Source organism: Garra rufa, chromosome 1 (assembly GCF_049309525.1).
Source record: "Garra rufa chromosome 1, GarRuf1.0, whole genome shotgun sequence".
Classification (NCBI taxonomy): domain Eukaryota; kingdom Metazoa; phylum Chordata; class Actinopteri; order Cypriniformes; family Cyprinidae; genus Garra; species Garra rufa.
The window spans coordinates 23105555-23177643 of record NC_133361.1 but is presented as its reverse complement, the minus strand read 5'-3'; the positions used below and the strand labels follow the sequence as shown (position 1 = coordinate 23177643).

General features: G+C 39.6%; 3 protein-coding genes across 5 annotated transcripts in view; all 3 read right to left on the bottom strand.

Moving 5' to 3' along the window:
- btbd17b (BTB (POZ) domain containing 17b) overlaps nucleotides 1-1102 on the bottom strand; it is a 1693-nt gene extending 591 nt beyond the window's left edge. Inside the window, exon 1 of the mRNA XM_073827723.1 lies at nucleotides 937-1102. Coding sequence (XP_073683824.1) covers nucleotides 937-1009 — 73 coding nt within the window. The 5' untranslated portion in view covers nucleotides 1010-1102. The remainder of the gene's footprint in view (nucleotides 1-936) is intronic.
- Nucleotides 1103-4212: 3110 nt separating this feature from the next.
- ccdc137 (coiled-coil domain containing 137) lies at nucleotides 4213-10531 on the bottom strand. Its single transcript, XM_073849150.1, has 6 exons — nucleotides 10408-10531; nucleotides 8917-9044; nucleotides 6023-6233; nucleotides 5844-5923; nucleotides 5675-5754; nucleotides 4213-5592 (listed from the first exon to the last, which is right to left on the bottom strand). The coding sequence occupies exons 1-6, from the start codon at nucleotides 10455-10457 to the stop codon at nucleotides 5404-5406; spliced, it is 738 nt and encodes a 245-aa protein (XP_073705251.1). The 5' UTR covers nucleotides 10458-10531; the 3' UTR covers nucleotides 4213-5403.
- Nucleotides 10532-20957: 10426 nt separating this feature from the next.
- pdgfab (platelet-derived growth factor alpha polypeptide b) lies at nucleotides 20958-53587 on the bottom strand. Of its 3 annotated transcripts, none has more exons than XM_073849128.1 (7): nucleotides 52930-53587; nucleotides 51710-51806; nucleotides 42199-42324; nucleotides 33575-33765; nucleotides 26724-26853; nucleotides 26011-26138; nucleotides 20958-22141 (listed from the first exon to the last, which is right to left on the bottom strand). In XM_073849128.1, the coding sequence occupies exons 1-6, from the start codon at nucleotides 52990-52992 to the stop codon at nucleotides 26056-26058; spliced, it is 690 nt and encodes a 229-aa protein (XP_073705229.1). In that variant the 5' UTR covers nucleotides 52993-53587; the 3' UTR covers nucleotides 20958-22141; nucleotides 26011-26055. The 3 variants fall into 3 exon arrangements, with proteins under 3 accessions (XP_073705229.1, XP_073705220.1, XP_073705240.1); XM_073849119.1 differs by having other exon boundaries at nucleotides 51710-51809; nucleotides 52930-53583; XM_073849139.1 differs by lacking the exon at nucleotides 26011-26138 and having other exon boundaries at nucleotides 51710-51809; nucleotides 52930-53577.
- Between the last annotated feature and the right edge of the window lie 18502 nt (nucleotides 53588-72089).

Here is a 72089-nt window from a genome sequence, read left to right as displayed (position 1 = left end):
GTTTTATCTCAGCCAAATATTGTCCTATCCTAACAAACCATACATCAATGCAAATGACCCTTATGACCCTTATTTGTGGTCCAGGGTCACATTTGTGAGCAGAACGGATGAAGAAAGAGGGCTTTTGTAATATCTCACAACTTCAGAAATACAAGAACAATGTGTATTGTGAGGAGTTTAGATGTTCTCGCATGCATTTGCACTGCATATTTTATCAGTTGTTGAATAATGTATGAACATAATCTTTCAAGTAATTGTAGCCATTCTTGCTTGTATTTCTTTTATGTAGTTTGAACCAGTGTTATGAATACAAAACACATCCAAAAACTTGTTTCCATTCAGTTCTTTTTGGCACTCAACTGCAAATGTTCCTTTTCCCAAGTAATCAGATGCATATAAAATTAAGTATTACAGCAATTATATTGCATTTCTGCTTCCAAAGGCATTTTTAAGTGTGAAAGAGCTCCGGCTCTTTCACACTTAAAAGTGGCTGAGAACAGGAGGGAAACATATGAATACAAAATCACAAGCAAGACCTTAATGAAAGGCTCCGACTGCCGCTCGCTGCTCTTCAAGTCATGTGACTCATTCACTCGCGTCTGTCAGTTTGATCAGTTCACTCATTTGAAAAGCTACTGCATTTCCTGTAAAGATGGTGACTTGTCTTATAAATGCAAGTGAACTGTGCAGGATTATGTCTATTTAAAGAAATACTTTACAAGCTTTTTATGCTAAATAAATCACGTTTTTATAATCTATATTAGATATCTCATTGTGCTTTTGTGGAAATTATGCAAATACTGTATAGAAAATTACAGAATAAAGTCCTAATCCTTGCACTGATAATATTACTGATGGCTTTTGGAATAAAAAATGAAACAGTACAGTAACATACAGAAATATATGGCTATTCTAGCAAAAAATCTATGATCTTACCTCCTACACAAAGTGCAACACAAAGGTTGGCCAGATAGACCACGGCAGGAACGTTCCCTCTAGAGTTCACCATCTCTCGTCCTGTATTAATGTCGTCCTTCCCTGCCTTCTCTCTCTCTCTCTGTATATGCTGCCCAGTCTCCCTGTCCCACACTCTTTATCTAGGACGCTGGCAGATCGCTGAGCATCTCTCAGCCTCATGAAGCCCATTGATTGGTGGAATCCGGTTGGGCCGTTGCCATGACGACCGCTTTGATTGTGAGTTTCTCCTCTTTCAATGTTACATGATATCGATCTGTGGCACTGGGCCGCCGCGTGTTTGGACTGAAGTGGGCGTCTGGAGTGGGATGCGGTCTACACATGGGGGCTATTGCTACTGTATTAGCTCAAATAAAACAAAAGAACACACTGGAATATGAATATTATTGCACGCTGTTTCACAATGCTTAACTGCACAGAAGATACATCTTAAAACACAAACGCATTCTACGCAGTATAACCACTTGATACAAGTAAAATTAAATGGGAAAGCATAATAGATAAATAAGACCATCTAAAAAAAAAAGCAAGTGCAAAAATCTAATATAAACCAAAATTTTGTACAAAAAAAAAATTGGTTAACTAATAGTTCTGTTATAACTGGTCCTCGAATCTGATTGGCTAATAAGAGTGCAATATAATATTAGTGTCCAACAGAACTCCAAAAGCCGTTTCACCATTTGGAATTGTATCACTCTGCTTGTGGTACTACAGTGAGTGTCATGGTAAATGCCCAAATCCACTATAATTGTATAAATAGTACTTTATTGTCTCACAGAAGAAGTTTTCAGGTGAAAATGTACTTGTTTATAGTTCAAATATGCAGTTTGTTAATGACGATACTGTCAATTTGAAAATTCGCGTCTACGTTTTTGGACATTTAAGCTCTAGAGCGTCAGTGGCCGTTTAGCACTCATGAACCCGCTGAGAGCAGCCTCACTTCGGACACCTCATCTGGAATTTGCCGCAGGCTCTGATGTCTCTAATAGTGGTTAAACATGAGATATAATTCGTTTTGGGTAAATTTAACGGGCAGTCTTCGGTCTCATTGATCCATTATTTGTTTCAGAGCAAATAGTTTTGGCAAAATCTAATCATGTTTATGTAAATTCAGTGTTGTATATCAAAGCGCTGCCTGATAACTGTTGTTGTTTATTAAATATTATTATTCAGTAAATAACATGTTATATAAATAATAGTAGTATTTAATACTGTTTAGCATTGAGAAACGGTGCGTTCGTGATGGTGATTTTAGTTACATTGTTCCTTCATTAGATGGCGACAAGAGACTGTTTTAACAAGAGTCAGCAGTAAATACTTTTACATTGAAAAATAAAATGCTGTTGTAAACGGAAGTTTTTTTTTGTTTCAACAACAGCTTGACGCAGCTAACAATTGCACTGAGCAGCGCTGTCATCAGAAATCACCCTTAACAGATTAAGGATATTAATATTATGACAAAGATATCGCTTTCCTCAGCAGACATTCAGACTAATGTTTTAATGTGAATATGAGATTGAGCTGAAGAATCAATGATGTATCATATGTTGGTAATCACACTCAATCCATCTCTCTCTCATAATACTCTACTACACATAATACAGTGAGCTTTTAATACAGTAATACATTAAGTTTTCAATGTAGCAACTCAATGTTCCTTTCGTTACTAGTTCTAAATTGATGTTTTGGAATTAGTAACGGAGACTTGTGCTCAGCTGTTAAACTGTCAAACTGAGAATTGAATCCGTGATGGAAAGAAGCAGTTCTGCACAAAAGAGAGTTTTTAAAGACACTCCGTTCTGTCAAACTGTTGTATAAACACAATATCACACAAGTAGAAGTGCAAAATGTCTGTAATCACAGTGTGCCGATATACAGCCATATGTCACAGCTACAAGTGTGACTACATATACAAGAGTTTGACGGCACAAATGTGTGAATACGTAAGTAACAACGATGAAGTGTCTTTAAAAATCCTCTTTGGTTCAGAACTACTTCCTTACGCCATTTATTCAAATCCCTGGTTGACCCCAATCCTCTGTTACTAATTCCAAAAGGTCACTTTAGAACTAGTAACAAAGGAAAGTTGAGTTGCTTCATTAAAAACATATTTTATTACTTTATTAAAAGCTCATTAGAGTATTATAAGAGAGAGAGATGGACTGAGCTAATGTAATTACCTGCATCTGATACAGGATTCATTCTTCATACTTACAATAAAACATTAGTTTGAATGTCAGCTGAGGAAAGCGATATCTTTGTCGTACTATCCTTTCATCTGTAACATCCTTGTTTACAACCACTTCAGTCTCATCAATATAAAAGTTTTTACTGCTGACTCGCTCATAAAAAGTCTCTTGTCGCCATCTAATGGCGGAATAATGTAACTAAAATCACGATTATGAACACACACACTTTTTTCCAACTACTAAATATACTATTATGAAACACTACTGTTATTTATATAAAATATTGTTTATTGAATAATAATATTAAATAAACAGCCATCATAAAGGTCAAAACAAGCTACAAAGGTAGCTCTGATATACAGCATTAAATTTACATAAAATATAACGTCAAGAGATTTTGCCCTCAACCAAAACTATTTGCTCTGAAACAAATAATAGATTAACGAAACCAAAGACTGTCCGTTCGATTTACCCAAAACTAATTGCATCTCATGTTTAACCACTACAGAGACATTAGACCCAACAGTAAATTCCAGAAGATCTGGCCGAGGTAAGGCTGCTTAGGCTCATTAACGTTTGTATGGCCGCTGCCGATCTGGAGCTCACATCTCCGAAAACGTTGACGCAAATTTTCAAATAGACATTATCTGCATTAACAAACTGCATATTTGAAGTCTAAACAAGTACATTCACACCAGAAAACCTCTTCAAACTACATTCTGTGACACAAAAACAGTATTATTTGTAAAACCATAGAGGTTTTGGCACTCACTGTGAGAAATACCACAAGCGGAGTAATACAAACGGTGAAATGGTTGGAGTTCCAACATCACTAGAATACAGAACAGATTTTTTTTTTTTTTTTTTTTTACATTTTATCATACTCCAGTTGACTATCGATGATCAATTGCTTAAAAAAAACAGTAATTTCAGTTATCAACAATGTATAAATTCATAGCACAAAAAGTGCAAGATGAGAATAAACTGTTGCTTTTTAAAATGTAAATATTTAGAACAAGTCACTCTGAATATTAAAAGACCAAATGCATGTGAACTCACTGTGCATTATATAAAAGTGTGAACTCATTTATTTTTTTGCCTTATACACAGTCCTGCTACATCCACTTCATATTTCATTTCAAAATCCATCAATATCATATCGTTGACCAGCAGAGGAAGCAAAAATGTATATAAACATGAAATATACATATAGATATAATCCAATACGATATAAAGTTAAAGTCAAAAGTTTACATACACCTTGCAGAATCTGCAAAATGTTAATTATTTTACCAAAATAAGAGGGATTATACAAAATGTATGTTATTTTTTATTTAGTACTTACCTGAATTAAGACATTTTACATAAAATACATTTACATATAGTAGCATAGCTGAATTAATAAAAATGACCCTATTCAAAAGTTTACATACACTTGATTCTCAATACTGTGTTGTTACCTGAATGATGCACACCTGTTTTTTTTTTTTTTAGTGATAGTTGTTCATGTTTGTCCTGAACAGTTTAACTGCCCACTGTTCTTAAGAAAAATCCTTCAGGTCCCACAAATCAGGACTCATATGAGCCAGGGGTGAAAACTTTAATTTAAAGATCAGGGTAAATTTTACAAATTTTGTCATTTCTGGGAAATGTGTATACTCTGATATTTAGGCAAAATAAGAAAAATGTGCACATCCTCATTCTGTTCAAAAGTTTACACCCCTGGCTCTTAAAGCGTAGTTTTTCTTTCTGGAGCATCAGTGAGTGTTTGAACCTTCTGTAATAGTTGCATATGAGTCCCTCAGTTGTCCTCAGTGTGAAAAGATGGATCTCAATATCATACAGTCATTGTTGAAAAGGGTTCAAATACACAAAAATGCTGAAAAAACAAAAAAATTGTTGGACCTGAAGGATTTTTCAGAAGTTTTTCAGGCAGTTTAACTGTTCAGGACAAACAAGGGACTTATGAACAACTATCACTAAACATTCAGGTAACAACACAGTATTAAGAATCGAGTGTATGTAAACTTTTGAACAGGGTCATTTATATAAATTCAATGATTATTTTCTCTTGTGGACTACATGTAATCATTTTTTTTATGTGAAATATCTTATTCAGGTCAGTACTAAATAAAAAAAACATGCATTTTGTATGATCCGTCTTATTTTGTTATAATAATTAACATTTTGCAGATTTTGTAAATCTTTTGACTTCAACTGTAAAACAAACAGCAGTGCATCATCTGGAGGTCATGGCAGCTTTGTCCTGCTCATGTTTGTCTTTCTGCTGCTTCTTCATCTGTCTGTACAGCTTCACCACTCTCTCCCGCTCTTCCTCCATTATCCTCTTCCTTGCCATAGAGGGTTTGCTGACCGATGCAGGACTATGACCCAGGAGAGAGGTCAGGAGAAGACCTTTGTTTGCCCCCTAAAGGAAAGATCAGGATGGTTAGAAAGAACAAACAGAATTAATTATCTCAAAGAGGGGTGGATACACGTAAACAAGTTACCTGGGGTTTGTCTATGGCTTTCTTTGGTTTAACACTCAGTGATGGAGGTGCCATGGCGACCTCTCCAAATGCTACCTCATCTAAGAAGAAGAGAAATGATCGAATATAAATATGTTTTGCAATCTTAAGCTGAATTTTGAAGGGTGAAGCTCACAATAGTAATACATGCCTTTAAGCATCTCCTCCTCTTCATGTTCCTCTTGCTGGTTTAGCTTCTTTTTCTGTTGCAGAAGTTTACCTTTATGGAACCTAAAACAAAGACACTTTAACACACTAATGCACTGTTTCAGGAAATAGTTTTTAATGGTTTAGTTTTAGTCAAATATAATAACCCTGTGTTGAACTAACCTATTTTTCTTGGTAGATTTCTTTTCCTTGGTCTCCTCTTCTTTTTTTTCCAGCTTGACTTCTGGTTGACGCTGTGCCTGGCTGTTTGTGAGGAACAGGACGTGCTCACTTTCTTCGGTCATGCGGCGGACATAAGCCCTCTCTGACTCCTGTCGCCTTTGGCGGAAGTGTGGAACTGGAATATCTCCTGAGAGCATCTTTGGCTTAGAGGCTAAAATAAGAAACAAATATGAATATACAGCAAGATGTCCCCACCTCTGCTGCCCTTTCCACTGGCCGTGTCATTGTGCAGTTTTTGTGGGTCACTAGTTTGTCTGCAGACAAAACCCAGAAAGCATGTGCCCCACATGATGCACCTCAATTTTTAACTATCTGCATGAAAGTGTTTTAAAAGAATCCCAGCATGGCTACACTCCCCTCAATAATAAATGAGCAACAATAATGTGCATTGGCAAAAACAAACATCTTACGAGTGTGAAATGTCAGATCATGTTAATCCACTGTTTCAGAAAAGTTATTTTTTATTTAGTACTGACCTGAATATTTCACATAAAAGACGTTTACATAGTACACAAGAGAAAATTAAAGTTACATGAATTATCCAAAGCTGTAATTTTATTTTTTTGTTTAGTGATAGTTGTTCATGAGTCCCTTGTTTGTCTGGAACAGGTAAATAGCTTGCGGTTCTTCAGAAGTCCTTCAGGTCTAGGGCTGTCGCGATAACCGCAATATCGCGATAACCGCAATATCGCAATACCGCGCTATTGACGTGCATAACCGCAGAGGAATGCAAGAACCGCAGCAACCGCGATATTTGCCTGTTTTCTTTTTTCCTAAGGATTTGCCCTTCTCACTTAATGCCTGTGTGCTGAATATTAAATTAATAATAAGTTAGTAATGATAACATAATGTGTCTATTATGAGGCTATGCACTTAACAAGCCTAAACAGACAGCGAATGAGAGAGAGATCGACTGAGCTTGTGCGATTACCTGTGTCTGTCTTTCAGATCGAGTCATGTATGTATGTGAAACTAGCTTGTCATGTCCAAGGAAAGTGAAATCTCTGTCTTAACATCGATGCTCTGCTGGTCAGCTGAGCCTTTAAAAGTGGCGATTAAAATTAAAATGATTTCAACTTCGTGTTTCATTACGTCTCTCTTTGAATAAATAAGCGTTTTTGAACGTGTAGTTGAATGAACGGTTTAAAGACTTACTCAAAGATAATAGTCTATCTTGTGGCGTAAAAATGAAACTGCACTGACTGACAGCTCGCCTAGAACACGCAGGTGAAATCCTGACAGAAAGTCTCTTGTCCAGTCAGACTCGAGGGCGCGCGCTAACTGATGTATGTACGAAGATTTAGAGGCAAAGCCTCTAAATATGTCTGACATTTTTCTTCAAAATTTGCATTTCTTTCTGGCTAGGTTTCTATGTTAGTACTGTTTACTTCACTTCATGTATCAACGCGATTTGGTTTCGGTTTATTGATTTCTGAATATGACCTTACATTGTAACAGCCTACACACAATTATATATATATATATATATATGGCGGTAATACCGCGCTACTGAGCCACTCAAAATTACCGCAAGGGAAATTCCTTAACCGCGACAGCCCTATTCAGGTCCCACAAATTCTTTGTTTTTTTAGTATTTTTGTATATTTGAACCCTTTCCAACAATGACGGTATGATTTTGAGATCCATGCTTTCACACTGAGGACAACTAATGCCTCGTTTCCACTGAGCGGTACGGTACGGTACGGAATGGTACGCATTTATTTGCGTTTCCACTATCAAAAGTTGTGAATGGTACCAAAATGCCGAACTGTACCGTACCACTTTTTGGGTACCCTTCCGTTGTGGTACCTAGCACAGTGGAACGGTACTAAAGGGTGGAGCTAGACTCACTGCAGAGCGTTGATTGGTTGACAGAGAATCGTCACTTGCGCGTGCTACAGAACGACAACGCAACACAAGAGGCGCCATTTTTAAAACACACACAACACCTTGCAAAACAATGCCACTGCGAAACATAACTCGCGAATGTCCTCCATTGATGTTTGCGGTCTTAGCTTTCTTCTTTGCGCGAGAATGACGTCAAACTACTTTCCGTCATACACCACGCCTATCAAGTGACGTTATCACTACTTTCCGGCATACACCACGCCTATCAAGTAAGGGTACTGTCGGCAGTGGAAACGCTAGCCAATTCATGGTTTTCCGACCCGACCCGTACCGTACTGTACCGTACTGTACCGTACCACGCAGTGGAAACGAGGCATAAGGGACTCATTTGCAACTATTACAGAAGGTTCAAACGCTCATTGACGCTCCAAGAAGGAGAAACAATGCATTAACAGCCAGGGAGTGAAAACTTTTGAACAGAATGAAGAAACGTATATTTTTTTCACTGCCCTTCAGAAGCTACAGAAGATGATTACATGTTTCCCAGAAGACAGAATTACTTAAAGTTAAATTTACCCTGATCTTCAAATGTTTTCTCTAAATGCATCACTGTTGGAAATGGTTCAAATACACAAAAATGCTGAAAAACCAAATAATTTGTGGGGCCTGAAGGATTTTTCTGCAGAATAGCGAGCAGTTTAACTGTTCATGACAAACAAGGGACTCATTAACAACTATCACTTAACAAAAAAAAAAAAAAAAAAAAAAAAGGGTAACAACAAGTGTATGTAAACTTTTGAACGGGGTATAAAACCAACAATTATACTATAAGTGAACTTCAAGAATTACAATATTAATATTAAAAAATCATCAATATAAAAAAAAAGTATATGGGTCTGCTTTTATTGTGCAGTACAAACTGCAGCACTTATTGCCCTTGCATTCTAACTTAATTTTTTTTTTTAAATGTGTAAGACTGGCAGTACCTTTTTTTCTCTTTTTGAAGCCCTGTTTCATCAGCTCTTGACTCTTCATGATTTCACGCAAGCGACGAGGAATCTGCTGGAGGTGGTCGTCTGATGCAGGGTCAAAGCTATTCTTTGACTTCTTTTTACTAATAAAAGACAAGATACTTCACAATTAGGTATCAACCTCAATCAAACAAGTAAACAAAAGCAATGTTTGAGCAATGCTAAATAGAGCAACTGTGTAGGAACAAAATGGTTTTCCACAGGGATGCTGTTATATTAAATATAAAGTAAAATGTTACTTATTTTACAAAATTAAGAGGGATCATACAAAATGCATTTTATTTTATTTTTATTTAGTGCTGACCTGAATAAGATTTCACGTAAAAAAACGTTTACATTCACTGAGTTTATAAAAAATGATTTGAAGATCAAGGTAAATTAAAATTATTTTGTCTGCTGGGAACATGCAAGTATCTTGTGTAGTTTCTGAAGGGCAGTAATAAATGAAAAAAAATATGATATTTAGGTAAAATAAGAAAAATGCACACATCGCCATTTCGTTCAAAAGTCTAAACCACTGGGTCTTAATGCACTGTGTTTCCTACGGAAGCATCAGTAAACATTTGAACCTTCTGTAATAGTTGCATATGAGTTTTTCTGTTGTCCTCAGTGTGAAAAGATAGATCTTACAATCATATTGTTGGAAAGGGTTGAAATACACAAAAATGCTGAAAAACCAAAGAACCTGTGGGACCTAAATGATTTTTTCTGAAGAACAGTGGGCAGTTTAACTGTTCAGGACAAACAAGGGACTCATGAGCAACTATCACTAAACAAAAAAATAAAATGACAGCTGTGGATCATTCAGGTAACAACACAGTATTAAGAATCAAGTATATGTGAAAGGGTTGTTTTTATAAATTCAACTATTATTTTCTCTTTTATGTGAAATATCTTATTCAGGTCAGTACTAAATAAAAAAAATAGCATGCATGCATTTTGGTAAAATAAACATTTTGCAGGTTCTGCATGTAAACCTTTAACTTAAACTGTAGCCTATATATTATCCTTTTTTGTAAATGTGTAAGACAATTAATGTCTCCAAAAAATTAGATAATACATATAAACAACATTTCAGAACTATATACAGAGTCACACAACTTTTAAAGTAATTTATGTCTATGAAAGTGGCATTTTCAGGTTTTCAAAACACATAGTGTATACATCTTCATGTGGACTTTAGGCCGTGTAACAAGAAATGACAAATTCTGAAGGATGCAAGGCTAAGTATCACATCTCTAGGCATACCCGAAAAAATTAAGCTCTGCACTGCATTCTCATTTTCTGTCAACCCATACGACGTATATAGTTAAAATGAAGAATTCTAGATTCTGCTTGATAATTTTCTTCATTTTGTTAATGTTTACCACTTCACATGATTTTCAGACACAGCCACAAAACTCTTCGAAACACCGTTATTGAAGAAGCTCTCAGCCTCTGATTTACCTGAAATGCTTCTCATTCTTCTGTTGTTTTAGCTGTTTTTCTGTTTTCATTGTGTGCTTTCAAATAAATAGCTTTTCCCCAGTTGACTGTAAACTCATGTGGTGTGTTGCTCCTGTTCGTCTTCTTTTACGCCGCGGAGATCAGCAGCACATCAGTGCGTTACTGCCACTCACTGGCTGATGAAGGAACTCGCATCGTCTGCGCGGGCTCTGAGTCTGAGGTAAATAATATTATTCGATTTAGTCCGGTCAAAAACACATATCTTATGGCGTATTAATGAGTTTCTTCCCGGTGTCCGTTTCTTTCTTGTGATTTCAACAAAAATGTGAGTATATAAGTTTAATAACTTAGATATTTATCTGATTTATTTCCTCCCCTGTTGGCAAATACCGCCAATATTATTTACCGTTCACGACGGCCACTGTAATGTCAGTTAGGCTATGATCATCAACCGTAATTAATTAATTTGTTTAATTACTTACATCATGTTATATTTAAGTTAAATTGAACTATTCATGACCACACATCCAGACAATAGACGAGATTTCAGTCACGTCCAAATCAACAGGCTAAATCAAATCACAGATGTCCTGTATAATAATTTGAACTCTGATATGTTGTTAGGGAAAAATCAATATCATTTTAATAGTGCTTTAGTTCCTTCCTGTTCCTGGCTTTGTTGACCTGTCTTTCTGGACTTATCTGAATCACATATTTCCTCTTTCCTTTATTTCTGCTACTGTTGGATCAAACATTTTCTTTGACTCCAACATTTTAATCAGGAACAACTACCACACCTTTCCTTCTATAGTGCATCCACGTCTGTTAAAAAATTTGGTTCTGAATATATGATTTTAGATTAACATCCTGAGGTTCTCTGGAAATACAATATGATTAAGTGTCATCTGGGTCAAAGGGTTTGCATTTACGTCACGATTTGGTAAACAACAGCATAGATTGCACAGTCAATGTAGTACGGAATATGTCTTTCTGCTAATTTATGCTGTCTAAACCAGAAAAAAATGTGTGGAAGCTGCTAAATCATATAGAGAAGGACTTGGAATGGCGCAATATTTTGACAAACGTTAATAGGTGGTAAAAATATGTACAAGCAGTAATAATTAAGATATTAGCCTAATATTTTACCTACCTGAACAGAAATGATACGAACAAACATGAATGTTGTTAAGATTCTTGCCCTGGAAATCCTGGTTCAATGTGGCCAACTACAAACATATTTTTCTTCCTCAAAAGAGTGTTTTGCACTCTTCTCCTTGATTTGTTTATAACTTTATATAACAATAATGAGCAAAATATGCAAGTTTCGTTCGGTTCAGTGGTATTGCTACAGTCAGTGCCGCCTACGAAATGAATATGAAACACTTTATAGGCTTTATCCCATTTCTGAAACTTTAACCTAACTCTTGAGAGTTTTTATATAGATGTTAAGATAGAGAACATCTGAATGTTTGTTTGTAATTCTGTATGACAAATAACGCATTTTCCAGGCAATGCTATATGAGGGAGAACAAAAGCTGCATTCTGCAAAGGTGTATCACCACAAAATTGGTTTAATAAACCGGGTTCCACTCTGACCATTATAGTTTTATTTTCCAAAGCCTGTATACACTCAAAACTCAAGCTCATTCAAACAGCCACTCAAAACCAGCTGACTAAACCTTTCCATGAGCCGGGGACACCCGGATGACCCTCAGTCTCCACCTGAGAGAACAACACGCTCTTTGAGTCCAGCAAGCGGACAGACGGATTGTTGACACATTCAGAATGGCCTGACTCACCGTTTCCTGAGAAAGCTCCACTCCCAGGTACCCACAGTGACCTGCCCGCATAGCAGCCTCTTTGTGACCTGTTTACACACTTATTCCCCAAATATACTGTATTTTTATACTGTATTTTTTAATTGCATAACACTGATTTCCTGGATTTTTTTTTTTTTCAGCGCTTGGTTGTCGTTCACATGAGAAGATCTTTGTGGTCAAGTGGTGCCTTGTAGAGCTGAGAAGAAACAAAGGCTTTCAACAACACGTGAAGAGACCTAAATAGGAATCATCCTATACTTTCTGTCAAAATAATTTATGACATAACTCGGGGGGCACATTCCAGGAAGGGTCACCCAGCTTGTTGGGAAGCACCAGTGAGGAAGGGGAAACAAACACCATAAGGGGTCATCCAGTTTCACCCAAGCTAATCCAAGTTTGGCATGGGCTTTTACGACTGGCAGAGCACTTGTGAGAGTGATATGTCTGGGTGTTGGTGTATTTAGACATACTGGTGGATGATTTTAAACATTAGCTCAAAGCTTACATTCAGAATATATATTAAGTGAATAACATTGTTATCCACAGAGACCTGCTGAGGAACCTCTGAAGATTCCTTCATCAATCTGAAAATCATCTGGCTGTTTAAGAGGTATATTTAGGCACAAAGTTTTGGAAAAAAAAATTAAGAGATAGATGCTTCATCACATCTCCTGTCTCAGCGCAATCTCAGTTCTTTTGAGACAGCATTGAGTCATGGACAAAAAACAACACGCAAAGCAACTTGCACGCAGTTGGTTTTTGACAGTATGAATCATCAAGTTTAAAAAAAACAAGAGAACTAGTTTTGTCTAAAAACCTACATTTGAAAATTCCACCTCACTGAACAATCCTAACTCATAAAGAAGTGTTGGATATTCACTGCCAGCTCAGCGTTTCCACTGGGAATCACAGTAGTGCTTTGGGAATGAATCTTTGGGAGCAAGGAGATAGAATCTAGCATGAGTAGATGGTCTAGTCACGCACAAAACAAACTCACCAGCAATTTGCACAAGTCCAGCTTTTACACATGAGCGAGGAAAAGATGACTCGAGAGGTACTACTTTAGCACACATGTAAAAGTATAAAAAACATAAAACAAATACATTTATTTTGCAATTCAGTTGGGGCGTCAAGTGGTGCAGAAATTGCACACTTCACCTTTAACTTCTGAAGGACCTGATGTCCATTCTGAATTTGGATATCCACAGGAATGCTTTAACCGAGTCAGTTTCGTTTGCTGCACAAATAATAAATATCCCCCAATGCCAGAAGCTTCATTTAAATGGATTCCTTATCACTGGTGGTGGCTGCCTTTCAGAAAATTTCATTTATTTCTAAAATAGTCCTGAGCTAATATTTACAGATGCTAAAGAAGGCACTTGTGGTGAAAGAGAGCACAGGATGAGCCCTAGCTCTGAGTTAAGCCTCCAGATACCACACGGCTCCGAAACGGATGAAACTGGCCACTGACGCAAATCCTGAGAGACAGTGTACAATCCAAGACACCGCCACATATTTCCCTCTTCTGTGTGTCTCTGTCTTGTATTTTTTTATGTCTCTGTTAACAAGACTTCTCAGAAGTGAATGCAATGTGTCATTATGTTACATTACAGGCTCTTTAAAAAGTGTCATCATGCATCTTTGTTTGTATATGTATGGATACAGTGGCACTGAAAAGACACCAAAGATGCAATCAAAAATGTATAAATGTCTTTGCGTTACATAACAAAATATCAAAACATTTGTTTTTTAAATACATGACACAAATACTCTTTAGTGAGAACATTTAACACAATGACCACAAAATCAGTCATGAGGGTAATTTTTTGTTATAATAAATAAGCTTTCAGTTGATGTATGGTTTGATAGGATGGGACAATATTTAGCTGAGATACAACTATTTAAAAATCTGGAATCTGAGGGTGGAAAAAATCAAAATATTAAAAAAAGTTGTCCAAATGAAGTTTTTAGCAATGCATATTGCTATGTTTTGATATGTTTACAGTAAGAATTAGGGATGCACCGATCTGTATCGGCCGATCACTTGCACGTTTTGTCAGTAAAGCCGGTTCTGTAATCAGCGGTAAATGCCATCAGGTGCGTGATTTCACGTTGAGCCGTATATACTACACACAGCCGTTGTTCACTGACGAGCTGCGCACATTCACACTGATAGTGAACATTGATTTGCGCAGCTCGTCGGTAAACAACGGCTGTGTGTAGTATATACGGCTCAACGTGAAATCACGCACCTGATGGCATTTACCGCTGATTACAGAACCGGCTTTACTGACAAAACGCGCAAGCTTTATCGACCGATTCGTATCGGTGCATCCCTAGTAGGAATTTTACAATTTATCTTCATGGAATGATCTTTACTTAATATCCTAATGACTTTTGACATTAAAAATTTATAATTTTGACTCACACAATGTATTCTTGGCAATTGCTACAAATATACCCGTACTACTTAAGACTGGTGTTGTGGTCCAGGGTCACATATGATGAAATCCACCTGTGTGAACTTAAGGGGGACTGATATACAACAGCAAAAAATTGCCACTTAGTTTGAAAATTTGTGTCTAGTACAGTTAAATTGAGACATTTTTAAGCGTGACTTACTGGTACGTGTCAAAGAGCGTCCAAATACTTTTTGCAGCCACTGTGCAACTGATTTACATGTAATCTACACGTCTACAGATTTTAATTGAAACAGGAAGTGATGATTACTAAACATAGGAGGCTGACACTGCCATTGATTGATCATCTTTCTATAAAGGTAATACCTTCACCACTTCATTATTCAGCATACTCAGAGGCACCAGCGAGGTTATTGGCAATAAATAGTTGTTGTCACTGTGTGAGGTCTCAGGGAAATGATACCTCTGTGTGTGTCCTCTCACATTTACATGCACTCATATTCACATTCCAGGTTTCATACAGACTGTGCAGAGGCGCTGGAGCCGGGATGTCTTGACCAGAGTCTCATGTCCACTGTCCAGTGTCCACTGTTCCTGTCTAGTACAGGCCAAAGCCAACCGCGGAGAAAAAAAAAATGTGTATCAGCAGAATGAAAGAGGCAATGAAAGTGGGAGGATTTACACAACATCACCATAGAATCACAGCAGAAATACACACTTCACCTTCAAGTGTGTAATTTCTGTGCAACTAGCAGCACCAAACAGTATTGCAAAAATAATGACCGTTTTGAGACCATTTTCCTCGTCTGTCCCTCAAATTGCCTGGAAAATACCTGTGCCTCTGTATTGTTTGGTACAAAATAGAGTTGCTTGCTCATTTTTGTGGGATTTTACCTCTTGGCAACCTTCATGTACTCAAGGTTCCCATATTCTGTCAGCGGCAGGAAGGGGTTTTGAGCTCCGTCCATCCAGTGTCTACACTTTTTCAATGCACCCTTCACGGTAAGCACTGCCCGAATTCCCCACCTCGCAATTATGGTTTGTAGGAACAAGTTTCTTAAAATGTCATTTGGCCAGGTTACCAGGTCGGATACAGCATGGCAGTTTCTAAAGTGTCAGTTTCCACAATTAACATAGAATTTGGAGAAGGTTCTGGTTTAAAAGGTGAAAATTCTCTCATTAATCACTGTTGCAAACCTGTAAGATCTTTGTTCATCTTCTGAACACAAATTAAGATATTTTTGATGAAGGTTGAACCCCTGATGTCACATTGGACTATTTAACCGATGTCCTTGCTACGTTTCTGGAACTGGGAACATTTCACATTTCAGTTTTGTTGCTGTCTATGGAGGGTCAGAGAGCTTTCGGATTTCAAATTGTGTTCTGAAGATGAACGAAAGTCTTACAGGTTTGGAACGACATGAAAGTAATTAATGACAGAATTTTCGTTTTTTTGGGTAAACTAACCCTTTAAAATACCTGTTCAGACATCAATAGTTGATACTTGTGGTGGATTTACCTCAACTTACAAAAAATTCTGTTGTAGACCATTATGTGGACAGCCTGAAATGACCCAGTTCAAACTCTCCTACATAACAATTACTCTAAGGGACAGTGAGACGACTTTGTCCTTACAAAGGGACGTGCCAGATAGTGAATTAGTGGCACATTTCCATGGGCAAATTGGACATAATTGAGAGGCTTTTTGTCTTACAGAATGCTTCTTTAATGCCATCTAGCATCTGGGCTCTCTACCATGGTACATGGTAATTCCTATACAATTTTCTAAATACAATGGACTCCACTAACAAATCTTACCCTGGTTCCAACAAATTAAAGGATTATTGGTAGTTGGCCTCGGGTAACCTAACGCCACAGGAGTGGAAGGAATAGAGTAAGGAGAAAAATAGATTCAACATTGAACAATCAGACTTCTTATCCTATAGTGTGTAGGGATTTTTTTTTTTTTCTTATCTGAAAGCCTATTATCTAGGGCTGCCCTCGACTACAGATTTTTCTAGTCGACTAGTAGTCATTCATTTATAGTCATTCAATAGTCAAGCATTAGTTGACTATTAGTCACATGTTTATTAATAAACCAAATAAATCATAATAATAAGCTTGCCACAGCACACCGGCAGATATAATAATTATGAATGTGTCTAGGAACAAACAGCAAGGAGGCTGCATTAACGTTTTAATAATTTATTGATAAACTGTTGCTTTATTTGTTTTCGGTTTAAGAGATGAAGTCGGCGACACTGACTCATCATCTCCGCATTAGTTACCTGTTTGAATGTTTCATACAGATTACATAATCTGAGAATATTTGTTTTCCATTTGAACTGGTTCAATAAAGGTAGATATTCCTCTCTCTATAGATATATTTTTCATGTCTGTAAGGCAAGTATACAGTATACAGTATTGAAGTTTCATGCTCAAGTTCACAGAGACGGCAGAAAGCGCATTTGCTTTATTTTAGAAAAATGCAATGTTTCTTTGTTACTCTGAGTGCAAACAAATAAACACAGAGTCTTTGCAGATTCTAAAGATGTATTGCTTTTATCTGAATGAGCAAAAAGTATTTTTTTAAGAGCAAGTGACCATACCAGTGCCTCCATCTGTCATGCAGAAAGTGCAGACACTTCAATAATGCACATTTTTCTAGGTTAACATTAGATTGAGTGGCCATGTAGAATTGCTACTACTTACATATTTCAGATGAAAAACCATATTTGAGGTCGATGAATGATAAGTGTGCATTTGGATGTCCGGTCCGATGTACTATATTAACACATAGACCAACTGTTAACGATCTATCCGTCACGGACTACGTGACTTCGCTACTTCCTGTAAATTTTATTTTCTGCGACTTTTTCTCATCGACTATTAGAGGGCAGGCCTACTATTATCCTAATTATTTACTTGAAGTAGAGGTCATCACGGGTCCTCTTGTATCCAAAAACCTAAGGACCAAATTCTGAGCGGGTTTGGGTCCAAAACTTCTACAAGTCCCTTGGGTTGGTTCGATATTAGTGGCTTTGGGTTTCGGGTAATTAAAATGTGCTTTTTCTGAATGGACCCGATAAGACCTGTATTCTTAAACCATCCTGGATGCATAGCCTACTAGTGAACTACTAGTAAATACTATTGAATCCATGATTATTAGGCTATCGATTTAATTTTTATCAAACAATCACATATATTTTTTAAATCCACTGGTCACAATTTAAAGCCAAACAGGTGGGCAAAAATATAAAGTATTAATAAATAAGTAAATAAACCAGGATTGTTCCTGACTGACAGGCTGCAGGCTATGCACATGCCAATGCTGTTTCCAACCAGGTCCAGTTGGATTTGAAGCCTAAATGCCATCGGGTCAGATTCGGGTCTAATTTCATCAAGTATTTCTCAGGTCGGGTTTTTGTTTCTGTTCGGGTAAGAAGTGATTTGGGTCGATTCGCGACAGGTACGGATGTAAGGACCCAAGAACAGCTCTAACTTGAAGTATCTTCTGAGTTTGGATCTGAAAAACAGAGGTCCGACCGGACCCGAACAGGTTTATAGGTCCACGAGTTTAGGACACGAGTCACCTTCGGTATTAGTGGCCTCAGGTCTTGGGTAATTAAAATAAATGTGCTTTTTATGAATGGACCTGAATTCTTTTACACCATCCTGGATGTGTAGCCTACTTGTGCGATCATTTTAAGTTCATTTTTGAGAAATGCACGTAGAAAAGGAACAGACATTTGTAGCCTTGCACACAGCTTTTCTTTTTAGTGTCCAGAATCCCTTCACCAGAGATGTCATTTTTACATCTTCAATCTAATTTTTATCAAACTATCACGTTTTTTTTGTTAGTTTTTTTTTTTTTCAAATCCACTTGTCAGAATTTATAGACAAACTCAGAAATATCAGGTATCTATCAGGCAGGAAAAAATATAAAGTAATAATAAATAAGTAAATAAAAAAATGAGTAGTGGAGCAACCACCTAAATCAGTCAGCAGGACACTGGGATGTCAATGGAGTTTTTAATCAGGTCCAGTTGGGTTTGAAAATAGCCTAAATGCCATTGGTTTTAGACTCGGGTCTAATTTCTTCAGGTCTGTCGCGGGTCGGGTTTTTCTTTCCAAAAAAATATTTATGCACGTCGAGTTCGGGTAAGAAGCAATTCGAGACAATTCGGGTCAGGTATGGATTTTAGGATCTGAGAAGACCTCTAACTTGAAGTATTACCTGAGTTTTAGGTATGCTCTAACCTGCTAATAAAAATAATTCATTTATAATTAATAATGATAGATTTAACAACTGATTTAGTTTAATTTGGCATTTCAGTCACAATCTCACAAACTACCTGTAGTTCCATCATACACCCCTACAGGGTCATAAACCTTGGGCCTCATTTATAAAACTTTCTTACGCACTGATTTGATCTTAGAGTGTTCGTACGATCAAATCCACGTCAAAGTACAGATTTATAAAAACCGTCTTTGACGTGGAAAAGTACTTATCTCCACGTCAGATTCCAGCTTGGCGTACGACCGTTTCCTTGTGGTAATACCTGGTATTGCAGATAGTTCAGCCTCACTATAATTTGATTTCTTGCGCTCCTTTTTACTTGCCATGGTCACAGAGTTTTTGCTTTAGGAATGAGCTCATTTTATATGTTAATTAATTAAGCAGGGGCGTTTCGACGGCAGAACATTCAGCTGCACACAATTCCACGATCATTTGTGATTTATAACCGAATGACTGGCGGACGCATGGATTTCGTGTGTACGTTCGTTTCTCTGAATCGCTCTTATGATCAAATCAGAAAAGTTCTTAGATAAAATCAAGGATGGTTTCTACGCAAGTCTTTATAAATGAGGCCCCTTGTGTTATAAATTGGAATCTTTGCTCAGCAGGGAATCATTGTTATTTGTACAGCTAATATGACTCCGGAAATATTTGCATGCTTCTTACACTTTCTTTCTATAAAGTTTCTGTATTTCACGCATAACTGCCCATGATCGTATGTCCTGTTATTGTACAACGCCAGACATGCAAGACTTGTCATGTAGGAATGCGCTTTAAAAAAAAGAGAGAGAGATGGCAAAAGACTACGACTTCCTATTGGGACAAACAGGAGAATGTGCGTGTGACCAGAGAATCCCACAATTTACAGAACTGACAGAAGTGAATTGCATCGTCGAAACCTACAAGCACTTACAGAAACACTAAACAGACTTGCAGGTTCCAACACCTGAATATAACAATCTAAATCACCCAGCTGCCAAAGTGAAGAGTGCCACGGAACAATAACAAAGCCGCAGGAGCTGCAGAGTCTAAATCAGGTCACACACCACTAGACAAACAAATATACAACCAGCCCTACGAATTTGGTTAATTGTGTTGTAATTGAAACCACAAAGTGGTAACTTCAGCCCAACTGTATATATTTTAGTCAAACAGCCATGATGTTGTAGAAAGTGAATATGGGTTGTACCAGACAGACTGCTGCATGACTCACAGCTATAAATACAAAACAAACATTAAGGCACAAAGAATAAAACGAGTCAAAGCTCCACCCCCTCAAACATCTCAGTCACAGTTTGTTACTGTGATTCACCATGATTCAGACCTCCAGGTGCTCTTTAGATGCCACTCGGGGTCAGGAGTGTGACAAAGTGCCGAGTTCTGTTGTAGAGCCAATGCCAGAACCGCTCCATCTGTCTGGCATGTGTCAAAAATGACAAGAAGCAACGGAGTCCCTGCAGCAAGACACGACTCGAGCCAGAGTCAACAACCGGCCTGGAACAACATGAAAGCTCTTGCTTGAGCACTTTTGCAACAGACTGTAAATGTCATAAATACAGCCCTCAGAGATTTCAATGCACAAACTCGTCGTTTAGACTGCTGATTGCGCAGAAGGTCCCGTTAAACACCATCTAACATTTTGCCGCCCTAGAAACATTGTGTTTGTTTACATGCACAACAAAGATTTCTATTAAAAACATCTAAATGTGGCAATCAGGTTTTTCTTCAACAGTATATAATCTTTTCCCCAGTTTAAGAATTTTAGAAAATTTCCTGATAATTTACTCTTCCTTCATGTCATCCAAGATGTCTATGTCTTTCTTTCTTTAGTCAAAAGCTGCACTGAAACTGCAATTTGGACCTTCAACCCACTGGCTCCCATTGAAGTCCACTATATGGAGAAAAGTCCTGGAATGTTCACTTTGACTGAAGAAAGAAAGAACAGGATCTAAAATTTCTGATGTCTTCCGTGTGTGAATATGATAAAAATGTACTCTTTATTTGTTTTGATATCTTTATTTATTACAAAGCTTCATACCTAAGGTAAGTGTTTATTGACTATTTGAATGATCTTTGTCTCTCTTTGTATGTTAGCATTAAATATTATGTTACGGTGAGTAAAGAAGCAAATTATGAACCATCATCTTATGACTTATGATGCTTGTGTGATTGCTAACCTGTTGATACTGTATAGCATTTACTCTCAATGGGTCATCTTGTCCCATCATACAACCATTACACCACAAAAACAGAAAACACAATACATAAACATACTTCCTGCTTGATTCTACATAGCATTATAAATATATTTTTAACAAAAATAAAGCATCTTTCCACAAGTGTCTCTTAGATGTGCTATGACACATATTTCCAGGACAAAAACCTAGTTTTGAGACAAGCTGTAAAATATAAGCAAGAATGAACTGAAGCGTTACTGATAATACTTCCAGATCAATGAAGATGAGCTCTTCTTACATTGGACTGAGAAACGGAGAGTGTGAGAAAGAGAGAGATCGCATACATAAATACTTTATTCTGGCATAATGACTGCATTACACTGCCTTCTGTAAGTCTTTGTTCACGGACTCTTCGGAAGGACAAAACTTTCTAGAGGCACATTGGAAATTGCAGTTTAAATGTTCTGGACCCAAGAGGACTAAGGCAGAGAACAAGAGAAAATTGCGTCTTCCGTTTCAGCAAGCTTATATGACAGCACGTCCTTTAATATGTTCGTCCTCTTTTAGAATGACTGGAGTCCGTCGGTTAGTCCATCCTTCACGGGCATCCTGTTTGAGTGGATCCAAACTCAATGTGAAGTTCATGGTCTCTACAAACTTAGTGTTCTCCAAAAGACTTTCTCCTCATCCTTGACCTTTACGAGAGTCGTATACATAAACAACAGAGAATCGACACAAACATCGTCCTTTTCAGTTTCGTTTCCGCCCAGTGTTTGACCACTTAATAATTAACTGAATACCAATCTTGTTTGTCTTCAGTGTTTGACAGAGTACGTAGAAAGCACCTTTGGTGTTGTGTTTGTGTTTAATGTTCCTCTGGATACAGTATCTTTTTTTGAACAGCAATGGGGTCAGTAGGGTCAGAGTTCAGAGGTCAAAGTCCCAGTGCTGCTGGAGCATTACGTAGCCACTGTTGTCCTTCAATCCCTCGCTTGATGTGGTTTCACCTCATGTCCACTGGAGGGAGAGAAAGAAAACAAAACAGCGGTTAACAAGCAGTCACGTTTTTGTGGAATCAGATTTGAAGTGATCTAATTGTGACTTTTTCCTTTAGTAAGACATGCGGTTTGTGTTTGAGTGACACATATCCACTACGCAGTGATTTTAATGTGTATTATTGGACAGTCTGTGCACATTTAAGAAGGAATGTGAAAGGAATAATCTTTGTGATTAGGGGTGGGTATCGTTTGAATTTTATCGATTTCGATTCCGATTCCGATTCCACTTATCGATTCCGATTCTTTTCGATTCCCAGTTTCGATTCCAATTTAGTAAAAAAAAAACAACAACAAACACAAAAGTCAAACATTAATATATTAAACATGTTTATTTTCAGTGCTAGCTTGCAACATATTATTTTATTACAGGGGTTCTCAACCTTTTTTATATCAGGGCCCCCTTCTTCTCGGGTCAGTTTTGCAAGGCCCCCCTATGCCTGACATTTCCTCTAAAGGTGTTTATTTTTTAACTTTTTTTATTAACCTAAACGTTAGTTTTGCCTTTTTATTTTTCTCCTGCATGTTATAAAAAAAAAAAATCAAACAAACTTTAAATTAAAGCTATACTTTTGAATTTAAAAGAAAATCCTCTGCTCTAACTTTTTAACATGAATACACATATACAGATTTAAAGCACCTAAATTATTTAATTCAGACATTCTTCACAACTTCAGAGTACTCTTTCTTAAGTGACTGAATATCTACTGTTTGTATTTATTATAAAATAAACATATAAATGAAAAATACAGTAAATACATTGTAAATCTGTTTATGCTGGTGCTCATATGTGCTTAAACACCACTGACCCTTACAAGATCCACCTCTATGGGTAAGCATTCATTATAAAAAACTCACAGGACATTCATTTTGAAAACTATGCAAATATTTTGAAATTTCACGCAAAAATACTATGGATCAGAGCACCGAAAGCATGAATAGTTTGTGAATCAACAGCGGACTTATGCGTGCCTAATGTACGACTCCGATATACAAGAATGAATACATTAGGCATGCGCGAGTTCGTTACTATTACTCTGGTCATCTTTGCCTTTACATTGCCGGGAGGGTTTGTTTCATGCAGCCAAGAGATAAAGTAGATACCTGTCTTCCCGCGGGGGTATAAGTGACTTTTATGTGGGCTTTTGCGGGACGAAATAACATATATTCCTTTTGGAGTGGGCGGGCGCAGGACTAAAATCCGTCCCTTGCAGATCTCTAAGATGAAGTTTGCGTGCAGCGGTAGATTTGTCTTCGGTTTTTACAAAGCGTAGACACACTTTTAAACGCTTACCGTGATCCATCTTTTCGACTGATGCTTACATTACCACTTAAAGTCCTGGCAGATTGCACGTGCGGAAGGTCCTGGCAGATCACTAGATGGAAAAAATGCAACCAGGAATCGAAACGAGGAATCGAAATTTTAATATTATAACAAGTATCCGATTCTTTATCTTAAGTATCCGATTCCAGAATCGGAATCGATTTTCGATTCCCAACCCTATTTGTGATCAAGTTCACCAGTCCATCAATCCACACATTTTCATACACAAACATTCAAAATTATGGCAAACACACAAGCCCTGTTCCAAAACCTTTCGAGCTGCCAAGCATTTTAAGATATCTAAAAAAAAAAAAAACATATTGGGAAAAAAAATTGCAGTCTAGTCTCTTAGTGGGGTGAAGAGTTGCTGTTCATAAAAAACTTTCCAAACCAGTCAACTTCCATTTTAGTTTAATGTTGCCTTAGAACAGGGTTGTCAAATTTAGTTCCTGGGGGAGCACTGTCCTTCAGAGTTTGGCGCCACCCCTAATTAAACACATCTGAACCAGCTAATCAAGGTCTTCAGACTCAGTAGAAACTTCCAGTTTAGCTGCAAGCTTAATCCAACTTGCCTGCCTGTAACCTTCTAGTGATTCTGAAGATATTGTTCAGGAGTGTTTGAATAGGATTGGAGCTAAACTCTCCAGGAAAGTGGACCTCAAAGGCTAGAGTTGAGAAACCCAGTCTTAGAAGGGAGCTGCCTTGGCAGGCTGTAGACCCAGGCTGGGTAACTTTGGTCCTGGAGGGTCACTGTCCTGCAGAATTTAGGTCCAACCGTAATTAAACACACCTGAACAAGCTAATCAAAGTCTTCACACTTACTAGAAACTTCCAGGCAAGTGTATTGGAGCTGGTTTAAGTTTAACTCTGCAGGACAGCTTGATACATATGCCTTAGAACAGAAGTTCTCAATTCTGGCCCTCCAGGTCCACTTTCCTGCAGCGATTATCTACAACCTGGATCAAACTCACCTGCCTGTAACTTTCTAGTGATCCTGAAGACCTTGTTCAGGAGCATTTGATTAGGGTTGGAGCTAAATTATCCAGGAAAGTGGACCTCAAAGGCCAGAGCTTAGAAACCCAGTCTTAGAAGGAAGAGTCCTTCAGAGTTTAGCTCCAATCCCAATCAAACACACCTGAACAAGCTAATCAATGTCTTCAGACTGACTAGAAAATTCCAGGCAAGTGTATTGAAGCTGGCTGGAGTTAAACGTTGCAGGACACTATCCCACCAGGATTAAAGTTTGATACAACTCCGTCTCCAGGTACACTTTCCTACAGAGTTTAGCTGCAACTATAATCAAACTTAGCTGCCTGTAACTTTCTAGTGATACTGAAGACTTCGTTCAGGAGCGTTTGATTAGGGTTGGAGCCAAACTCTCCAGGAAAGTAGACCTCGTGGGCCAGAGCTGAGATACCCAGCCTTAGAAGGTAGCTACTTAGTTAACCTGTAGTCTAGGACTGGGCAACTTCAGTCCTGGAGAGCCACTGTCATGCAGAGTTTAGCTCCAACTGTAATCAAACACACCTGAAACAGCTAATCAAGTTCTTCAGACTCACTAGAAACTTCCAGGCAAATGTATTGGAGCTGAGTGGAGTTAAACTCTGCAGGACAGTGGCCCTCCAGGACTGGAGCTTAATACATATGCCTTCCAGGTCCACTCTACTGTAGAGTGTAGCAACAACCTTGATCAAACTCACCTGCCTGTAACTTTCTAGTGTTTCTGAAGACCTTGTTCCAAACCCAAGATTAGGGTTGGAGCTAAACTTTCCAGGAAAGTGGACCTTGAGGGCCAGAGTTGAGAAACCCAGTCTTAGAAGGGAGATGCCTAGATAGGCTGTAGAACAGGGGGCTATCCTGAAGAGTTTCTGGGGCTGGGTAACTTCGGTCCTGGAAGGTCACTGTCCTGCAAAATTTAGGTCCAACCCTAATCAAAATCACACCTGAATAAGCTAATCAATGTCTTTAAGATCACTCCAAAGCTATAGACAGGTGTGTTTGATTAGGGTTTAAGCTATGCTCTGCAGGACAGTGGCCCTCCAGGACCGAAGTTGCCCATCCCTACCTTAGATGGTAGCTGCCTAGATGGGATATAGACCATGGCTGGGTAACTTTGGTCCTAGAGGGCCACTGTCCTGGAGAGTTTAGCTCTAAACCTAATCAAACAGACCTGAACAAGTTTAAATAGGCTTGGAGCTAAACTCTGCAGGACAGTGACCCTCCAAGACCAAATTTCCACAGCCCTGGTGTAGACAGCAAAGCAGTGCACTTGGTTTTGGAACAGAGCTAAATTATATACATAATGAACACAGTTTGATTTCATGAAATAAGTTGCATCAAACAGACAATCCCGTGACCCATGCAGCAAAGCGAAACACAGCACAGTGCAAACGTCTCTTTCGCTCAGTGTTGCGTGACTCTGATTAAATATCTCGCTCTTTCTCCTGATTGGTTCATGCCAAAGATTGGTTGCGAAGTGGCAGCAGTTCTGTCCACAGCGGTCCTACCTGGAGGATATTTTGGTCCGCTGAGTGTTAGGAAATGTTTGCCTTTTATTGAATATCCTTGTTGATCTGTGCTGCCACTGCTTGCTTTCTGTGTTTCCGTTTTTTACCTTTTTTAACTGTGCGTGGGCCTGGAAACACAAGTTTGGGGAAAGGTGCAAGGAGATGATGGGCACAATGTGGTTGAATAGAAAAAAGAAAAGCAAGAAAGAAAGAAGAAGAACGCAAGAAGGAATAAAAAGAAAGAATTTATGGCCTCGGGGAGGTGTAAAACAGACTGTAATTGCACTTCATAAATATTTGAGCCTCATGAGATTCCAACCCTTTTATCTCGGCACAAGGTTTTCGCACACAAGAGCAGAAACCTGTTGAACCTGAAGAACCTTCAGACACACTTCTACGTGTTTCAGCATTCACACACACACACACACACACACACACACACACACACACACACACACACACACACACACACACACACACACACACACACCTGTGGTCTTTCTTATCCATTCAATTGCATCATTGCCCAGCACAGTAAAACGCAAGCTCACACAAGCATTGATGTTTGGCAATAGCAGACTGACCCACAGGTGTGTTTGCCTGCGGTGACAGCACAATGCCACAGGCCGCTCAGTGCACAATCCATAGCCAAATAATCATTCAAGATCAGGCCAAACATTCAGTGTATGTGTGCATTTTCGTGACAAATATACCTGTGTCTGCTTCTGCGTGCTCGATCACGTGATGCTGTGATGTGCACACACATTCCAAATGATCCTCTAACCGGACGAGCACCTCCTTCAATTTCGCTTTCTTACGCGATGCAAACTCTACCTTCGCCACCTGGAGGAAGAGAGAAAGACCAGGTTTGGTTAACGATGAATTATTTTTTTTAGTGTGTTGGTGTAGTGTACAGGAAGACACCATAGAGTTATAACAGCTAGGGCACTACTTGCTCAGTTATCTCCAAACTCTGCCAAATGGTCGCAGGCAACAGTGGAAAAATTTGTCGAACAATTCCTGGGCAATACGCCCAAAACAGTTACATGTTCCACAGTTAACGCCCCACTGCAGCACACAAAACTCAAAATAACCACTCAGCCTTACACAGGGGTCAACTCATGTCTTTTGTTGTGCTAATTTTAATGCTTAGGGTTCTATTTCTTCTCACTGTTGTGCGCTTGGCTGTATGCTAGGTGGGAATATTATTAGACCTGTTCTGCTCATTGGAAATCAATGCTGGTCTAAGGCAGTAGTTCCCAATGACGTTCCTGGACCAATCCCCCCACAAATCTTGTCTGGTCTCGGAGTCTGTACTAATGAGCTGATGAGTTGAACCAGGTGAGTTTGATTAAGGCTCCAGGACCGTGGTTGGAAACTACTGTGCTAGACAAATGATTCTGACCATTGCAGTCACGTCTCAAGTTCAAAGAAGTTCAAATATGGAAAAAAAATTATCGAGACTTTTTCCCCATTCCACTGCCCACATCTCACGTTTTTAAATGTGTTCTATGCAAACGTCCCCTTGATTGGTCTTTTTAGCAAGGAAATATGTGCTTAATTTAGTAGAAGCTGGTTTTATGGTCTACTAAAGAGGTTTTGTAGTGCGGTAAGGAATGGTACTCCACTTGCTCCATCATGAATGACGTAGAAAGCGATCGAACCACCATGGTTTGAGTGTACACATTGGGACTGTGCATTTGCAATGGATTGGCCAAGCATTCAAGTATGCATTGGTGTGCTTCCATTGAGTATTTTTCTGGCTTCGAACACAATCACTAAACTCAGTGCATGACTCACAGAGTGCAAATAAAAAGTCAGTCTACCGTGCAAGTGCAATTGGTTTAACATTATGGAACAAATGATGCAACACTTGGCAACTCCCACAAACCTATAGAGAAATGTCAAAATGAAGGTAGGGAGCGAGAGATAGTGAAACAGTGGCTCTGTCCACCCGGTTATACCGCTTTCTCTCTGTCTGCTGCCCACCTCTCCCTCCTCTTGGACATTCTTGTGCTTGGTTATATTTACAGAGCCAAGTCTAAAACAGCCCGTGGCGTGTAAGAATGTTCTGCGACTGAGGATGAAGGGTGAGACAGACTCTGAGGGGCTTGAGAACTGGTCGGGGGTTGGGTAAGGGGTTCAGCAAAGGGTCATAATTTGAAAAAAAGAGTCCCTGCACCATCCTTTGCTTCCCCTGCCCCAATATTTCCATTCAGATTCAATTTATCATTGTTTTTACCATCTTGGTTTCAAGTTTGAGGTTCACACATGCGCTCGCCCACATACTCGAATGCGCTTAATAAAAAGCCCCAAGTTTCTCAGGAGGCCCTTCCAAGCTCTATTTATAAACTACTGTGCTTTACGCCGCAATGAAAGCCCTGCGAAATCCCAGCGCAGCGCACTAATGGTGTGACATCTGATCCAGCCCTGGCTCCAGCAACCCCAACCCCCTCTGACTCGCCCTGCACTCTGTGAGGACTATTGTCCGGGGTCTGGATAATTGGCATTGGGATTTCCCCACAAGAAAGGTCGATAAAGAAAGGGTGAGAGAAAGAACGGGCATCGGGAGAGGTGCATCATGGGTAATTAGCATGGGAACAAAGGGAACTGGACACGTAGCCAAGGGACAGGCAGTTTTGCCGCACATCTGTCAGTGGCTAAATCTGACGACAAAACGCTGCGGATAAAGCGAAACCGAGAGCTGCGTAAAGAGCGGGGGCTCTCCAATGGCAGGCAGGCGACTGGTGGGGCGACCCAAAAAGAAAGAGGGGTGTGGGGAGCAAGCGTTCTTATTGAGTGAGTGACAAAGAGAGGCCTGAACAGGAACAAGGGATGCCGGGAGGGGGGCAAACAAGGGAAACTTTTATCTCATGACCTGCATGTTTAGAGTTACAGAAAGAGTATGGGCGAAATCTCTGCTGTAAAACACACACACTGGCACCGACACATTCACGAAGATAAGGAGAAAAGGTGATCTAATCTGTGCACTTCCTGTCATAGCCCTTTAAAAAACATCCCTAAACACCAGCAGAAAAGCCGAGAGTGAAAAGATGGAAAGAACACAGAATTATAGATACGACAGCAATTACAGCTCAACACATGCAAAGAAAAACAAACATGAAAGAAGCTGGAGAGAGTTCAGGATTAAATTTTTCTTGCTTTTCAAGTAATTTTTGACTAACATATATTTGTCATTCATTCATTCAATCATTTTAAATTTGAGTGAAATTCTGAAGTCTAAATCAAAGACTGAATTCTTTTGTCAATTTATGGATTAACATGAGCTTACTGTAAATGAATCTCTGAACACAGAGCTATGTAAAATTTTTGTCAGCAACATCAGGCTTTCCACTCCAATACAACAGGCTCTTTTGGAATATTCTGCTGTATATTCTATATTAATACCATGCTCATTCGATTTAGCACTATTTGTGTTTCCTCAGCGTTTACGTCAGAGATGGGGCCCGTATCCTTACTAACCTGGGCCATTTGAGGCTCTTTAATACCCAAAATCAACACTCACAACACACCTCATGCTTCCAGTGCCAGTATAAACCATGTATGATTTCCCTTCATACCGACCTCTAAAGGAGGAATCCAAATCTGGCTCATCCAAACACATAAACACTTGCCTTTTAAACCACATCACATTCTGTATTCTTACACTCACCGCAAACATTCCAAATCAGGAATATCCTCACTTAGTCTCTTCATTAGGAAAGAACAGCGGTGTGCTGGATTTAGTAACTTTAGCAGTCAGATTAACCAGTGATGAAAATAAAATAAACAGCACTCACACCCTCTCAGCTGCCTATCTAGATTTTCCTTCTTCAAGGAAACCACCGCGTCCTTGTTCATTGTTGATACCATAGACTGTAAAAAAAAGATGGACGACGCGTCTCCGCTTCATTCCATATAGAAAAGTGAAGCCAATACAACTCAATATGGCCGCTGCCATCTTGGGGGAAATTACATCATTTGGAGCCAGATTCTGCGCAGTAGAGACTCATTTCGAGCCAGATTCTGCGCAGTAGTGTCGTGAGGCGGAGCTGCGGTATCAAAATCCCGCACCAACACCCGCAGACCCAATCGCAAGATCACAATCATGACACCACACCCCGTTTTTATAGCATTAAATAACTACCTAAAAACGAACTTATTAGAAAAACGCCTGAACATGAATCAGCATTATAAGAACTACCTCACATGATGGAAACCATCTTTGAAAAAAATAATTTGAAGTGTAATTCGATTATTTAGTTTGGCTCACGTTCCATTAGATTACATGGAGAGAGCGGGATTTATGACCTTTACTGCAGCCAGTAAATCTTTTGGCTTCACTTTCCAGGACTTTTACGGCACACTTGGTTGATACTAAGGAAAAGTTTTCCTCTGGTTGGGCTCAGGTACACTGATTCATAGATAGAGTGATACGACACCTCCATATCAAGTGACTTTAAGAAAAGAATTAAAAGAATAGAGAAATAAACTATCAAAACAATATTGGAACCCACTGACTTTGAATGCATAACTTAAAAACTAAAAACTAGCAACCCTCTTCAGCTTTCTGCTGTTGACAGATGTTTAAATGCCTTTCTCTCATGTTGCAGGTTTGATCCGAGTCTCCTCACTGTAAAATGAGGTTTATTCTGTCTGGGGTCCAACTCTTCTCCCCTCCCCCAGTACTTTACTGCAGCACCTGTTGTTGTAGTACTGTGTGATGATATTTGCATGTGAGTGTGTGTGTGTTTTAGCAAGGCTAATAGACACAAACTGCAACACAGCAGTTCTGGGAAAACCATTAGTACTGTACACCAGGACGATAGCAAGAGGGGGGAAATGAGGTCAAACAGAGACTGTACAGAAGAGAAATGAACAGGAGAAAATGCATCACTCGTTATGTTGCCTGTAGGAATGGAAATCTTGATTTCACTTAAACGAGCCAAATGTCTTTTTTACAGAAGCATGTGTATGCTTTGAACCTAACATGAAAATGTCAATTTTGTAGCCTGATTTGATCTAAGGCAGCCACATTTATGTCATGTTTTATTGCTGATTTGTTGCTGAAACAGCCAATAGGTTGGGAGTTTTCAGTCTCAACTCAAGAGCCGGAGCTGTGCTAGCATGATAAGAACGGCCGATGAGTGAAATGACGTGCCTTAAAGCAACTTTAGGTGAAAGAAGTGAACAGAATCCATTAGAGGAATATGCTGTGCTGGTAACAAGAAGATAGAACAGCTATCAACTCCTGTTACACTTTACATAACAGCTAGAGAGAGAGAGAAAGTCAGGCTAAATGCCAGAGAAAATATGAAAAAAGAAAAATGGATTGCAAGGGAAGAACATGCAGCTGAGAAAGACAGACAGACAGACAGCCAGACAGATAGATGGTGAGTAGGTCAGACAGATAGGTAGACAGATTGACAGGAATACAGAGAGAAATACATACAGACAGACAGACAGATAGTCAGACAGTAGACAGATATATAGGCAGGCAGGCAGGCAGGCAGGCAGGCAGGCAGGCAGGCAGGCAGGCAGGCAGGCAGGCAGGCAGGCAGGCAGGCAGACAGACAGACAGACAGACAGACAGACAGACAGACAGACAGACAGACAGACAGACAGACAGACAGATAGATAGATAGATAGATAGACGGAGAGTAGGTCAGACAGATAGGTAGACAGATTGACAGGAATACAGAGAGAAATACAGACAGACAGACAGACATATAGAGACAGACAGACAGACAGACAGACAGACATATAGAGACAGACAGACAGATAGTCAGACAGTAGACAGACAGACAGACAGACATCACCTGACTCAATCTGACACCAAATCTCTTCAATATAAAGCCCTTCTTGCCAATGAATCCCCCACAGTGTCTCATCCTCTAAATACACTCGTCCTCCAACTAATAAATAAAACTCAAGCTGAGTCTGACTCCAACCACAACCCTAACATCCGTAAAGAAATTGACAAAGATCTAAAGTATAATTATGATGAAAAATTAAAAAATGAATTTAATCTCCAAACCAAACTCCGGTGTTATTCGGCCCTAAACAGAACCACCAAATTGGCAGATTACTTATCAATTAAACACATCAAAGAAAGGCAAATTCTTACAAAATATCGACTCAGTGACCATGATTTAGAAATAGAAAAAGGAAGACACAAAAAAACATGGATTCCTAGAGAACAGCGAATGTGTAAACACTGTAACTTGAGTCAAATAGAGGATGAGAAACACTTTCTTCTTGTCTGCCCCAAATACACCACTACAAGGCAAATCTTCTTTCCACAATTTGAAGCATTGAATTGTTCATTTTTGTCTCTAAATGACTCAGAGAAATTACATTATATACTCGGAGAGCATGATGTGACAGTCAAACTAGCTGCAAAATATGTATATACTATACACACCATACGAAATGGTTAATTATTTATATTTAATTTCAAATATTGTTCACTATGTATTTGTCATTATTATAATCAATCTTAGAAATACTGTCTGCTGTTTTTATGTTTATTTATTGTATTTAATTTAATATATTTTCTCAAATTTATTGTCTGTTTTATTAACTTGATGTTATTATACTCTGTATATAAAATGCTTTGGCAATACTGTAACAAATGTCATGCCAATAAAGCTACTTGAACTGAACTGGAAGACAGACAGACAGACAGACAGACAGACAGACATATAGATAGACAGACAAACATGCAGACAGACAGACAAACATATAGACAGACAGGCTAGGTGAAGTTTAATTCTGGTAAGTGTTGATAGACTCATTATCTGGTGTTATGTTCTACACCCAACAGTGTCTCCTTTGAAACGAGCTTATCACTGCAATGAACCAAAGTACAGCAGAAATGTGGCCAAGCACACACACACACACACACACACACACACACACACACACACACACACACACACACACACACACACACACCCTGAGCAGCGAGGCCTATTTACAGTTTGTCTTTTTTATATCGTAGCTCTGAACAGCAGTAGCTTGTGCAGACCTGCTCCTTTTTTAGGATGAGAAGGAAAAAGTGAGGGAAGGGTAAATACATATCTTAAGAGTATTTGCTCAAATATATACCACCATAGCTGGAAAGAAACACACATAATATATTCTCGTCCCATCACTGTGCTCAGAGCTGGAGAAAAAAAAACATACAAGACTAACATCTGTATTCATTTTATGCGGAAAAATGGATAGAGCTATACAATCAACTGAGCGCCCATTCAGAAGATTGCAGTATATGAATAAATGAATAAACAAATAAAAAATGCTCATATAAGTAAATATATACACACTACCACTGAAAAAGTTTGTAGTTGGTAAGATTTTATATTCACAAAGACTGCATTTATTATTTGATTAAAAATACAGTAAAACTGAATTTAATGTGAAATATTATTACTATTTACAACAGGGGCGTGGCTTGGTATAGGTGTGGCTTTGGAGTGAGTGTGGCCCTGATATCTAAAATCAACATCATCTTCCCCATATTTAAATGGCTTTACAGGACTGTTGATGCTTTGCTTTTTACCTTGACAGTACGGTGCTGTTTTTTGGAGGGGTGACAGCGCATGTTGCCGGTGTTGCAGCAGCCTGTACAGCGTTTCACCTCCACACACGGAGGCCATATTAGGAAGTTTGCAGCGGTGGGATCCACTTGACTGCGGGGGATCTCGTAGATCACTGTCCGTGTCTTGCACATGGCGGGCACCGCTTCCTCTACTGGAAATGAGAAATGAAGACACATTAGAACAAATTCAAAGCAAAGAATATTCAAGACATTACTTAATAATTACCACAACCATAATCACACTAAATAAAAAAAGAGCACAACACACAAAACTAAATAAGCTATAAAAAAAAAAAATAATAATTATAATTAACTCTTGCTTAATCACACAAACTCACAAAATTAAACAAAATAATATAATATATATAATGGTATAATTATACTGTATGAATTATAATTAAATCATGCTTAAATCACAAAATTAATTCAAGTAAAATTCATTAAAATTAATTCAAGTAAAATAAAAGGTAAAATAAAATAAAATTAATATGGTATTATTATACTGTATTAATTATAATTAAATCATGCTTAAATTACACCAAATTAAAATAAAATAAAATAAATAAAATAGCACATAAATATGGTAATCATTTAGTAGCCTTGCATTATACTTAAACTAGCTCCAGCTTACACAAAACACACTCAAGTAAATAAAATAAAATAAAACTAAATAAAATAATGGTATAATTATACTTTAGTTTAGTTGGATGATTAAACTTGAGCTAATATACTAAAAATATAATGGTACATGGATATGGTAATCATTTAGTGACAATCATGGCGCATAGCACACTAAAAATCAAACCAAATCTAAATCAAATAACTACCATGGCAAAAGAACATGGTGATCATTTAGTACCACTGAATTACCATTTGTGGTAAGTTTTTTGGCAGAAATTTGCCTGTGTGCTTCTCTGAAACTGATGCCATCCAGCAAAACAAAAAGGCCTATTAAAGAGGGTTTTTTTAATATCTCAAAGCCTCTGTATTTACCTAGACTAAAATAAGAGCGACCACAGCACTGAGATCAGCATTCGATCTGGAGGCTTACAGTCTTTCAGAGCAACAGTTGTAATAAAAATGGCACACAGCTATTCTGAGGCCTGAACAGCTTTTCTGTGTGCTTGTTTGAGTGATTGTGAGGTACAGAGGGGCCAGAATATCCCAACACACACACACTGCAGCACTCCACCATTGATGTGGAGGGAAGGAAGAGTGCATGTCAGAGCTCTATGTGCCAGTGTGAACTCTGTTCAGTTCAACGAGCTGGGACATGAACTTTGAATGTTTGGAATTTCCTGGCTCGGGTACGTTTGTGACCTCACACGTACCACCAATCAAAATACTCTCACGTACAATCAAATAAAGAAGTGCCCTCCGATCAGTGTGATTTCCTGAATAAAAAAAAGAATGTCATGTCATTCTTGGCTTTTTATGTGCTCAATATTGGAAGCACACCAATCATAGATGTTTACGTAATATATAAAACTCTGACTATAACATTATTAGAAGAGTTCAGGGGTTTATTAAATCCATTCAGATCAATTCAATCATTTAATATTCGTACTTTCTGAAGTTCATGTGTGAAAGGTGTCAAAGCAGAGTGTACACTACCAGTCAAAAGTTTTTGAACAGTAAGAAGTCTCTTCTACTCACCAAGCCTGCATTTACTTGATCCGAAGTACAGCAGAGACAGTACAATTTTGAAATATGTGTACTATTTAAAATATTTGAATAATTTTAAAATGCAATTAATTCCTGTCATCAAAGCTAAAGTTTCAGCATCATTACTCCAGTCTTCAGTGTCACATGATCCCTAAGAAGTTATTCTAACATGCTGATTTGCTCTTCAAGAAACATTTTTTATTATTACTATTATTATCCATTTTTAAACAGCGGAGTACATATTTTTCAGGATTCTTTGAAGAATAGAAAGATCCTAAGATCAACATTTACCTGAAATAAAAAGCTTTTGTAACATTATACACTGTCCCATTCAAAAGTTTCGAGTCAGTAAATATATATATTTTTTCTTTTTGGTGGAAATAAATTATAGAAATGAATACTTATTTAGTAAGCATACTTTATATTGACCAAAGTGTTGATAAGACATTTATAATGTTACAAAAGTCTTCTATTTCAGATAAATGCTGTTAGTCTGAACTTTATATTCATTAAAGAAAACCTGAAAAACATCCTACATAATAATAATAATAATAATAATAATAATAATAATAATAATAATAATAATAATAATACTTTTTTTTTTTAAAGAAATCAGAATATTAGAATGATTTCTGAAGGATCATGTGACTGGAGTAATGATGCAAAAAATTCAGCTTTGAAATCAGGAATAAATTGCATTTTAAAATATATTCAAATAGAAAACAGTTATTTTAAATAGTAAAAATATTTCAAACTTTTACTGTTTTTGCTGTACTTTGGGTCAAATAAATGTAGGTTTGGTGAGAATTAGAGACTTCTTAAAAAAACATTAAAAAAATCTTACTGTTCAAAAACTTTTGACTGGTAATGTATATTATAATACAAAACAGCTATAAAAGTTAAAATCGCAACATATTTTAAAACCAAACACTTGCAATATGATAAAAGACACTTTTTAATATTAAATTTACACTACAGATCAAAAATTTAGTGTAGTAAGATTTTTTTCAAAAGAAAATTTATATTTTTTTAGTAAGTATACATTAAACTGAAAAGGTGAGAGTAAAAACCTTTACACTGTTACATTTTTTTAATATATATAATAAATGCTCTTCTTTTGCAGTTTCTATCATTACATAATAAAAAAAAATAACATAAATAGATCACAGTTTCCACAAAAATAATAAGCAGTGTAACTGTTTTCAACATTAATTATAATAATAAATGCTTCTTAAACATCAAATCAGCATATTATAATGATTTCTGAAGGATCATGTGACTTTGAAAACTGGAGTAATGATGATGGAAAACGTCTAGGTTACGAAGGTAACCCTCGTTCCCTGAAGGAGGGAACGGAGACGTTACATGGGATCTCGCTTGAGAGACCGATCATCTCTGAGCCGTATTAAAAAAGGCCAATTGAAAATTGGCGAGTGGACGTGCGCGCCGGCCACGCCCCCGTACATACGGGTATATAAGATGGCGGCATCACTCAGTTAGGCTTTTGCTGAAGAGCCGATCGAGCCGGTGTCAGCGCGACGTCAGGTCGTGGCAGGGGAATGTAACGTCTCCGTTCCCTCCTTCAGGGAACGAGGGTTACCTTCGTAACCTAGATGTTCCCCTTCAGTCGTTTCACTACGACGTTACATGGGAACAGACCCTATGGAACAGGCCACGTACCTGACGCCGCGTTACGCACAACCCCACGTGCTGACAGGCGGACGTGACAGCAGATGAGACTGTTACGTAACCTTCCCAACGCCCCGAGGCCCAATAGGGGGCCTTCCCGGGGATGCCAGATGTACTGAAGCATGGGTTGGGGGGGCGGAGCACATGAACTTTACTTCTGACATGTGGAAAAATTAAGATAATTCAATATATCCATAAAGCTTTTTAGGGATACACGAGGGAAACAGCGGTCTCCTCCGCTGGAATAAATAAAAACTAAGCCACAACCTGCGGGGCGAAGGAGACCCAGGCAGTATCACAGTGAAGGACTACTCCGCATCTAGCCCTGACTGCGGGGCGCGGAGGACCCAGGGTTCACTGGAGGGAACATTCTGGGATATAGCGCACGGATCCACGTGGGAATGGCGCAGCAAGCCGACACCAGACATCCTCCCGCTCGCCTAAGTCTTATGTTAAGACACGGGAGGATACAGCCTCTACGCAGAGGTTGTAAAACCTAGCGAAGGTATTGGGTGTCGCCCAGCCCGCAGCTCTACAGATGTCTGCTAGTGAGGCGCCATGAGCCAACGCATAGGATGAGGCAACACTCCTAGTGGAGTGGGCATGAACACCTAAGGGGCATGGCTCTCCCTGATATAAGTAAGATAGGGAGATGGCTTCTACCACCCAATGGGCCAACCTCTGTTTGGAGACAGCATTCCCTTTCTGCTGACCTCCGAAGCAGACAAAGAGCTGCTCGGTGTGCCTGAAGTGCCGTGTACGGTCTACGTAAGTACGCAGAGCACGAACAGGGCAGAGCAGCGCAGAAGCTGGGTCTGCCTCCTCCAGGGGCAGAGCTTGCAGGTTCACCACCTGATCGCGGAAGGGCGTGGTGGGAACCTTGGGCACATAACCGGGCCGGGGTCTCAAGATGACGTGAGAATCTCCGGGCCCGAACTCAAGGCACGTTTCGTTGACAGAGAGGGCTTGTAGGTCCCCTACCCTCTTGATGGAGGCCAGAGCAGTCAGGAGCGCTGTCTTAAGAGACAGGAATTTCAGCTCAACTGACGCAAGTGGCTCGAATGGGGCGTCCCGTAGGCCACGGAGGGCGACGGAGAGATCCCAAGAGGGTATGAGGTGCGGTCTGGGAGGATTAAGTCTCCTGGCACCTCTAAGGAACCTCACGACCAGTGGGTGCTTACCCAGGGATGTTCCATCCACTGCATCATGATATGCTGCGATAGCAGCAACATAGACTTTGAGAGTCGAAGGGGACAGCCTGCGCTCCAACTTCTCTTGCAGGAAGGAAAGCACTACTGCAATCGTGCATCTCTGTGGGTCCTCAGCTCGAGAGGAGCACCAGTCAACGAACAGACCCCACCTCAGAGCGTAAGCCTGCCTCGTAGAGGGGGCTCGGAACTGAATGATGGTGTTTCTCACGGCCTGGGGAAGGCCGGCGAGGTCTGACGCGTCCCGTCCAGGAGCCAGACATGAAGGTTCCACAGGTCGGGGCGCGGGTGCCAAATCGTGCCCATCCCCTGAGAAAGAAGGTCTTTCCTCAAGGGGATTTTCCAGGGAGGGGCTGCCGCGAGGAAAATGAGTTCTGGAAACCAGGTCCGGGTGGGCCAATATGGCGCGACCAGCAAGACCTTCTCCTTGTCCTCCCGGATCTTGCACAGGGTCTGTGCAAGGAGGCTCACTGGGGGAAAGGCGTACTTGAGCCCCGGAGGCCAGCTGTGTGCCAGGGCGTCTCTGCCGAGGGGAGCCTGGGTCAGAGAGAAAAAGAGCTGGCAGTGGGAGGTTTCGGGGGAGGCGAACAGATCTATCTGAGCCTGGCCGAAGCGAGTCGCCATTCTCCAGGGTGGGTGGACTGCCGTGAGAGCTGATCTGCTGCACGGTTGAGTTCCCCCGGAATGTGAATGGCACGTAGCGATTTCAGCCACATTTGACTCCAGAGGAGCAGACGGCGGGCGAGTTGTGACATGCGAGGTGAGCGAAGGCCGCCCTGGCGATTGATATACGCCACAGTCACGGTGCTGTCGGTGTGAACAAGCATGTGCTTCTGGCGCAGCGTCGATCGGAAGCGACGAAGGGCCAGAAGCACAGTCAACAACTCGAGGCAATTGATATGCCACTGCAGCTGAGGTCCTGTCCAGGAGCCCGAGGCTGCTTGCCCGTTGCATATGGCACCCCAACCCGTGGTGGAGGCATTGGTGTACACCACGACATGCCTGGAAACCTGTCCCAAGGGAACTCCGGCCCGAAGGAAGACAGGGTCTGACCACGGACTGAAAAGGTGGCGACACTGCGGGGAAACGCCAATCCGAAGTGTGCCACGGTGCCATGGCCGTCTTGGAACTCGATCGTGTAACCAGCGCTGAAGCGGTCTCATATGAAGCAAGCCCAGCGGCGTGACCGCGGCCGCGGCTGCCATATGCCCCAGGAGCCTCTGAAAAGTTTTGAGAGGGACCGCTGTCTTGTGTCTGAATAAGTCCAGACATCTCAGCGCTGACTGCGCGCGCTCGTTTGTGAGGCAGGCTGTCATATTGATCGAGTCCAGCTCCACACCGAGAAAAGAGATCCTCTGCACTGGGGAGAGTTTGCTCTTCTCTCAGTTGACCTGAAGGCCCAGATGGCGGAGGTGCCGGAGCACCAGGTCCCTCTGCTCGCACAATAGATCTCGAGAGTGAGCTACCAGGAGCCAGTCGTCGAGATAGTTGAGAATGCGAAGCCCCGACTGCCAAAGAGGGGTCAGGGCTGCTTCCGCGACCTTGGTGAAGACGCGGGGAGAGAGGGACAGGCCGAATGGGAGAACCTTGTACTGATACGCCCGACCTTCGAAGGCAAACCGAAGAAAGGGTCTGTGACGAGGAAGGATCGAGACGTGAAAGTACGCGTCCTTCAGGTCGATGGCTGCAAACCAATCCTGGGGATGAATGCAGGTTAGCATGCGTTTCGTCGTGAGCATCTTGAACGGCAGCCTGAGAAGGGACCGATTTAGAGCTCTGAGGTCCAGGATGGGTCTTAACCCACCGCTCTTTTTGGGCACGATGAAGTAGGGACTGTAGAACCCTGACTTCATCTCGGCTGGAGGGACTGGCTCGATTGCGTCCTTCGCCAGTAGGACTGCAACCTCCGCACGCAGGACAGCGGCATGCGTGTCCGAACGGACAGTAGTGAAATGGACACCTCTGTACCTGGGTGGACGCCTGGCGAATTGAATCGCATAGCCGAGACGTACCGTCCGTATCAACCACCGCGAGGGGTTGGGGAGCTGAAGCCACGCCTTCAACCGGCTCGCTAGCGGTATCAAGGGAACGTTGACCGACGTGACCGCGGTGGGGCAGCCTAAAGGGGCGGGGGGAAGGGGACTGACCCAGAGAACACCGAGTTCTGGGGGAGAGTCTGGCTGCAAGAAGCAACGCTTACCTTCTTCCCTGGTTCCCACGCTGGCGATATCAGGCTCCGAGTCCGATGCCGAGGAGTGTAAGTTCTGCTCGAGAAGGAAACTTGGGGCCGAGGCCCCAGAGGTGAGGAAATTTGCTCTTTCTGTGAAAATGTGGGTACGTGATAGCGCGTTCCACCTGGGGGAGCGACTCGTATCCCCGGGCTGCCCCGCCATCGAGGGTGGTGAGGGAGGAGGAGCTGGGGCGGAGGCGCGAGGAAAAAGACGCCTGCCATGTTTTGATCAGCTCCTCATGCACCTCCGGAAAGAATGGAACGGGGGGAGGGCGCGGCGGAACCGCAGGCGCCCCCCTCAGGAACCAATCGCCAAGCCTAGAGGGATCGGCAGGAGGTAAATCTGATACCTCGAGGCCGATCCCCCTGGCGGCACGGAGGAGCATAGATGACAGCTCAGCGTCCATGTCAGACGGGGCAGCAACCGCAGGGGGGGCGCTGGCCCGGCGAGATAACCGCCTCACCATCGGACTCTCCCTCTGACGCAGCGACAGACATCTCTTCCTCCGGTGGAGCGCCAAAGGAGATGCTCGGCCCAGATACCGGGGAAGCATACTGCTCTGGCCACTCAACGGGGCCACGCTGGGGTGCAGACGGCCGCGGGGCTTTGGAAGCCGGCGGCGCGTTCTGCACTGTAACTTGTAAACCCCCCCGTTGCCTCGCCACGGCGGCCGAAAAGCATTGCCGGCTTAACGACGAGCCGCGGGGCACAGAGGGGAGCCGTCTCGCGAAAGAGCGGCGGTTCTTCAGCGTGACCATGGTCATGCGCTCGCAATGGACGCACGAACCATCCGTGAACGCTGCCTCAGCATGCTCTAAGCCCAGGCATGTGAGGCAGTGTTCATGTCCATCCTCGGAGGTGAGGAAACTGCCACATCCAGCAGCGCACAGCCGGAAAACCATCCTGAAAAGGACGTTTCACAGCCGTGAGAAATTGCTCTTTTCTCGTCCCGGTCTGCCCAGGGAGGAACCGCGGCACTCTGTGCACTTGATGGGGTTGCTCGCTGGAGCGCAGGAGGCTTTTAATGGCCGTGAAAACGGCTGCCCGCAGGATACCGCTGACGGCTGCCAAAGACACTCTTTTAGAATATAGTTCTTTTAGATGGCAGCACGTCAGCGGAGAAGAGCTTCAGGAACTCGGAGAATTCTTCTTTTTGAAGTTTTGTAGACAGGCTCGAGCAGAAGGGCTCTGAAAGCAAAAGTCTAACTGAGTGATGCGCGCCGCCATCTTATATACCCGTATGTACGGGGGCGTGGCCGACGCGCACGTCCACTCGCCAATTTTCAATTGGCCTTTTTTAATACGGCTTAGAGATGATCGGTCTCTCAAGCGAGATCCCATGTAACGTCGTAGTGAAACGACTGAAGGGGAACTAGCTTTGCATCACAGGAATAAATTACATTTTTACATGCATTCAAATAGAAAATAGTTCTTTTAAATTCTAATAATATTACTGCATATATACATCTATGTTAAAAAAGATGCAAAGTTGCATTTACAATGCTAGGATGTTTGTTGCCATATATTTTTGTGCACTGCTATGCAGAAATGCAGAACAAGTTAAGCACTAAAATTAGAAGTAACACCATGGCGACAGTTGAACTATTATCAGTGAAGCACCATATATGAACAATCGTTCTGCCAAGAAATGCAGTTCATGAACTGTTTATGGTTGCCAAGCAACTCCTTAATTCATCAAATGAGATTCCAGAGGCAAAACTGCTCATTTATGAAATACATCTTAATCTGAACATTGTCAAGAGTGGTATGTCTTTGAGCAAGAAGGTCTTACCGACACTCCTCTTCCGTCTGTGGGACAGCTGCAGGCTCTTGAGATCTGAGGAAGCGGCCTTGTATGAGTGATGGCTCTTCTGATGGTGCTTCTGTTTGACCTCCTCAATCACCTCATTTCCAGGACCTCATCAAAACACAGGTTATCCGTATTACTTTCATGTTACTCAGCGAAAAGACAAATCACTTTTCCCCCCCTTTAAAGCCACGATGAATCCACAATGAGGCTATTGAAAGTCTCCAGTAGATGCCCCGCAGCCTTTAGAGGCGAAATGGCACTGCCGTGAGTGGCACCAAGGCATGAAATAATTTCCTTCTTCAGAAACTCATTTTTCCCACAAACAATGGCTGCTTTATTCAACAGCTTAATTGGAAATTCATCACGATGGATTTCTGGAGGAACGATGTCATTTTGGCCCTCGATGTGGTTGCCAAGTTTATTATAATGTCTCATGTAGAATTGACATGCCTGAAGCACAAATCTGAACTCCTGACAACCTCAGTGGACTTGCCACTGGCACAAATGAGTAGATTATTTAAAGAAAAGTTTGGACTGTAAGACTCCTGAACACAAAATCAATTCTGAAGTGCCATTTAAACAACCCGTGATGCTTATGAAAACTTATTAGGGATGCACCGAATGTTCAGCAACTGAAATTATTAGGCCGAAAATAGCAAAAAAAAAAAGGCGGTGTTGGGACAAATAAGCAAAAAGGCAGAATAAATTATAGCGAACAATGACGTGACACGATCAAATAGAGGCACACAAATGCAGCAAACATATCGACAGTGTGGAAGCATTTAAAACTGTCCGAGAAAGACACAAAAATCATTACAAGCACCGACAGCGAGAGACTGTTTAGTATCGCATCGCATGTCTTCCATGAGAAGAGAAAGGGGTGGTTGTTGCTGGTTAATGTATGATGACTGAAATCGTGAAATGGCCCTAAACCATTAGTAAATAAACTACAGAAAAGTGTCCAATACACGCACAAACTGCATTTATTCTGACAGTGCTGCACAAGCTACTTCAAAGTCCAAAGCGTGAGGGAAATCTGCGTGATGAGAATTATTCATAAATCTGCTGCTGTCAGCAAAAAGTAGTACTGAGGTCTTCTTGTGGGTTTCCGCCAAACTAAAAGTCAACATTCATTAATGTTAGTATTGTCATTTTACTGTTGTACTGTAAAATAAAATAAGAAAAGTAACAAAAATAATGATAACAATCATTACAACAGCTCTATTAATACATTTATTATAACATTCTCCTTTGCTCAGCAAGGCTGCATTTATTTGTACGTCGCCTGTTACACATGCCTGATTCAAGAAGGAGGTCTTAAAAATGGCCAAAGAATATTATTTTACTAACTTATTAATTTTAAGTTAAACTGTGCTTTCTTGGTAGGCTATAATGTCTACTAGAATGTTAAAAATGTTCAGTGTTAAATAAATATTTTTAAATTGTTTTTTTGTAATTGATTTTTTTCTTTGAAAAGCAAGACAAAACTTTTATCAAGGGCAGGGTCAATGCAGCTAGCTATCAGGAGATTTTGGAGCACTTCATGCTTCCATCTGCTGAAAAGCTTTATGGAGATAAAGATTTCATTTTTCAGCATGACCTGGCACCTGCTCACAGTGCCAAAACCACTGGTAAATGGTTTACTGACCATGGTATTACTGTGCTCAATTGGCCTGCCAACTCTCCTGACCTGAACCCCATAGAGAATCTGTGGGATATTGTGAAGAGAAAGTTGAGAGACGCAAGACCCAACACTCTGGATGAGCTTAAGGCCGCTATCGAAGCATCCTGGGCCTCCATAACACCTCAGCAGTGCCACAGGCTGATTGCCTCCATGCCACGCCGCATTGAAGCAGTCATTTCTGCAAAAGGATTCCCGACCAAGTATTGAGTGCATAACTGAACATAATTATTTGAAGGTTGACTTTTTTTGTTTTAAAAACACTTTTCTTTTATTGGTCGGATGAAATATGCTAATTTTTTGAGATACGAATTTTGGGTTTTCATGAGCTGTATGCCAAAATCATCAATATTAAAACAATAAAAGGCTTGAACTACTTCAGTTGTGCAGTAATGAATCTAAAATATATGAAAGTCTAATGTTTATCAGTACATTACAGAAAATAATGAACTTTATCACAATATGCTAATTTTTTGAGAAGGACCTGTATATATATATATATATATATATATATATATATATTTATTTATTTATTTTTATTATTATTATTATTATTATTATTTGTTTTGATTGTTCGAAAAATACATATTGGAGATAATTATTTTCAATAGTTTTATTCATTTTCATGAGATTTCATGAGAACAATTTATGATGCGGATGTAATAAGGCATGAAAAATAAAATTAAATACTGAAAAATCAAAAAAAATTACATTAATTTCTTATTTTTTGTATATTGTTATTTATTTTGATTGTTCACAAATTGTTTTTATATAGTAAAAATATTGAATTTTTTTATTATTATTTTTTGTATATTTTACGTGATTGTTCGAAAAAATTATATTGCATATATATATAGCAATATTATATTGTAAATATATAATATACATTTACAACAAATAAAACCTATTTGTGAATAATTAAAACAATTTTTTGTTTTATTTATAGATTTATTAGTTTTCAATGGTTTTATTAATTTTCATGAGAAAAAATCTAATCTAATTTTTAACATTTATTTTTTGTATATTTTATTTATTTTGATTGTTTACAAATTGTTTTTATGCAGTAAAAACATTGCAAATATACTCTCTCTCTCTCTCTCTCTCTCTCTCTGTATAACAAAAAAACTACTTGTGAATAATTAAATAAAAACTTATTTTTCTAATTAAATAAAAACTAATAAAACTAACAATTAAATACCTAAAAATGTAAATTTCATTTTTTGTTTTATTCATTTTATCCATTAGTTTTCAATAGGTTTATTCATTTTCATGTGAAGATGAAACAATTTATGGTGCTGTGTTATAAGGGATAAAAAATTAAATACTGAATACTGAAAAATCTAAAACTGATTTAAATTTTTCTAGTTTATGTTTTTAGTACATTTTTATTTATATCGTTCACAAATTGTTTTGATATACTAAAAACGTTGCAAATATTCTCTCTCTGTCTTATTTTATTCATTTTCATGAGAAGATGGAACAATTTATGGTGCTGTGTTATGATGGAAAATAAAATTAAATACTGAAAACCTAAAATTTCATTTACATTTTTGATAGTTCAAATATATGTAAAAAAAAAAAAAAAAAAAAAAAAAAGTAAAATATAAAAACTAATAATTAAACAAGTTTAAAAATGTAAATTTATTTTGTAGTTTAGTTTTATTCATCTGGTTTTTTTAGTGTATTTTTATTTAATTCATTAGTTTTCAATAGTTTTATTAATTTTTTTATGCACTTCTTACTTTTACTTTCTGTTTTTATATGCGTACAAAAATGTGTATATTCTGTTTATATATATATATATATATATATATATATATATATATATATATATGATATTATTCTATAGACATTTTAGCTCGGTTGAGTTTACCCAAGCGTGCAGTGCGGTTAAACATCAAACTGGCTAATCTATGAGAGGCTAAAGAACTGCGCCCAGCTCTGAGCCGTGAGGGTGCGACCATCAGGAATGCTGAGAGAGCAAAGCACCCAAACACACTCTCTGAACTTAAAAGACTGCATGACCACACACACAGTCCTGAAGCAGGATACACAAGTGACATGTCAACAAAAGCCCCGCTCTGTTCTGTCTCATCTTTCCTAGCAAATGGAAGGCCATTGTTTTTAAGTTGTTTTTCAGAGTCAGTCAAAGAGTGCGCGCTGACCCGCAGAGAGAGAGAGTTCAGCATTTGATCCTGCACAACACACCTTATCTCATGTTCACATCAAAACTCACTGTTATGATGTCAAACTCAAGAACTTTGTTCTCTCAGACACAAAAACACAAGACGACCAACTGGAAGAAAGCACGGCTGTCAAAGCACACTTAAAGGAACAGCTCACTCAAAAAAAAAAACGGTTTTGTCATAAGATGTTGTGAACGATGAAAATGAGGAAATGGAGCAACATTACTTCATCTGGAGCAAATTAGATTTACAGTGGAGAGATTTCAGTTTGTTAATTTAATTTAAATATTTTAATATGTGTACCTTCTATTTACTTAATTGATTTCTATACTGTACAAAGGTATTGCTTATATTTTATTTATTTATTTATGTATGTGTATTACTTACTAATATATCAGTTATTAATATAGATACATTAAAATAACAATATTATATGCAATATTACACTACATACAATACAATAATATTAACAATGTTATATTGAAATATAACAATTATTGATTAAATAATTTGACAATTACTTAATGATAGTAAAGAAAGTGTGTCTTATGTAATAATGATTCACATTTTAACTTTACATAAATTTATCAGCAGATTCTAAACCAAAAATTGACTTATTTCAATCTGAAAAAAAAACATATGAAAATATATGAAAATATAACACTTACTCATATTTTAATTAAACTTAAAATTACATTATTTATTTTAACTATATATTTATTTATTATTCTGAACCGATTTCAATCCGAGAAAATCATATTAAAAATATATCTTCACTCATATTTATTATTTAATCATATAAAAAAATAAAAATTATTTATTATTTATTAAATTTACTTTTATTTATGTTTATTTTTCATTCTGAACCAAAAATTGACTCTATGAAAATCATATGAAAATATGGAATATTTGTAATAGTATATAATGCTTATAATATTTACTGATATTTTATTGTATTATTTGTTAAATTTATTTATTTTTATTTAGTTGTAATATTTTTATTTATTATTCTGAACCCAAAAATTCACTTATTTCAATCTGAGAAAACCATATGAAAATGTATCTTTTGTAATATTTAGTCATACTTGAATTTATTAAAATAACAACTCCATTTATTATCTATTAAATTGACTTGTATTTATTCATTGATTTTCATTTATTATTCTGAATTAAAAATTGACTTATTTAAATCTGAGAGAATCCTATAACAAATATTACATGTCTTCATTATGTAATGTTTGTAATATTTATTCATTTTATAAATTTAAATTAAATTATTTTTAATTAATTATTTAGATATTTACTCATATTTTAATTTATTAAAATTGCATGTTATTTATTAAATTTACCTTTATTTATTTACTTTTATTATTCCAAACAAAAAATGACATTTAAATGAGAAAATCACAAAATATGTAATATTATGTAATGTTTGTAACATTTAAAATAATAAAATTACATCTATTATTTATTTATTATTCTGAACCAAAAATTGTCTTATTTAAATCTGAAAAAAAACATATGAAAATGTGTAATATTTGGAATGATTACTCATAATTAAATATTAATTTAAAATAAAATATATTTACATTTATACATTTATATATTAATATTTCCTCATATTTTAATTTTATTAAAATTACATAATATATATATATATATATATATATATATATATATATATAATTTTTTTTTTTTTTTTTTTTTTTTCCTGAACCAAAAATGTCAGTCTGATGGCAATTGTCAAAAATGTACATGATTAATCAGTCTGCTTTATATATCAGTCTGTCTCAGCATGACATGGTTTCAGTGTATTGAAAAGAGCTGCTAAACATCTCATTTCCATCTCTTATTCTTCCACAGGAGAAAGAAAGTTAAAGCAGGTTTGGAAAGACAAATGAGTGTTTAAACGATGACAGAATTATAATTTTCAGTGCATTATTCCTTCAACTCCTCTCCTCTCCAACACTGTAAAACTGACACATTTCCATCAAGTATCATTCGGCAGGAGATTTCTTTTACCAACATTAACCTGCAGCACAATAATTACAGACACAATCTACCTGCAGCGACCCACTTTTATGCGCCCTCCTCACAATCGCACGATGCTGATGAAAGCATTCTTCCAGTAAGTGTGTAAATTGCCGGTTCTGAACTTATAATCTTTGCATTACCAGCACTAGAGCTCTATCATCAAACCCCTCTGTCTCCAACTATCTCTCTCCGTGTGTGTGCTTTCTCCGAATCAATTACAAAGGAAAACATTAGTCCTTCTTCACGGATTGACAGCTGTCCTTTCATCAAACAAAAGGACATCCCTCCATCTGTGCCGCTTTCTTCTGGATGTGAAAGCGCAGGGCGACAGGAGAGGCAGACAGATGGATGTTGATAAGTTAAAAGGCTGCTGGGAGGCGCAGAACAAGTGCAGCCTGTTCCAGGTGAGCGGAGAGGTCACGTGCGCTGACCTCAGCGAAAGAGAGACACCGTTTCCTCCCTAAATCACTGTCACTGCTTTCGTGACCTCTAATTATCCGTCCATTAGCGGGAGATACCTATCTGTGCCTTCCTCCTCTCATCATTCGGACAGTTGACGAGGTTAGCGCTCTGATCTGAGGCATAACAGCCTGCTACTGCTTCCTAAATGAGACTAATCAGAACGGAAAACAGGAAAACGCTCACAGCTGCTTATGCAATAATGGCAATGACGTCGATAGTCACACGAAACGCTTCTTATATATTTGAAAGCCCATTTCCACCACAGAGTAAGTAATTGTGAGTTTTTAAACTCATAATTCCAACTTTTTTTTTTTTTTTTTTTTTTACTAAGACTAACTTTATATCTCACAATTCAGACTTTGTCACAGTTCTGAGATTTTGCAAGATGTAAAGCAGGGTTTAGAAATTAACTTTTACACATTGTGAACCTGGACCACAAAACCATAAGGGTCAATTTATGGCCGAGATACAACTATTTGAAAATCTGAAATCTGAGGGTGCAAAAATAAATAAATAAATAAACAAAAACTAAATATTGAGAAAAATCGGCTTTAAAGTTGTCCAGATTATGTTCTTGGGAATGCACATTGCTAATATACTAATCAAAAATTAAGTTTTGATATTTTTACGGTAGGAAACTTACTAAATATCTTCATGGAACATGATCTTTACTTAATATCCTAATGATTTTTGGCATAAAAGAAAAAAAAAAGGGTTAATTTTAACTTTTTTGGCTATTGCTACAAATACACCTGATTTTGTGGTCCAGGGTCTCATATTGTTATAAAATCAGTATATAATTATTTTAATCAACAATTTAAGCTGAAGTCAACAACAATAGACTGTTTAAACTGTACACAAGTTATACATGTAAAAAAACAGGAGTTCATAGTGCTGCAATAATGACAATATGTTTATATTGTAACAGCGATCAATATTGAAAACAATATACAACGTTTTTGGTTCGTTTTGGGGATGTTACAATTTGGCTTCATAGCCAAACATGTCGGTCCATGATGTTTGCCAAGTCTAGCACAAGTTATGCAAAAACGTACTCTATAATCACTGAAGCTACGAAATTAATCTTTTATTTACATCGTACCTGCGCTGTGTTGTTTATGTTGAGGGAATCTGCGGGCTGCTCTGGCGTTTACACCGCTGACTAATATAATATTTCACCTCTGACTAATAAAATAAGCATCTCTGACGCTTCGATGATTCATCAAATTTTGAGTTTATAACTTTGAATTGTGAAATATAAACATTAAGAGATTTTAAGAAAAAAAAGTCATAATTGTGAGATAAAAAGTCATAATTAGGATACATTTTTATCATTTATTCTGTGGCAGAGAAAAAAAAATTGCAAGATGAATTCTGAGAAAAAAGGTGGAATTCTGAGATATACATTTGTAATTGCACGAATGAAAGTGAGAATTCTGCAATTATATCTTAAGAAAAATCTGAAATGGAAATGTTTTTGTATATAACTTTAGCAATGCACAGAATTTAAGAACTAAAAATACACTTATTAAAAAAATCTTTACATTTTGCATTGATTTTTTTAGTTTAAATATGATTCCTGAGCGGTTGAGGTTAGGAAACTATATGATTACAGTAAACATAAAAACAGCCTATTCAAGTCCTTCTCTTTGACTGGCATGCGATGGCTTTGAACAGTCTGACTTTAAAAAGATCTGAAAATATACCATCACTGGCGTCAGGCATCTTTTACAAGTCTTTGGGTGTCTGACAGACAGCCTGATTTATGTAGACGCCAATAAAAATGAGATTACTAGAGTAGGCTACTTTATCTAAAATCTTGAATTTTTTTTATCTGTATATATATATATATATATACATATATACACACACACACATAATAAACCTTATATAATTTTACATTAAATACAATATAATGACTTAAGAATTTTGCTTAATTAATTATAATTATTATAATTAATAATTATATTATAATAATTAATTAATAATTATTTTAATTACAGTATTTTTCACTGGGCTAAAATGAGTGTACTCAACTGACTTTAATTATAGAAAAAAAAGTAAACCATAAAAGAAAATAACTCTATAATAATACTCTTGAATTCAAATTCTTGAAATAAAAATAAAACAAATAATTAATAAGCATGCAACTTAAAATAAATCTTAAATGATAATAATAACAGAATAAAAAACTAATTTCTTTTTTTTTTTTTTACAAGTAAAATGTAAGACATGTTCTTGACAGGTGTGTTGAGATTAATCAACATACCTTATCAACAATTAGCATAAAAGCATAAAAGTCACTTATTTACTCCAATGCAATTCCAATGGAGCCAAAAAGCCCCAAAACATTTTAAAGCAAGATATTTGCCATCAAACTTCAAAAGAGCCCCGCCATTTGATATATTACAAGTGCCTGTGTAAATACCAGCTCAAGTGAACTCAGAGTCGGCTCGTGTTAGTGATCACTGTAATATTATCCAAACTAAAAGAGGGTGAAGAAGACACAGAAGAAGGAGGAGGGAAACAAGCAGCAGAAAACCAGATTTCAGTCTTGCACAAAGCATATTTCACTCACTGTTAACATCAACACTCCTAAATGCCCGGAGGACTTGTATTTATAATATGAGGCGAAGCTCTGTTATCATTATTCAGCCCGTCCCCCTCTGCACACCTATCACACCTATGCTCTCACCACAGAAACCAGACTGGTTACGCTCATACCCCAAATTATACTGTCTTGCTTTTTGTGTGTGTGTGTAATTACCGGTAATTCCCCTGTAAATGAAATTATAGTGGGCAAATGAAACCACTTGTGGACAACTTAAGTATAGGAAAACTTGGCTTCCCGTTCGCCGTGACGTAAGTCTGGACATGAGATCCATGCGCTGCTCTAAAAACAGAAGCAATCTGTAAAGAACAACTATTTATGACTCTCCACCCATTGGCCAGTACAAACGATACCTTGAAATTGTTTTGTGCCACTCATAAAACACGGGCTTTGTGACATGTACGACATTACACTTGAACCACAGCAACTACAACAAACACCTGTAAATAGCCCTGCCATACAGCACATGAGATTAGCTGGCGAACAAAGTCCACAGAGAAGACAATGAGCAGAATTTACCTGGGGAATTTACCTCCAGTAGCCGCTGGAGGTCGCTGATGCTGTTGATTTCGCTGTGGGACAGTCTGTCGATGAAATCTTGAGGGATTGCAAACTCCTTCTGCCGACACAAAAACAGGTCAGTTGCGGCATTTGACAAATCTAGTACGAAACATAAGTGTATTTCTGAGTAGCGTGAGACGTTGAAAAGTCATTCTGAAGAGGCATTTTCGTATCGCGAGTACAAAAATCAAGACTGTTTTACTGTTACAAATGAGAAAATATACGATATTTAGCTTGACTGGAAATAAAACGTCTCTAAAAGAAGAAGTAACCCATCTGTTTTACTCATATCTATAAATTTGAGTGGACAAAATGTAGGCTACTAAGCTACATCTGAACTTTCCCTCATTAAAATGATGGACAATTCCAATGATCATACGGAGTTATAATGACATCTTCACTCTTAAAAATAAAGGTTCTAAAAGGAACCATTCTAAAGAACATTTTAAAAAGTTCAAAGGTTCCATGGATGTTCAAGATTCTTCATGGAACCATCGATGCCAATAAAGAACCTTTAAGCGTCTCCTCTTTTCATAATTTTGATCTGATATTACGTTTGTCAGTAGGGGGCGATCTTCAATAGTCAACTCTGTTACCATGATTTTGTACAGTAAAACAGCTGTTTTAAAAACGAGGCATTTCTCTTTGGGCATTTCATCTTATGCACTTGGCTAATAATGGCTAAATTAACTAGTAAAGCCCTCGAAGATTGTCAACCCTGTTACTTTTTGTACATCTATTCCAACATATATATCTATGAGTAAACGTACATTTAAGATGGGATGACACAACGCACTTCTTTGTCTGATATTAGCGTTTTATAAAAATCTTAAACAACCATCCAATTTGTAGAAGCACTGTTAAAAATCGAATAAAAGAACGCTGTAAATATTGCAGAAAACAGCTGATCTATCACATGTTCACCCGCAACCACAACTGAGCTGATACCGTAAAAAATATATTATAATAATGATGTGGATCTAAAACACATTTAACATAGATAATCAACTCCATCAATACAATTACTGGGAAAAAATCATTATGATAAATCATGGAAACTGATTCCATTCAAAACTCTATTATATAGGCTAAACTCTACGACCTGCTCCGGTGTGACAAGCCATAACTTTGCTGTGAATATAACAAGGTTGCGTTTTGTGGTATCTTTGGCACTTTACCTCAGCAGTTGCCAGCAGAAGGTGCGAGGTGAGGAGCAGAAAGCAGCAGAATAAGGTTCTCATCTCCTTCCAATGTCAATTTTCCACCCAGTAAGAAAGATGCAGACTGTAGGAGCCTTGGAACCGCTCCTGAGCGCAGAGAGTCCAGAACCATACCTTGAAGAGATCTCCCTTTAAATGACCCGAAGCACTAGCTCAAGTCTATAGAGGAGAATCCAAACTGTTCTGATAGCTACTCCAGGTGCTGGTACTGGTCCAAATGCGCCCTGTATTGAATCTCAAAAGTGATTTAACATGCAAAAGGTAGTCATGGCTGTCCGAGCCTGAACAATCCAAAAACAGAACCCCTTTTGCATTGCCTAGGTCAATATATAGATTAAAACTCAAAGAGAAATTCTTCACACAAGTTTACAAGTGAGTCCATGCACCTTATGTAGCCTTGAGCTCAGCACTGTATCTTCAAGTAGGTCGTCATGCAGTGAAAGTACAATCCCAGGTTAGTATCCATGAATAAAGCAGAAGGAAAGAGCTCAGAGAGTTGGTCTTGTTCTCTAGAGTTCGTGCACTGAATGCTGTCTCATGCACGTCTGATCTGCGGAATATATGCGCCTCCCCTCGCGCTCCGGTAATCACCGATGAGCGCTCGAGGAGGCGGTTGGCTGGAGCTGCATGTGAAATTTAACCCTTCAACCCCTTACTGAGGCACTTACATCTCAAATCTGTATGTAAAATGTGTTGACTGAAACGGGCCCTCGTTAAAAACGTAATAACAGCACCTGCAAGCCAGTTAGCTGTCGCTATTCACAAGCATATGGCGAATTGCGTATTGCTTTTATAAAACTCTTAAGTAAAAAGTTATTAATTAATAAGCAAAAAAAAAAGCGCTATAAGGTATAGCCTAGTCCCTAAAACGTAAACGACAATAGAACGTTAATGGATGCCACGCCCAGTGATTTTTGGTGTGTAATCAGAATCAGAAAGAGGGCGTTTCATGTCATAACTTTATAATGCACATTATAAAATGGATAATTTGGGTCCTGCCTTCTGATAGAGCTAAAACATACAATACAGTAGGCTACGCCAAACGAAACGTCAAAACACCTGTTTAACGAGGCGAATCAGTGCATCGCCCATAGCGCATATTTTCTAGCGGAAGGATACAAGTTAATGTGTAAACTAACTAAATAAAATAGCCTAGTGTATCTGTGCGTGCGCGCTTCTAAAAACAATTAGAACGTAAGTACTAGCATTCTATTTCTACTTTTTTATCAGTTGTAATAATAGGCCTACGTTAGAACATAATAGCCTACATCTTTTTCTTTAGAAGTCACTGCTTTCTGTTTACGCAATGGTTTCTATTTTTGTTATGGAACAGTGAAGGTCTTCCCGTATTACTGCATTTTCACTTGTGCTTTCAGCAGAATTACGATTAAATGACGCGAGAAGAAAATCCTAGAGTCTGTAAAATCAGATCTTGATGTACAGCAACCGGCAGATGAACTGAGAGGATCTGGAGGAGGAACAATGATCGGAGGAAATGAAACTTGAATGATGCAAAGAGAGGAACAGCAATTGTGAAGTTCTGGAGAATGAAAACGGGGGAAAAAAATTAAAGACTGAATGAAAGATCCATTTTGTACTGATTTTCTTTCTCACATTGTTTTGATTTCCCTTACCTTTATGTGTTTCACTTTCTGTCAAGTATCATAAAGCCACCTTTGGTTTTATAAAGGTACTTTAATAAATATATAAACTCTTTTATGATATTATTAACAGAAAGTAGAGTCAAATAAAGAAAGTGAGAGTGAAATACAGTGAGCTGTCTGGCACCTGAGAGGGATTCCCCATTAAAAAGCGCTTTCACTGGCAGCTGAGCAGTATGTTCCTATAAGACCATCATGCCCAATAAAGACGTCCACAGAAGCTGGCACGCAGTAAAAAACAGCCATAAACTTGTGGAATATGTTCCAGAAGTGGATGACTGTTTGTTTCCACAGGCTTCATGTAAATTAGACTGCAGTCCTGTAAGGTAAACAGAGTAACAATGACAGAAGCCTAGCAAAACGTGAACTTTTAGTTCAGTTGAGTTAGTAACAGAGCCAAGAAGTAGGATACTAAAAATACAAAAAAGTGCAAAATAGAAATAAAACGAGGTAAGCAAAAAGGTAGTGAAAGATCACAAGACTGTAAGAACTTCATAGAAGAACAACATCATCATTTTTTGGGGGCAGCCGTGGCCTAATGGTTAGAGAGTTGGACTTGTAACCCATAGACAGACAGATAGATAGATAGATGGACAGACAGACAGATAGATAGCTGGATAGACAGATGAAAGGACCAACAGATAGGTATATGGACGGACGGACGGACGGACGGACGGACGGACGGACGAAAAGACAGATAGTTGGACAGACAGACAGACAGACAGACAGACAGACAGACAGATAGAGGGACTGACCGACAGATAGATGGATAGACAGACAGACGGACAGAAAGAGAGATGGATAGATGGACAAATAGATAGTGGGACAGATAGAGGGATGGGACTGACAGATAGATAGATAGATAGATAGATAGATAGATAGATAGATAGATAGATAGATAGATAGATAGATAGATAGATAGATAGATAGATAGATAGATAGATAGTTAGATAGACAGATAGATAATAGATAATAGATAGATAGATAGATAGACAGACAGACAGAGAGAGGGATGGACTGACAGATGGATAGATGGATAGACGGATAGACATATGAAAGGACCAACAGATAGGTATATGGATGGACGGACAAAAAGACAGATAGTTGGACAGACAGATAGAGGGATTGACTGACAGATAGATGGATAAACAGACAGACGGACAGAAAGAGAGAGATGGATAGACGGACAAATAAATAGTGGGATAGACAGAGGGACGGACTGACAGATAGATAGACGGACGGATGGATGGATGGATGGATGGCCAGACAGACTGACAGATGGATGGATGGATGGATGGATGGATGGATGGCCAGACGGACTGACAGATGGATGGATGGATGGATGGATGGCCAGACAGACTGACAGATGGATGGATGGATGGATGGATGGATGGCCAGACAGACTGACAGATGGATGGATGGATGGATGGATGGATGGCCAGACGTACTGACAGATAGATAGATAGATAGATAGATAGATAGATAGATAGATAGATAGATAGATAGATAGATAGATAGATAGATAGATAGATAGATAGATAGATAGATAGATAGATAGATAGATAGATAGATAGACAGACAGACAGACAGATGGATGGATGGACAAACAGATGGATAGACGGACGGACAGATGGATAGTGGGACAGACAGAGGGACGGACTGATAGATAGACGGACCAACAGATAGATAGATGTAAATGTAGAGAATGTAGGATGTAATCCCAGTTCTTAAGACTCTCATCTACTGCTGGAGGTTGAGCTGAAGGAGGTGGGCTGCTCCTCCCTGTCATTAAAGCACCCTGTTAAGCTATTTTTAGACTTATGTTTTATTAATATGACCAAACCACGCAACCAGTAAACAAAACACAACTTCACCTCCAGACTCACACACTCGTCTACTCCTCTGCTGATATCAGTGTGAGTCAGAGTCAGAGGTGAAGGAAACTGTCTGTTTCTCCCTGAGCTGAGTGGTTCTCAGTGATGACACAGCACAAGCTGAATCACAACAGCAGTGCTCACACAAACACAGTTTATACAGAGGTAATTAAAAGATTCTTGTCCAAAGGTGTATTGCATTACTCCACCAAGGAATCTGACCTCTATCAGTGTGTACTACACAGTCATGTACTCTCAGACACTATCACAGTCAAAGACTGTACGCGTAGAGTTATTGCTTTCTGTCAGTCCTGCTTTATCACTCGGTTTGTTCCTTAACTTTGTCAGAACATTTACTGGGTTAATCTGGCTACATCAGCAATGCCAGTATAGTAGGATGGTTTATGGAACTATTTTGAATTCTTGTTTGTCTGACCTTTGAATTCAGTGTGTTTTGTGTAAATAAAGATTTATTTGAGTGACTAATTCAGGAGAAATAAAAACTTAAGCCATATTTCACCACATTAACAAACACAGCAAAATCCTGAAAACACTTTAGCTTTTTTGTTTGCAAAGTTTGCACCACCTACTTTTATAAAATGTTAAAAATAAAGAGTGTTCTTATATAATTTTAACCCCCTTTTTTTCTCTTAAACCATCCATGTGCCTCTACCATCCCATGGCGGTAGAAATAGAGAGATTGATTCTCAGTGTATATTATAGATACAAATCTTTAAAGGCTCAGAACAGTCAATAATATCAGTGTGGTCTGAAGAATTAGCTGGACGCAGTTTCCTCAGTAAAAAAAAAAAGTAATATGTAGTCCTGTGCATTTTCTGAAGAAAATGTTAATGGTGCATGGAGCTTGTCTGTGCAAAACTCAGCAGCACAATGCTTGGGTTTTCTGGGTGGTTGCATACTTGCTCATGCCAAAAGGCCCACCCACCTTGGGTCACTTCAGTGTAAATCTATGGGATTTTTTTTTTTTTTTTGGCATGTTTTATTATCTGCCAGGCCAAGGTCTGATCACTCCTTATACCAGGTGCCATTTCAAGAAATCCAATGCAATGAAAATAAGATAAATAACAAAAATAAAATGAAATAAATCCACCTCAGTGGTGCCAGGTGAAATTTGATGCAATGCAATGCAATACAATTAAATCCACGTTAGTGGTGCAAATCCAAATGCAATGCAATGTGATAAAATAAAATAAAAGTAGGCGCAATGCAATTTAATTAAATGCAATGCAATTCATTAAAATTAAAACTCCACATCAGTGGTGCCATCTAAGGTGCAATTTGATGCAATCCAATGCAATAAAATAAAATATAAATAAAATAAAATCCACCACAGTGGTGCCATCCAAGGTGAAAATGAAAATAAATGAAAATACAATTAATAAAATAAAATAAAATCCACATTAGTGGTGCCATCCAAGATGCAATTTGATGCAACCCAACGCGATAAAACTAAACTAAATAAAATAAAATAAAAATAAAATAAAATACACATCAGTGGTGCCATCTAAGGTGCAATTTGATGCAATCCAATGCAATAAAATAAAATAAAAATAAAAATAAATAAAATCCACCACAGTGGTGTCATCCAAGGTGAAAAAATGGGATAAAATCAAATGAAAATAAATGAAAATACAATTAATAAAATAAAATTCACATTAGTGGTGCCATCCAAGATGCAATTTGATGCAACCTAATGCGATAAAATGAAACTAAATAAAATAAAATGAAATAAAATACACATCAGTAGTGCCATCTAAGGTGCAATTTGATGCAATCCAACGCAATAAAAATCAAATCAATCAAATCAAATCCACCACAGTGGTGCCATCCAAGGTGAAAAAATGGGATAAAATAAATGAAAATAAAATTAATAACATAAAATCCACATTAATGGTGCTATCCAAGATGCAATTTGATGCAACCCAATGTGATTAAACTAAACTAAACTAAACAAACTAAAACAAAATTAAATTAAATTAAATTAAATAATAATAAATAAATCCAGTGGTGCCATCTAAGGTGCGACTTGATGCAATCCAATGCGATAGAATAAAATTACAGTAAAATAAAATAAATTAAAATAAAACAAATCCCACCTAAGTGATGCCATTTGATGCAATAAAATAAAATATAATAAAATAAATATCTAGCTACATCAGTTTTTTGGCATGGTTTATTGTCTGCCAGACCAAGGTTTGATTGCTTCGAGAAAAAAAACAGATCCTCTAAAATTCAAATAAATTAAATAAATAAATAACATACTTACCTTACTAGCTTAGCAAAATCCCCTAATAAATCAAAAGCACAAAGAAAACATTGTTATAAAGGAATGTGAGCATACAGTTTTGACCGAGCTTCAAAATATCTCCAAGCCTGCATGTCCTATAGATCCTGGGGATTTTTTGAAGATCACAGCATCACTCAGAAGTGCAGTGCATCACATCAAACAACAACCCATGCACTTTTTCCCAAAGGGAGATGTTAACTGCCATATTAATATACAGATTATAGGTGCAATCAGACATTTAACTTGGTAGTTCTACTGAGATTTAAGTTTTGTGACACAGACAACTTGATGAGAAGAACCAAGAAGTTGCTTTGGATTAAAAAGTGTCTGGCAAACGCCACTGAACTCACATCCACACACACCGTGGACCAGCCTGAACACGCAGCCCTCCAACAGATTTGTTGTAAAACAGTGCCTCTTTATTTTCCCTCTTTAAAAAAGCGGAGGAAGCGGGGAATTCGGGGAGGAGGTGTGTTGGGGTAATTGCCGCTGCTCTGCTGCCTATCATATGCTCCACTTCTTAACGTGTGAGAGCAGCGTGGAATGTGGGAAAGGAAAAAGAGGAAGACAGGGGTCTTACCACGTCGTGGTGGTCTGACCTTGGCCCCCGCCGGAGGCCAAACACTGTCAGTGTCCTCCATTTAAAATCACTCCACAGAATATACGATTTCGCCGCTTCACGTCTCTGAATGGGCGAACATGTTCGAGATGCGTTTACAACAGATTTTGAAAAGAAAAGGAACAGCAATCTTTTCTCTACGCTTTGACTGGCTTCTTGAAGGAGCTGTCTTCAGATTTCCATTAGAGCCTTAAGCCCTTGATTGCGGCATTTGGCACGTCGAATTTGGCTCTCACCTCGTCTCTCTGGTCATTTGTTTGTGATGGAGGTGAGGGGGGAAACCAGGGAGGAAAAGGAGAAGCAGGCAATCCTGAAAATCGGTGGGATTTCTGCGTTTCATCCCAGCTCAACCTGCGGTCCTGACAGCGCTGTGCCCAGGGGTGAGGACTTTGAGAAAACAAAGGATTATTCAGAAGAAAAATCTGCAGGGAAACCCGAGGGAGAAAGTGTTTCATTTCAATTCTTCAGTTCACTATCAGCTGTCAAATTGTCAACATCAAAGCACTTCACTGGCTGAGTGTTTTTTTAATAATGCCAAAGCATGCAATGTGATGAAATAAATGAATGCAATGTGATGCAATAAAATAAAATGTAATAAAACAACAATGCTATGCAATGCAATACTAAAACAAAACAAAGCAATGCAATGCAATAATGTAAAATAATGCAACCGTAATGCAATAAAATAAAACAATGCAAATGAATTAAATAAAAACAAAAAAAACCACATGCAATAAAATAACATAAAACTAAGCAATGCAAAAATAATAAAAATAAATAAATAAATAAAATTATGCAACAAAACAACAAAATCCAAAAAAGTAAAAAATAAATAAAAATTCAGTAGACAATGCAATAAAATAAAACAATGCAACACAACAAAAACGCAAACCAAAAAAGTAAACAATATACAAATAAAATAAAAAAATTATGCAATACAGTAATAAAACTTAATTAAAAATTAATTAAATAAAAACAAAGAAAACGTCTCGGGTTACGTATGTAACCTTAGTTCCCTGAGGGAACGAGACGCCGCGTCAGGAACGCTATGGGGAACGCCATTGGCGGGCCGCACTCTGAACTGTGTATAACAACCAATGAAATGACGGGGGTGACGTCACAGGCGCGGTGACGTCACCGACCAGGAAGTATAAAGCACGTGCGTTTGAAGCCGGCGGCAGCTCTTTAGGAATGAAGCGAGCGCCGCAGGGTGCGGGAATTATGGTCCGAGACGCGGCGTCTCGTTCCCTCAGGGAACTAAGGTTACATACGTAACCCGAGACGTTCCCTTCCGGGAACTCGAGCCGCGTCAGGAACGCTATGGGGAACGAGACTACCAACGCCCCCATAATTACCGAGCCCTGCGAGTGTCTGCTCAACCAGGGTGGAAAAAGAGAGAGCCCTTGTCTAGCATTACGCGGACAAGAAGGCCCTGTAGTCCTCGGCCCTCGGGCACACGAGGAATGGTAGTCTTCCTCTGTCTGGTCGCCAGCCAGAACGAGAGGTACTCCACGGCCCTCAGGCACACGCAGAGTCTTAGTCCTTTGTCTGGGAGTTAGCCAGAACAAGAGGGACCGAATGACCACTGTCTAGCACTCGGCGGACAGATGGTGTGGGAAGTCCTCGGTCCGCAGACCCACGAGGACGGTGAGCTCGACCTCAAGGCTCCTCGGCCCTCGGCACACGAGGAGAGGGTGATCCTTTGTCTGGGGGTTCAGCCAGAACAAGAGGGATCCAAGGCTCGGCCTGGAGCTCCGCCAGGACGCGAGGGAATAAGCCATTGTCTAGCATTACGCGGACAAGAGGGCACTGCAATCCCCGGCCCTCGGCTCACGGGGAAGACAGTAGGTGCCTCTGCCTGGTAGCCAGCCAGTGCATGAGGCACTCCTCGGCCTTCTGTGAAGGCAGACGAGGAGTCTTAGTCCTTGGTCTGGGGAAAGCCAGAAACCAGAGGGACCGGAGTACACTCGGTCTGATAGCATCCTGCGTCAGAACACGAGGAGAATTAAGCCATTGTCTAGCATTCCGCGGACAAGAGGGCTGTACAGTTCTCGGCCCTCGGGCACACGAGAACCGTGACCTCTGCCTGGTTCGCCAGCCAGTGCGAGAGGCACCCCTCGGCCCTCGGGCTCACGAGGGGTCTTAGTCCTTTGTCTGGGGGTTCTGCCAGGACAAGAGGGACTGAAAGGGCTTTTGTCTAGCTTTCACGGACAAAAGGGGTAAAGTTTTGCAGATCTCTTATGAGTGGCGAAACGACTTCTCTTCTTTCCGCAGAAAGAATGCGCCTTGAGAAGTCTCCCTCCTGGCTAGGGAGGTGGCTGCCCCTCTAGGCCTAGCGCACTAGGCCGAGAGTACAGCCGAGCCTGGAGCGGCTCTGAGGTCGAGCTCGTAATACCTAACGAATGTTAGGGGCGTGGACCAACCCGCAGCATTGCAGATGTCTTGTATTGGGACACCTGCCGTCAGAGCTCTCGAGGCACTCATGCCCCGAGTAGAGTGAGCCTTGAGTCCCAACGGTGAGGGGAGATCAGAGGACTCGTAAGCAGTAGTTATGGCATCGATGATCCATCTACTAATAGTGGGTTTTGAAGCTGGGCTCCCCCTCTTAGGGGGCCGTAACAGACAAACAGTTGCTCTGTTTTACGCCACGTGGCAGCTCTGTGGACGTATGCGTCTAAAGCTCTGACTGGGCACATGCAGTTTAACTTCCTGTGACCTGGCTCCACGTATGGAGGAGGATAGAACGCCTGCAGCGTTACTGGCTGCGGTGCTAGGGAGGGGACCTTCGGGACGTACCCGACCCTGGGATATAGAAAGGCCTTGGCCATCCCTGGGGCAAACTCTAAATGAGATGGGGCCACTGAAAGGGCCTGCAGATCGCCTACTCTCTTGAGGGAGGTGAGTGCTAACAGGAGCGCCGTCTTAACTGTGAGGGCGCGATCCGTAGACTCCTCTAAGGGCTCGAATGGAGGCTTGCAGAGAGCTTCTAGCACCACAGCGAGGTCCCACGTGGGGACCCTGGGTGTCACTCGAGGCCTCAGCCTGAGCGCACCGCGGAGGAACCGTATGACCAAGGGCTCTCTACCTACTGAGAGGCCACCTAAAGGGGCGTGGTAGGCACTTATGGCCGCCACGTATACCTTTAGAGTGGAGTGAGCTAGCCCTGCGGATAGGCGAGACTGTAGGAACTCCAGAACTGTACCGACCGGGCAGTTGACTGGGTCCAGGTGGCGCTCGCGGCACCATCTCGCGAATAAGTTCCACTTAAGGCCATACAGTTTCCTCGTAGAGGGAGCTCTGGATTGGAGAAGGGTCTCAACAACCTCGGTTGAGAGACCCGCTCCTATGAGTTGTGCCCCCTCAGGGGCCACACCCATAACCTCCACCTCTCTGGGTGGGGGTGGCATATTGCGCCCCCAGCCTGAGACAGGAGGTCCCTCCTGACGGGAATCTCCCACGGAGAGCCGTCTAGGAGAGATACCAGGTCCGAGAACCATACTCGTGCCGGCCAGTACGGGGCTACTAGTAGCAGCCGCACTTGAAACCGACGGACCCGTTCCAGAACTCCCGGGAGCAGAGCGATCGGGGGAAAGGCGTACAGACGCAGCCTCGGCCACGTCTGTGCCATGGCATCCAGCCCCAGTGGAGCTGGATGAACTAGAGAGTACCAGAGGGGACAGTGCAATGTCTCCTGAGTCGCAAACAGGTCCACCTGAGCCTGGCCAAACACTCTCCAGATCTGCTTCACCACCTCTGGGTGAAGCATCCATTCCCCGGGCCTCGGCCCCTGCCTTGACAGGACGTCTGCTCCCACATTCAGATGTCCAGGAATATGGACTGCTCTCAGGGAGAGGAATTTCTCTTGAGACCAAAGGAGTATCCGGTACGCCAGCTTGTACAAGGGGCGTGAGCGGAGTCCTCCTTGGTGGTTTATGTAGTAAGCCACCGCAGTGCTGTCTGTACGGACCAGCACGTGTTTGTTTCTTAGGTCTGTGAGAAACCTCTTTAGGGTCAGGGATACTGCCAGCATCTCTAAGCGGTTTATGTGCCACGAGAGATGGTGGGCGCTCCATAGGCCTTGGGCTGAGCGGCCACGCATGACCGCCCCCCAACCGGTAAGGGAAGCGTCGGTCGCTAGCGTGATGCGGCGACCAGGCACTCCCAGAACCGGTCCCTGAGAGAGGAACCAGGGTTTCCTCCACATGGCCAAGGCACGTAGGCAACGCCGCGTGACCTTGATCTTGCGGAGTGGGTTTCCCCTCGGGGAGAACCCCCTGGTCCTGAGCCACCACTGCAGTGGTCTCATGTGCAGCAGTCCAAAAGGTATCACGTTGGAAGCGGCTGCCATAAGACCTAACAGTACTTGAAACTGTTTGACAGTGAGTGACTGGCCTAGCTTTACTGCATTCACTGCGGTCAGTATGGAATCGACTCGTGCAGGAGACATGCGTGCCTGCATGGAGATCGAATCCCACACTACGCCTAAGTAAGTGGTCCTCTGTAGTGGAGAAAGCACACTCTTCTTGGCGTTGAGTCTCAACCCTAACTCTTTCATGTGAGCGAGAACAGCACCTCGATGCTGAACCGCTAACTGTTAGTTGAGTATGCGGATGCCCTGGAGTCACAGTGGAGCCAGCGCAGCATCCACACACTTCGTGAAAGTGCGAGGTGAGAGAGCTAGGCCGAAAGGAAGCACTCTGTCTTGGTAAGCCTTGCCCCTGAAAGCGAACCTGAGATACTTCCTGTGCTAAAGAACCAGAAAGTTCACTAAGGGTACCAGCCTCTCGAGACTGGTGTCTGGATTTACTTGAGGAACTAACTCGGAGTCCTGAAACAGCGAACTGGCAGGAAGCGCCGGAATTAGCTCCTCGGAAAACCCCCGCGGGGGTTGCGAACTCTCCAGGGCCGCTACGTTTCCGGGCGGACCAGCTAGAGGATGCTCGCGGGAGATAGCCGCGCCCTGTAACACTGGCAGGGTTAGCTGACTCATCTCCTGAGGGCCACGAAGGGGTCTGAAACCCGCACCTGGAGGTACGGTGCAAACCCCTTCGAGAGGGGCTGCCCTCAACGGCCCTGAACCACAACCGTCAGGGCCGCTTAGCCGAGGACTTCCTTGACTGGAGGACGACCCTCAGGTCAGGCCTCTTCGTCTTGGAAGCCCCCGACTTAGAGCGTTGCTTTCCGGGTCCCCTAGGCTGGGCCGGGGGAGCACGGGCGGCAACGCTCTGTTTTTGTGCCTCTCTATGGGAGCTCGTACACGGCTGAGGCTGCTTCTTAGATGGTGCAGCAGCCTCAGAGGAGAACACGCGGCGAGGAAGGAAAGTTCTGAACGCCGCCGCCTGCTTGCGGGCCTCCTGGTGCCTGGCCACAACGGTATCAACCGAAGCACCAAAGAGGCCAGATGGTTGCAGGGGGGCGTCCAGAAGCGTGACCCTGTCCTTCTCTTTTACGTCGGACAGGGTCAGCCAGAGATGCCTCTCCGCGGCCACCAGGGCTGCCATAGACCGCCCAACAGCACGGGCGGCCTCCTTGGTGGCGCGGAGAGCGAGATCTGCAGTTTTTTGCATCTCTGTGACGCTAACTTCCTCGCCGCTGCTGAACTCCTTCAGCAGGTCAGCCTGGTAGGCTTGCAGGATGCCCATGGTGTGAAGGCAAGACCCTGCTTGACCTGCTGCCGTGTATGCCTTACCCATCAGGCCAGATGTGACTTTAAGGGGCCTGGTGGGTAAGGACGGAGCCTTCAAGGATGATGCCGAGCCGGGTGACAGATAGCCCGCAAGCGTCTGTTCAACCCGTGGCATCGTCCTATAGCCACTCTCCTCTGCCCCCCCCACATTTCCATAATTTTCAGCGGGGGAGAAAAGACGGGAGGAGTATGGCTTTTCCCACGATCTCGCTAGCTCTTGGTGGAGATCGGGGAAGAAGGGAAGGCTCCGTTTTGGAGGTGCTGACTTTGTCCGCAGGAAGCGATCATCTAATCGGCTTCGCTGCGGCTCATGTGATTGCTGTTGTTCTGCGGGCCATGTGATGTGTAATTTGGCTACCGCATTAGTCAGCACCTCTACGAGCTCCTCATAGTGAGGCGAGCGTGATGGCGGTTGTGGTTCCTCTGTAACACTTTCAATGTCAACCTCCTCGGAGGAAGACAAGAGGAACTCGGGGACCTCCTCCCGGGGGGAAGAAACCGCAGCGCGGGCTTCCACATCCAGGAGGAGATCGCTCGATCCGCTGAGTGAGGGCGGAGATAGGGGATCACCCGTCTCCATACCCTCCAGCAGATCGAGCTGCGAGCCCCACGAGTGCAGCCGCCGCTCCGCCTCGGCGGAAGCGGGGCCAGACCCACGGGGCACGCTAGTGAAAGCCCCCTCCTCGAAGAGGGCTTTCCGGGAGCGAAGCAGACGCACCGGCAGGCGTTCACAGTGCTCACAGCCAGCCTTTTCGAGGGCTGACTGTGCATGCTCCGCTCCCAAGCAGACCACGCATAGACTGTGTGTATCCCCACCAACAATGAAGCGTTGGCAGGGAGGGACACACTGTCTATGCGGGCGCTTAACCACCATCAAACTCTTTTTCTTAATAGGTTGTAAAGATGCCATTCTACTCAAATAAAAGTGTGTCAAACTGGACACAAAAACAGCAGAAATGGCAAGACAGACACAGACACAGAGCGCTCTCGCTGAATGACAAAAGCTGCCGCCGGCTTCAAACGCACGTGCTTTATACTTCCTGGTCGGTGACGTCACCGCGCCTGTGACGTCACCCCCGTCATTTCATTGGTTGTTATACACAGTTCAGAGTGCGGCCCGCCAATGGCGTTCCCCATAGCGTTCCTGACGCGGCTCGAGTTCCCGGAAGGGAACTCTTTTTACACTTTATTATACCCTTCTTATTATTAAGGGCCCCAAAAGACCCTCCTGCTGTTTGCAGTGCTCCTCTGACATGAAACCGGTTGGTGGTCGTTGTGTGAAGGTTTAATTTAGTTGGATTCCACGCTGTAGACTCAGTGTAACACACACTGTCTAATGCGCATGCATGGGGAAATAATTAGTCTATTTATATCCGATGTAAATGGCATAATTAAAGTCATGATGTTTTACGAAATCTCGGTTCATGTGGGTTGAAGGCTTATGAATTCAGAAGGCAGCGACATCTGCAGCAACTCAATGATTAACTGAACTTGAAGATGAGGACTAAAAAAATATTAGCTGCAAGCTGTCTGGATCAGTAAACAATGCGCTCCAAGGGAAAATAAATATGAGGAAAGCGTTCTGACTACATCTGAAAGAGGAAAGAGGTTAGATTGTGACCGGTTTATTCACCTTTCCTGTCTAATGTTTAAACAGATTTGCATTAAGAAGCACTGCAGTGCAAGACTCACAAATCATTTTCATCTCAGCAGCTTTATCTTCTAGCAAAAGCTTTGAAGACACTGTACTAAAGGCAAATTATTACCATTTAAAGGGGACATATAATAGAGAACTGCATGGTTTTAACCTTCTTATGCTACAATTTTGCTATTTTGAGATTTGTTATTACACAGATTTGAACATATTATTATTATTACACATATTAAAGTTAGATAATATAAAATACCTACTTAGAAAGCAGTGCTGAGGTATTCCTGTTATAACTGAGATCTGACACTGATGGTATTACCATTTTTCTTCCGCTATACATTAAAACCTTTAATCCTGCTTGTAAGCCCCATTTTCACTAAATTTATGTATAATCTGATTGCATCTTGCTTTGTGGAAATACTCAAATGTTCACAAACATTCACAAAGCTCCATTCCCTCTTCATCCAGACTATTTATGGAAACTAAGCAGCTAAAATGGGTCGTTCAGAAATTCTCATGAACCGATGTTAATACCAATGAATCACATTTACATATCAACACAGATGCAGCAACTTTGCCTGCCCTGGTCAAAGAAAGTGAAGCAGTTTTCATATAATATATGAAGATATGCGGTGCCTCAGGGTCCGGGCACTAGGGGGCCCCAGCAATGGGAGCTCAGAAGAAATGTGTAATTTCTCCACCACCAGTGGCACCAAACAGAACTAATATAAATAACTACAATAATGGTTTCTTTCCACACAAGCCTCCCTGCTGTCATCTGTCTACTATTATTCAGTCTCATGTCACTGGATGATCCCACTCAACTGACAGCATCCCAGAGTCACAGTGTTTAAAGACAATGCTAATTTACATTTTAAAAATGCATTTGTTGGTTTAGTCGCACTTTGAATGTAAAAAGGCACTATATTCATATTCCTTAAAAAAATATTTATATTCACTCTTACAAAAAGCATTGGAGAGAGAGATTGTTTTCGAAGTTGGCACAAATTAAAATTGGATGAGGAATGAAAACAGACTGAACTGTTTTGACACTGATGTAAACCAAGGACAACCTCATGTGTCAGCGTGATTACAAATGTTATTGGATGACTTGAGAGAACAGCAGGAAGTGGGCATTTGGAGAGGGATAAGTGACATTTAATACATTTCTGATCTGTGCGGGACTGTTTTTATGTCGTAATGTGACTGTGGAGTATAATTAGGCTAACTGATGTGGGTTCCCTTGTGAGTGCGCTTTAGCATACGTTTAGAAAGGAGAATACTTTAAAAGAATAAACTTAAGTGTGAACAGAATGTAGTGTTTTTGAGCACTTAATTGAATGTTGTTTACAATTAAATGAAAATGTATTAAAGTTTAAATTCATATAAAATGCAATTACCTAAAAGTGCTTTTAAGTAGGACTTCAATATCTTTATATGTAATTTCAGAATTACTTCTGAATGCACTAACTAGCATTTATAATAAAACAAAAATATATTTTAATTTCTTTTTTACATAAAATTGTATGTCATGTATTTAAATACATTTGTGATTACACATTTGTAATTATCAAGTTGCAACTTGTTTTAAGCAAACAGAGAACATAGTCTATACAATTGTATACTACAAATGTAAGTGTTTAAGTTAATTTTTTAATTTAAAAAAATGCACAAAATGCTTTTTGTTTTATTTTATGTGAAATACATAAACAAGTTTTACTGTAAAACTGTGAAAATGTACGATTTAGTGCCACGTAAAAAAAAAATCTAAAACTGAGAGATTTAAAGTTAAAATTACGAGAATAAAGTCGAAATATTTCGAGAATAAAGTCAAAATATTTTGAGAATAAAGTCGAAATATTTTGAGAATAAAGTAGAAATACTACAAGAATAAAGTTGAAATTACAAGAATAAAGTTGAAATTATGAGAATAAAGTCAAAATGTTATGACAATAAAGTTGAAATTACAAGAATAAAGTCAAAATATTTTGAGAATAAAGTCGAAATATTTTGAAAATGAAGTCGGAATTATGAGAATAAAGTCAAAATTACTAGAATAAAGTCAAAATACTACGAGAATAAAGTGAAAATATTTTGAGAATTAAGTTGAAATTATGAGAATAAAGTCTAAATATTTCGAAAATAAAGTTGAAATTATAAGAATAAAGTCAAAATATTACGAGAATAAAGTAAAAATTACAAGAATAAAGTTGAAATATTTTACGAGAATAAAGTCAAAATTACAAGAATAAAGTTGAAATATTTTACGAGAATAAAGTCGAAATACTACAAGAATAAAGTTGAAATTACAAGAATAAAGTTGAAATTATGAGAATAAAGTCAAAATATTTTGAGAATAAAGTCGAAATATTTTGAAAATAAAGTTGGAATTATGAGAATAAAGTCAAAATTACTAGAATAAAGTCAAAATACTACGAGAATAAAGTTCAAATATTACGAGAATAATGTTGAAATATTTCAAGAATAAAGTCGAAATGTTTCGAGAATAAATTCAAAATATTTGGAGAATAAAGTCAAAATTATGAGAATTCATTCATAGCAATTAGGAGATTGAAGTTATAATATTTTGAGAGTATATTCTAGCCTATTGAGCATGCAAATTACTTGCATTGGGAGCACCGGGAGATATTACAAAGTCTCAGCTAGACTAAAAAATTCAGTTTTATAAAAGAAGTCACTGACTTTTTGCGACGTGGGATTCATCTTACGGCATTTCCCATTCATTCCTATTCTATCCGTAAACACTGATTGAGTGTCATACAACTCTGACTGAAATTCAATGACGTCAAGGCTTTAATGTGATTGGTTATTACGCTTTCTCCAATAGTAAGTAATATACAGTAGACCCTCTCATCTCCCTATAAGACAATCTCTGATGTTCCTTCACTTTTATATCTTGCTATAAACTTGAAATAAGAGGAAAAACACTGACAGAATTTGAAAGCTGAGCTGTGTTTTATTAAAAAGCAACAAAGCGCAAAATTATTGTGATTACTAGGTGGCTGGCATGCTGCAAATAATGAATGGAAGATGTTAAATATGTCCAAACATTTACTGTATTATAACTTGAATAAAACAGCTTGTGAACAGTCACTTAATACCTCAGAAAAGACAACAATGTAACATATGTTATATATAACGAGCCCACTTCAACCTTTAGAATGTTTTATTGTTGTTTTTAATAAATATGTGTGAAAAAAAAAGGTTGAATGCCACAGAGGTTTTTTTGAGTAGGTTGTGGAATTTTCACAAACAGTATTATTTTATTTATTGATTTACATTAATACAGTGATCTGTCACACCACATTAAAGAATTTGAAAAACACATTATTGTACGCCACATTGTTTGCATTTATATACTGTTTATATTTTATATTTATATATTTATAATCGTTTATATTTTTATTTTACTATAAAACAGATTTTGAAAGCTGAGACTTTGTTTTATATTACATATAACAAATGCAATCGAAGACATTTAATATTATTTCCAAGCATACTGTCCTCGCAAGTATGACACATGGTATGATTTCTGCTAATAATCCCACATATATCTGTAGTGTATTAAAAAGGGTTAAATAAGAGAGCTGATGCCCCCCAAAAGAATGTTTATTGGGTGTGTGAGCTGAATAAAAAAATGTTCCTATTCAGTCTGTTAATAAATATCATGTTCTTGATATAAAGATGTTTCTGTGAGTCCTTAAAATTGACTCTTCCTTATCCCAGTAAGATGATGCTGCTGCTCGGACATAACAATATTCAAATAAATTCATGTGGCCTGACAACTGCTCTAGGTGCTCTCAATCCGGGCTTTTAATTTCTATGATTTAAATTCTTGAAACATTTCGACTTTAGTCTACAAACATTTAGACTTTATTCTCGAAATATTTCAACTTTATTCTCGAAACGTTTTGACTTTATTCTCGTAGTATTTAGACTTTATTTTCAAAATATTTAGACTTTATTCTCGCACTTTCAACTTTTTTCACAAAATATTACGACATTAATCTTGTAACCTTAGATTTATTTATTTATTTATTTTTACGTGCTAAAAAAAATTAAGGTATACATATACGTTCTTAGCAGAAAGCAGGTAGACTCTGCCAGTGTTCTAATTGTTTTTATGTGGGACACTGTGGTCTGGGTTGTTGTTTTTTCAAACACACGCACGCATATACGCACACGCATACTTACTTTTTGCCATAGGTCTGTTCTAAAGACATTTTGTTCTACCTTTATTAGGCAGGGCTCGAAATTGTGAACGTTTTGGTCGCATATGCTCCCAAAATTTAATCTGCGTGACCTGAAATTATATTTGGGAGCATTTGTACCAGTGAGAGAAACTGTTGTGGTCTGACTTGGTTTCATTTCTTTACAAAACTTTCGCTATAGCCTCCTGCACAGACTGCTGTGAGCTGATACAGTGACAGGTTTGCCATTCTCTCTTTCGATTGTGAAAAATAAAAGGTCTCCACAAACCGATTTTGAAGAAATATAATATATTTTGTGCTATAGTGTACATTCTGTCAGATACAATTCTGGCACCTCCGTGTCCATATACTGTACAACGAGGCATTCATTCACATCAAATGATAACTCAGGGGCATGTTCCACTCACACAGAGGCATATTTTAGTTAAAATAATCTCTTTTATTGTAGAATGCACGCTCAGCGCCGTTGAGAGTCTCGCACGATCGTTAAAACGAAACCAAAAGTAAAACGCGCATGCAAAAGCAATTTTAATATCCCGCATTTAGAGAGCGACTCCTCAATGCGCGCAAATTAGGCTACATAACATATCTAGGCAGTTATTAGCAGGGTGCGATTTGCCGGGGGGGGGGGGGGGGGGGGGTGGATGGGGGGATTTCCCCCCTCTGGTCTATGCATCCCTGCTTCTGCTGAATTATTTTTATCCATGGTGGGGATAAAACGTCCCACGAAGCCGCTGCTACGTCCTGATCTAAATCAAATGATTCGCCATATGCGCTTTGAAGTTGAACGTTCTGAATCAAATGATTCGCGATTCGATTGGAGCGTTTCAAAACAGTGAATCTAATTGTTTTCCTTTTAAAAAAAATGTTTTAGATTCACACTGTAAAACATGTCTGTGTCAAAATCGTGATTAAAATCGAAATCGCAATATTGTTCAAGAAAATTGTGATAGCTTTCTTTTGTCCATATCGCACAACCCTACTGGTATCGCTACAGGAACGCCCTTTCACAATTTTGTATCACTCCGCGTGTTCTAGCCGGGACCGTTTTTTTCTGAGTTACATGGCGGATGTCCAAATCCCGTAT

What these genes read in the sequence shown, in the direction of transcription:
- pdgfab (XM_073849119.1), bottom strand. Translation starts at nt 52,992, where the DNA reads ATGAGAACCTTATTCTGCTGCTTTCTGCTCCTCACCTCGCACCTTCTG. An exon ending in ACTGGAGGTAAATTCCCCAG is followed by an intron (nt 42,325 to 51,709) that starts GTAAATTCTGCT and finishes TGTTTTGATGAG; the next exon opens with GTCCTGGAAATGAGGTGATT. An exon ending in AACAGCACCGTACTGTCAAG is followed by an intron (nt 26,854 to 33,574) that starts GTAAAAAGCAAA and finishes CTCTTCCTCCAG; the next exon opens with GTGGCGAAGGTAGAGTTTGC.
- ccdc137 (XM_073849150.1), bottom strand. Translation starts at nt 10,457, where the DNA reads ATGAAAACAGAAAAACAGCTAAAACAACAGAAGAATGAGAAGCATTTC. An exon ending in CTTCAAAAAGAGAAAAAAAG is followed by an intron (nt 6,234 to 8,916) that starts GTACTGCCAGTC and finishes TTCTTATTTTAG; the next exon opens with CCTCTAAGCCAAAGATGCTC. An exon ending in AAGCCATAGACAAACCCCAG is followed by an intron (nt 5,593 to 5,674) that starts GTAACTTGTTTA and finishes TCTTTCCTTTAG; the next exon opens with GGGGCAAACAAAGGTCTTCT.